Raw genomic sequence first — 60,948 nt, 5'->3', positions numbered from 1 at the left:
TAAAATCCTATCACTTATGCCTAACTGCCACATACTTGTAACCCTATACATGTGGGATAAAATTAAATCAAGACAAACAGAGACGCCCATATTCCCCCTTTATAATTTGTAAGGATACAAGGCAAGATTTTTGCCAGGACAGAGTTCAGGAACTTTAGATATCCTGCTAGAAAAAAATTCTTCTCTCCCCTATTAAGAGATATCTTCCAGAGTTTGTCAGACATCCAAAATATTATTTCTGCCTTCTTCATTAGAAACCATGATTTGTAAGTGACAGAGACGTACTCTTCACAGACCACCATCTACTTAAACAAATTATTAATCATAAAGTGATGCTGGAATGCCAGAAATGCTACATCTCCAACCATGACTCGACAGCAGTTGGTCTGACCTTTGTTTTGCTTGGAAAAATCCCCAAAGTTAAAAACCTGTTGGGTGGAAGCTGGCTGACAACCTGGTTGGCTTTCTCATGGTTTTGTTTTCTTGCTTTTTTTGGTGAGCTCTTTAGACTTAGTTCCCTGGACACAGAGATCAACAGTTCAAAACCACTGCTCTACAAAATGCATCCTTGTTTCAGTATACAACAAACCTCTGCCCACATCTGAGGAAGGAAAGCGCCAGATATTTTATTCTTTATCTCACCAAAGACTTCAACAGCACAAGGGAACAGCAACGTACTGAACAAATACAGAGGAGATTTTTTAATTTATCTTCTAGAAGAAATATAAAATTAATTGCTGCAAAACATCTGAAAGATTGAAAATATTGTGTACAGTAAAAGGGGGAAGCAAAATCCTACAGCCTAAGTGGGAGAAGTGTGAAAGTCTGTTGCTATCTGTAAGCATTTGCATTTTTGGGATAACTGAAAGTGATAATATTCCACATTCCTAAGCCAACTGCAATGCAAACCCTCTTAAACATGGATTTTAGTGCAGAACTGTAACAGCTAAGGTCTTTAGTGTCTCAACAAAACAGATCATAGTCATTTCAAATGAGACCTTACTTTGCAAGCTCAGGTGTCAAGCAATTATAGCAAACCCTGTTTTGATACGTGTCCAAAGATAATTTTCAAAAGGAAGAAGTATGAATCACCTTAAGATCCGCAGAACAATTCTCTAGATTGTATTTTTGGAGTCACAAAATCTCTGAATGGAGTCAGTAATGCTCCTTTTTTATTTACTGCAGTGGCTATATACTTACCCTCCCATGCATTGGATATTGTAATTTCCATTCAGTATGCTCTCCCAAATCCCATCCTTTTATAAAAGTAGTGCACCACTGGGAGGACTACAGAAAATTAAGAGAGGAAAACTGGTTCGAAGAGACAAGGCAGCGTTCCTTGTTACTGCTGGATTGTTACATGTGTTGCTTTCCACTGTATAATTATTTTTGATAATTAATGTAATAGTAATTATAATTTATATAATTACTTGAAATGCGAAGCATTTATGTTTTCTCCCAGTTCTTTCTCTCATCCTGAAAATCTTTAGCAGTAGCTCCTAGAGAAGGACTCTAGAAAACCAAACTTAGGATGTAAATATTCAGAAAGAATTTAAATAATACTGCTTTTCAACCTAACAATCCAACATCTAACATATATACCTTTTCTCTGCAGGAAAGCAGAGTCTTGCCTGTGTCCAACATGAGAAAAAGCAATACAGAATTATGGGAATTGTTCCATCGCGTGGAGTCAGCAACACAAATGGGAGGCTATGCCTTAGTAATTTGTGGGGCTTTTACCTCCCCCGTTGGGCTGCAAGGATAATACCTAGAAGACATATTCTGGGAGTTGTTCCATGCAAGATTCCTGTACAGGGCTGCACTGTTTACATTGACTACAATTCTGTATGCACAAGAGAGCTCAGCATGGGAACAAAAGCCTATCTCTGAAGTCTTTCTGTGAAATGAATTGAACATAGTCTTCCCCATAACAACAGGGAAACCAGAAATAATTTTGAAGGGTAAAGAATCTCTAAAAAAATTTGCAGGGAACTGCTACTTTCTAATACCACAGACTGTATTAAACAAGTCTCTTAAATGAACAGACTTCCTAAAAATACATGCTCAGTATAGGTGAGGTCCATGAAGTCCAGCTAACTGATCCCTCTACGGGCCCTGGAAAAGGCAGTATGGAGACTCAATCTACACAAGAAATTAAGAAGTTGAAAAAACTTACATTGGGATGTGAGAGCCACATTTTAAAAACTACCCATTTCTTGAATGCAGCTGTATTCACTATTGCTCCACCAACTACTACGGGTCAAATGAAATATTATTTTTTACAGATCAGACGGGGAGGGGGAAAAGAAGCAGAAAGGTACTGCACAAGAAAGCAAAACAACCCTCTACTTAAAGAAAGTATGAGATACAGGTCTGCAAAAGCAGTGGATCAAGATTTTCAACTAAGAGGATTTATGGAGGAAGAGGTTTTATCTCCAGGCACAGGTTAGCCTTGTATAAGTCCTAACCCTTGTTTTAAACAAACTGACCCCAAATTACCCACGACATTTAGAAGAATTTTGTACTAGAAGAGAACCTTGGTGGTAATTTTGTGATAAGCAAGACAAAGCATTTGGAAGGGAGAGCTTTCCAGTGAACAAGATGATTTAAGTTTGAAAAACTTCCTAATTGTTGATTTATCAGATCCCCAAAGCATCCCAGGCTGGAAATCCTAAACTTGCTTCAGTTGAACTTGGCATAGACCTTTAACTAGTTTGTTAGCAAAATTATTTAAATAAAGGTTGTCTATCTTTCCTTTTTCCAAAGGTACAAAATTGTGTCAAGTAAAAAGATTGCCTGTACCCCCCTGAGAGTATAAACTAAAGTGAACTGAGAAATAGATTTACAAAAACTAAGACATACTGTTATAAGAACACATTTCTTCAATGACCCCAGATCCAGCATGAGCACGGAGTACAGCTATGCTGCACCTGAGAGCCCAGCTGGTCTGGACCCAGAAGTAACAGAACACCAGCAATGTGCCAGATCCAAGCTGACAAGCTCTGCTGGGCAAGAGAGTCCAAGGACACAGTGCTGCATCTCCAGGACTTTTTGCTTCCACACCTGCACGTGTCTCTGTGTGGTGTTACATGCTCCTCTGCAGATGCACCAGCACAGCTGAGGCTAGCTCAGATGTTTCCATCATGCTCCCCTGTGGCAGCACAAATGTATTTTCTGCTGCTTTTCTGCGATGCCAATCTGGTACTCACAACCTCTTATTTTCCTGCAGATCCTTTTATAAATTGATTTTCAGGCAGGATTTGAGTGTCATGGGGCTTCTGTAAGCTGGATAAGAGCAGTGGTCGTATCAAGGCTTTCAGCTAGGAACAATATAAGGGATGACAATTATAACCCACAGTTAAGCAAGGCAGCAGTGAACACGGATTGAAAGCAAAGGATACAGGGCAATTGGAACAAGAGGGACCTCAAGAACAATAAAATAGGATGAACATGCACCCACCTCAGATGTACAGATGCAAATGTGTGGCAGCCTGGGGAACAAGCAGGAGAAACTAGAGCTCCTCGCGCTGTTACTACAGCACTGTTGGAATAACAGGTATGGTGGGAGAGCTTGTATGTGGTGGGAACACCGTGATGGATGGATACAAGTTCCTCAGGAAAGACTGCAAAGGAAGAAGGAAAGACTGGGGGGGCTCTTTACATGAAGGAGCAGCTTTGTGATGGATGGCAGTCTGATTGAGAGCGTGGGTCAGGATCAGAAAAGAAGCCAGTAAGACTGACAAAGACGTGGCAGTGTATGTCCACAGACCAGCCCATCAGGGTGATGAGGACAGTCAAGCACTGGAAGAGGTTGTCTGGAGAGACTGTGAAGTCACCATCCTTGGAGATTTTCAAGGATTGACTAGATGGAGCCCCAAGGAACCTGGTCTGATCTCACAGCTGATTCCACTTAGGGAGGAGGCTGGATCAGAGATCTCTTCCAACCTGAATTATACTGTGATCCAAAGTCTAAAGGACAGAATCCCAAGCAGGAACTGTAGTTTTGAAATTGAGGCAGAGGAACAGAGCATCTGCTATCAGCCAAGCAGTCTCAGTTTTGTGACTGTGTCTTAGCCACAAGCATCACAAACAGATGCTCATCCAGCAGCCAACTGTAGACCAAGGCTGCAGGTTCCCAGGAAGCTCCAGAGGAATGATGGAGCAGTGGCAGTTGCATCAGAACCCATTCCTGCAACTCTTGTGAGCATCAAACATCTAGGAAAAAAAAAAATCCTGGCAACAAATGTTAACTTGATGTTAATGTCCCAAAGAACATTTTCTCAGGCCAAGGAACTTCTAAATGTTTTCAGTTTCCCTGACCAGTTAAGAGACAAGGAATGTGAGACTGCACTAAGAAATATTCCCAGTGAGGAGAAGGGGCAGGGGGGGCAAAAATGTGTTTAATCCAGTGATGTTCTTTACATATGTCCTTCCCAACAATCCTACCCTACAATATAACATATCAGTGCCAAGTTTGAGAAGTAACTAAAACTTACTGCCTCACCCTTGTCAAGACATTGTTTACATGTTTTTGGATGATATGAACAAGCTCTCAAGTCCAGACCATCACCATAGTCCTTTCTTGACAAATATCCAACACTTGTTTTTACTGGCAAAAACATATTGATTGTTTCCAACCATCTTCAATGTGATAAGGCTGCTGCCCTCAGGAAATTATAATCACACCATTTCTCTTGATTTGCTAAATACACCCCCTTCAAGTCTTGGTCCTCCTCTTCTGTCTGGTTCTCTTCCCACAGCTGGCCTCAGTTCCACCAGCATCATGCAGCTCTTCTCCCAGACGCAGCTCATGCTCTAGGGAAGCTTACAGTCGGCTCTCCAGCCCCAGCTAGCAGCCTCCTCTATGAAAGCTGGCAGTCGGGCTTATTTGTATCATGAATGATAGCTGCTCCTCGAAGTCTCCAGGGCTTCGCTCAGCAGCTGGCCTCCAGCGCCCTGGACTTGCAGACATCTGAAACAATCACCTGTGCATTTCCATTGCTACAGCACTGCTTTTGGCTTCTTTCTTTTCTTTTTTCAGAAACTGGCCTGCAGCCATGACAAGGGTTCAGAACTATTCCCACAAGGGACAGGCAGTCTAAACAGAAAAGTGATGCTGAAAGGCGCAGCATGTACAGTAACCATGTTCTGCCCTGCCTTTTAAGGAATACTAAGCAGCTTGAACTCCTATACACATTTACAAATAAAGCAAATAAAATAGCCAAATTCCAAAGTTTATTGGTATTTGACTACAAGTGTCCTGTGTCTAGGTGTCAAAATTCTTGCAAAATCTTTCCTATCTATGTCAGATTGAACCACTGTGAATATAATGCAAGTGGGTATACACTGCCACAGTTCTGCTGTATGCTTCTGTCCCTGATAAGCCATTTTCTTATTACTGCACTACAGTATTACCCACTTTGTTTAGCTGGGGGGGAAAAAAAAAAGCACAAGGGCTTGAGTACTGCCCTAATCTTCAAAAAGCTTCAAAGTTTCATTACTGGGGAAACAGCAGAAAATGTATCTCCAGGTTCTGTTAAGATTAAGGTAGCAACAGACTCCTTACAGCATCAGTGCGAAGCTTGCTGTCAAAGGCTTTGGGTTAGCACCAATAACAAATCATAATAAACTTCATACCAGCCTCCAAAAAGAAGTTCACACACTAGCACCATTATTTAGGCATAAAACTAAGCTTGAAATTCAAGGCTCAATCTCAAAGAAGTTAATACAAGAATGAATTCCTGTGACCACAATAATGACTATGTGAGTTACTATTCGAGAACACATTTATGAATCAGAAATGGACACATATTATTTTAAATTCCAAATAAACCAATATGGAATTGATCTGTAACAGGGTCTTCCCGCCACTCAAGGTCTAACCCTTTAGTCTGCCAACTGCTGGAAAGTACTTTTCCTTGCCCAATTTTTACAAGTACTTTGGAAGTGTGCCCACAGTATTTCCAACAAATACCTCAGGGAAAAGAGAAAAAACAGTTTTTAACTGTTCAGACTACACCATTATAAAGAGAGTCTACACAAAATCATGTACCACTGCAACATTAAAGAATCTAAAAATATTAAAATAAAACAGTAATTGTCAACATCTATGTTGCATCTGTATGATAATCTCCGAGTTACAGTAATTTCTTGTATGGCATTTCTGTTAAGAACAAAGACAAGTCTGTAGGCTCGTTATCACTGTTTAGTTTCAATGCACAAGGGGCTCTCAAACTGGACAGGTGTAATACTCACAAATGTACCTGGAAAATCTATCTGACATTTGCCTGTGCTCCATTTCCCTTTCTGACTTCCTTCCTTTCTTCCCTCCCCTCTCCCCACTCCTCTCTTTTGTGCAGATGGACAGAAAACTCAATGCTTTAAGTCCATGAGAAGCATTGACTCTCACTGGCCCAACTGATCTGGAAGGGGGACAGTCACCGTTCTGCTGAATATCTGAAAGGCAAGACTGGGAACAGGCCAGCATGACAGACGATTCCCTATGGATCTCTGGAAGGGACAGATCCCTCTGCGAGGGATAGCAAGAAGGCGACTTTGGTGTTGCCTAGTAGGCAGCAACTTTGAGGAGAGCGACGAGGCAAGAAGGGCATGCAAAAGCCCCACCTGAACCTGAAATACAGGTTTAAAGTGAAGGTAAAGGCAAAATGAGAAACATGAGTGTATATACAAGCGTGGGTGGGAACCAGTCCTATGGGTACAGAAAACAAAAGAGAGTTGACTGAAAAAATTTGAGATCAGGTGGAAAGCATGAGAGCAAAACCACTTTTCCAACACAAAACAGTTGCACTACCCTTAGAGAGCAATGCTTTATGAAACTGCAAACCTTACTATCTAATTCCCTTCTCTTTATTTTGTCTTGGCACTATCTACATGAATGGAAAACAATTGCAAAAATAGATACATGCACTTTGGTTTTACTGGCTTCCAGAATGCGACTGGAATGGAAGCAATGGTTCTAACATTCATCTTCTTTTAAATGGTGGTTTCACTGAAAGGAGGTTGTTTCTTGAGCTTTTACTTAGCATATCATTTGTATATTAGCCAACAGAATTCCCAAAGGCTTTTTTTCCCATGCTGCTCCTGTCTGTCATCTTTTTTTTTTAGAGTGCCCAACTGAAGGCTACTTCCAAAATACATCTGTAAAACGTGCATTTGAATGCTCTTCATTCATAAAACAGATGGAAAAGTGAAGAGTAAGGAGGAGAAAAATGTACAGAAAGAAAGCAGACCTGTACAAAAAGCATCACAATGGAAACAGAGGTTGTTTGACTCTCCATTTCACCACAGTAGAAATATTAAAAGTAATGTTATTAAAAGTAATGTTCTTCAGTGTATCACATTCAATTCCTAAAACAGAATATCAGCTGCTGTGTTTCTGTGCTGAAAGTCACTTTTCCACTGCTTTCTGTAGACTGCTTGCACTATTTAACTTTAAAGAGTCCAAGAGGCTTCTGATTGTTTCACTTCCTATTCCTTTCACCCTGTTCTTCATCTTGTTGTGATTACTTTTTCCAAATGGTATCATTAGGGCTGCCAGTCCCCAAGGCTCTTTATTGATCATTCGCTGAGTTTTATCTTCTTTCTGTAAAATCCAGGCAGTTTCCCTGGCCGTAGCTACAAATTTCTCCAGCTGTGGCTGATTAACATTCTTGCTGATATTAAGGTCTTGTTCAAAGGGATTCCAGATATAAAGAGGAGACGACTCAGGTTTATTTACTTCCTTTCCCTGCAGACAGTGGAAAGAAAAAGCCAAAGTTGCATATGTGCATTATAGGGTGAGCAAATAACAAATCACTTGAGTTATTACATTAGCATTAGAAGTATTTTGACCTAGTCCAGAACTTTTTGCAAAAAAAATAGTCATTATTAATCAAGTTAATTTTCCCGTCAACTTGACTGTATGACCCCTGTTCTCTGAATTCTTAGTGGTGTTTTTTCTTGCCACATTCAGCTTAGATTTCCTTCAAGGCAAAGGACACACAACTACAGCTTAGCCTGTCTTTTTGGCCATTCTCCCATTTGCTTTTCCACAAACCTCAGACCTCACTCATTGCAACCTCCTACTCCTATCTCCATTTGTGTATGGGCAGCACGAGTGTGTCATATTAACCTGCACAGCCCAGCTTCATAAACTGCTACAAGCACTTAAACTGTTCAAACCATTCGTCTCACAGTGCTCATTAAGAGCTAGTATAACAAAACAAGATTATTGTCTCGGCTTAAATTCCTCCCAGTTCAACTCTGTCTTTTAACTACAGAGCTATTCAGGTCATGGTACACTTTTGGACACTTGGTACAGTACAGTGCAAGTTGTTGACAACTATGTAATTTGCTATTTAAATGCACTTCCACCTCAATGGTTATCAGTGCTACTTAGCTGACCTGCTCTGTATTGCAGAACCTCTGCAAGCCTTCTACTGCAAGCTCTAGCAGGCACCTACCAGCTACTGCTAGTCCAGGATGTGTCCACATACATGCTACATGCTACATACATACTTTTGCTCCATGGCCAAGAAGCAGCACAGGCATTGCCCCTGACTAGCTCAGGCTCCAACACGTGTTATGGTTTTGCTTGCCTTTTGTAAGGCTTAATGGCAAACAAAAGTTCTCCAGCTTAATGAATCAGTTTCTAGGATCAACCTGCAGTGACAAAAAGAGCTCTTATGCCAGTAACCCACAAGGCCCAAGTAGGAAACAAAACACAAACACAAGTGTCCACACAGTGACATGGCACTGAAACCCCCCATCTGGTAAGCAGCCCAGCAGGAACAGGTGTGAGTTAAGGTAGTTACATTTATATATATTTCTATTACACTTGCATGCACACGCATCAATAAACAGCATGACTTAAACATATAAAGTAAACCAAAGTGATAGTGCAGATCTCTTGGCAAGCATAGATGATCATGTTATCCGCTATGCTTACCGAGTTGTAAGTACACTTACTGTAGGCCAATGCAAACTGCAGTAGGAAACTCAAGTGCCAAAAGCAAATTTCAGAACTCAGTTGTAAGTTTTAATGCAGACACTGTTTGGGTCTGGACTCCCAACTTTAAATGCAAAGGCTCTTGGCATACAGAGTTTGTCACAGACTTTTGCTATGACATACACGGTGACATTTTAAAAAGTTTTCCTCTCACAGAAGCAAAACACCTTCTACTTTTTAAAACCACCACTTTTATCACAGGGTTGTCAGACAAAAATCATACATCAGAGTTTGTGCTTTCTAACATCTCCAAGTAATGACACTGTAATGTTGTTAATGGTGCTGTGATTAGGGTCCAAGAGAAAAACTCCCAGTTTCTGGATACAACCAATTTAAATATACTTTGTATATACAATTAAAAAATGAGAGAAATTGTTGCTTAGCATATGTAGTTTCTCAAACGGCAGACAGGGAAATTCAATTGATGAGAGATTAAAATTAATTTACCTTTCGAAGATTTATGGAATTCTTTCTGAAATCAAAGTTTCCAAAATATTCAAAAAACTCACCCAATAATACATCTAAGGGAAAGAAAAACAATAGTCATCAGTAACATTAATGGAAAGTTTATTATCAATATGCTCATAAAAATTAAAAAACAAAGTTGATGAAGATTTACCTACCAAGTGTTTCTGTATTTTCTGTAGGTTTAATCTTGCTTAAATCACTAACAAATGAGCAATCATATCCTCCAATTACATGCATGTCTTTGTCATCTGAAACAAAATTCACAGGCATATTTTGAATTGATAAACAATAAAATGCCATTGTATTTAATAAAATTCAGGTAACAGACATGACTGAATTCAGTGAATGCTCACATTAAGTAAATCAAATTAGGAGTTCACAAGTGAACTTTCAGGTTAAGATTCAACTTAAGTGGTTAAAGATTTAAAAGAAAAAAGTCTATGGACAAGCAAGCGAAAAGAAGCATGAGTAAATGGCATATTTTCAAAAGCCTACAGGAATAAGGTATATGATATCTTTGTATCTGTGAAGTTACTTCTTTTAAGTAACAAACCTGTTACTTCTGCATACAGAGCTTTATTATATACTGAACAGCAGTAATCTTTGAAGTTAATACCTATACGATGGTTTCAAAAAAGTCAGACCCAAAGTGTCCACCGTATTTTTTTTAAAAATTAAGAGAATTAGGAATATTCCTGTAAAATTTCAGGACAGGTGTTTTGTTTTATGTTTAAAAATTCTACAGAATTCTGATGGAAATGCTTGAACTGATTTTAAAGCAACTGAACACAGATCTTTTTCTCCACTCAAAGCTTCCAAGGAAGCATGTCAATAAGCAGAAGGCATGAGTGAGGAATCAAGAACTTGGGGTGTCATACTCTATGCTTTCATTAGATTTACTGAAGATAACACACCCTAAAAGCTATGTATGAAACAGCCAGAACAGCTTGTTTGCAAAGATATAAGAATTATTTGCAGATGGCCTGAACAGTCTCAAGGATATTACAAATTGTGGGGGAAAAAAATAGCCTCTTTTAAACATTTGGTTTCTATAAAACAATACACATCGTATCAATCTGCACAAAATCCATAACAACTGCAGAGACATTTGAGACCTTACAAGTCTTCTAAAAACCAAAATACAAAATAAAGAAAAAACAGCCAGCATGGGAGCATTGAGCAAATGAATGACTTTTAATTATCTCTAAGTAGAATTTAGTATTGTACTGAAAAATGATTTGCCTTTAAAAATGCATTATTTTCACCAAAAAAACCCCCTGAAGTAAAACTTGAATATTCCCTCAAACTTCAGGCATACATAATATGCATTAGTATTTGAGAGCATAAAGAAATGATTGTGTTTATTCATCACTTTAGAGAAAACAAATGGGAAAGTCACTTCAATGAACCACATCAACAGCTGTCCTTACCTGCCAGTACTTTAAGTTGGTCTAGTGTTGGAATGATAGGCGGTGATCTCTTCTGCAGAAAAAACATGACCATCATGGTCAGAGAGAAGTTCGTAATCCAGTTACCAGGAGCACTATTTGTAAGTCCATGAACACGGGCCCAACATCGTACACTGAACACTAGTGCTCTTACACGGGAATCAAGACAGCCATAGATATACAAGAGTTCTGAACTTTTTATAGCAATGCTGGAAAAGAAATGAAAGGCAAAAGACAAGTAAATAATGAGAGAATTGTCAAGTACCAGATGCAGTGTTCATTGCTCAGCCCTAGAGCATCAGTTATAAGGGAAGAGGGTATCCATAAAACAGAAACATTTAACTTCTATGCATTTAAAAAAATAGAAGAGAATGACTGAAATTGTCCAGGATTAAATACCTGGTAGTTTTCCATAATAAGGATACAGTGATGGGTTAAATAATAATGCTGCATTTGCCCTGTCTCCTGTTTCCTTGTTCCACATCACAGTGGAAGAAAAAAAAAAAACCACAACAAAATCAAAAAACCACCATCAAGTACCCACGAGTGAAACTATGCTGAATCAAGGTGAAAAAACACCTTAGCTACAATTGCCTTTGAGGTACATTAGACAATATCTCTATCCTAATATATAATAAAATACAACTAGAACTTCTTTTACAACTTTAATCTAAAAAGTAATAAAATAATGCACTGAATACATGAAGTGCAGACACACAATGCAATTTTCAAAACAAGTCAGTTTGGTAATTTTCAAATTACTGATGTTTGGTCCTGCTGAAAAAGCAACTACTCTGGAAGGATAAATCTGATGGATCAGTTTTTATAGGCTTCATCCTATGGTCGTATGCAGTGTACAAATGGGAGGGCAAAAAGCAGGGGAAAAAAATGGAAGCACAGTTTGAGAGCAAAACTTACTTTGGGGTCAGTTTTACTCTAAAGGGCTTGTTGAACCACAGCTGCAGGGGTTTTTACTCCCAATCTTGCACTGAATTCTTCTAAAAATCCACCATGGCATTTTTGGGGAAGTTTACCATGTCAAAGTTTTGTTAACACCTGGACTTCTAAAGTTTCCACTGTGAAGTGCTTCCTTGTGTCCACAGAGGTTTGTTATTACTCCAGATGATAACAAGACAACGCACACAGCCCCAACCAGGCAAACTGTCAGCAGAGAATTACAAGGAAATTTGCACAGAACTGCATGCTGACTTTCGCTGTGGCCACATATACAAAAGTAGTTTTATTGTAAGATATTTGCTCAGTACTGCCTTAACAACTCCTGCATATTCTGAAACAGAACTTCGGGTAATTCAGAAAATTCAGTCTACGTTCTGATGGTATCTAATGTAGACAAATCACAAAATCTGCACTCAAAGTCGTATCAAAAGTATTCTGGAAGATAATCACTCATGTTTTACTATTCCCTAACAACAATGAAAAACTCATTTTCGATTATGTACCCTTATGCCAGGCCTATGGATGTATACTGGATTAAGGTGGGTACTTCTTAATAAAATAACTGACAGCAAAATAAATTATATGCTTTACTATCAACCAAAGAGAGCAAGCTGGAAGAGGAAAAATAGATGCCAAGAGAGGTATTTTTAAGAAGCCTGCTCCCTCTATTGGGCAGTGTTGTGAAAGGTCCTAAATGACAGTAACACTTTAGACTCCATTTTCTGATGCAGTGAGTTAGTTTAGCATTCAGGATACCTTGTCAGCAAACAGGTGGGTGCAGACCCTTATGATTTAAAAAGGACACCAAAATAACTGCAAGCCAAATTACTAAATATTAACACAATGGAGATGCTTAATCTGAAAAGCAATCAGAAAAAGGCTGTCTGTATACTCATACCCATGAAGGGAAGTAATGAACATTGCCTTCTTCTAATTCCTTATAAGCCAGCCTTACTGTATAGAGTGATTTAAGTCTTCAGTTTCAGCTAGCAAGCATTTCCTATGCTGGAGAAAGATATTTTAAGCACATTAAAACCTAAGCTCTAGAAGTCAAAAATACCCTTTTTACCTTCAGAGCCAACATTCACATTTGTTAAGAACATAGAAAGGAGTAGACTAAACAGTTTTCATTACAGGTTTTCAGAACATCAGTATTCTTCGTAAACTTCTTAAAACCAGGTCTCACCTGTTGCTCACTGACAGATCACACTGGAATCCTGTCGGTTGATGGGAAAATTTCACCAGAGGGCAGCGAGCATTGAGTATCTTCTGTACGCTCACACATCCAGGGCCAAAATTATCAAGGCAATCACCAATCACAGAAAGAATTTTCTGATTTGCTAATCTTTCAGATGGTAATCTTTTCATCTGATACTCCATTTCGAAGGGACCTTTTTTCTAACACAAAATTTTAAAAGTAAACTGTTAGTTCTGGAACCAAAGAGGCATTTAAGAATACTTCTAAAAGACTACACCAGTTTGCAAAGGAGTCTGTACAGTGAGAGACTGAAAGACGAGAATTATTCAAAGCAGCCCACAGAACTTTAAAAACGCAAAAACATACTGCTTTCTCTTCTATATTCTTTTTCACTGATTCAATTTTTCCAGGTTAACAGTGATTAACTTACTGTAAAGTTACTTGTTCAGATGAGAGTATAATACTACTACATCCCACTATTGCCTAAAACAAGTAATTCTGGAATTCCCAAGAGAGCGTATATCCTCTGACTAAAAAATACAATTAAATTAAAAAGAGGGGCAAAACACAACCAAACTACCATTAATTTCAAACCACCAGTAATTCCATTTCAATTCTTCAAAGAACAATGTGTTATTAGATATAGCAGTCTTTTTCATTTAAAAAAAAAATTAGCATGCAAATTGCTTAATCCATCAAAATGAAGGTAAATTTCTGTAAGACTTAAAATAATCACATCACAGTTTTTCTGACAAATAAAAAAACCCATGGAGATGTATTTTGACAACATCAGACATGAATTTTCCTGTAGATCTCTGAATTGTCATATTTGTAGTTTATACCTCAATAAAATAACTTCATACCTATTAAATCTTTGTTCTCTTTATAGTCTCTCTACATTTTTAAGCCTCAGCTAATTTTGCTTGTTAATCCAGTATCTGACACTGACTTATCCTCCCCCTTGGAACATGTCATGGGTGAATGCATACTATACAAATAGCACTATGCAGCGACCTAACTAGTCCTCTGAGACTCAGAGGAGGTTACTTTTGTTGTCATCAGGTTAGCTAGTGCAAAGAAAACATGCACTCACAGACATGCAAAACAATTCAGAAGTTGTGGACCTTGCAGCCTTTCCCATGAACTCACTTCAGGTGCTGAATTTCTGAGTCGCCCTGGCAATCACTGAGGCTCCCCTCTCACCAACAGCTGTCCAGGCAGCACGTGTGTTGGAACGTACTAGGAGAGAGGTCCCTAATCATATTTGGCCATGCAGCTGCATGCTACAACACGGCTGGCTCACAGTGAAAGGAGCCTGTAACTATCAACACCGAGGTAGGTAACAGGAAAGAAAAAGATGGGGACTCGGCCAACATGTAGGTGTGGTGGCGTTCAGACCTTTATGTTTGCGACAAAAATCACAACATGCCTTCCCAGACAGCAGCTCAATCTCTCAAAAACTGAATGAAGACTTTTTTATAATGATAAAACAGACACTTAATAATTGATAGGACCTTCATATGTAGCTTTGGTGCCAGTGTTGGGGGATGAAGTACTGATACACTTGCCTCAACCCAGTGGTTCTCCCCCTGTTCTTGCCATGTTGCTCCGAACAGCAAATGTAGGTACTACTTTGGGGTAAATTGATATAGTACACTCAGCAAGAAGCATAACTGTTTTCACACAAAAACTGTTTCTCTAAAAAATATCACAGAACTCTGTTTTAAGTCATTTACTAATCTCCCAAACTCCTCACCTGTTAAAAACACCCTATCTGTGGTCAAACACTGTGCTGATAATCCACTCTTTGTAAAGAATGCTCCCGCTTTTGCTGCTTTTTTAATTCACAGCTAGTAACCAGTTTACCATAAGACTCAAAAAACATTACTTAATGTAAATAGGTGCCGAAATGCCTGGTCCTCCTCCACTGCTGGTACCTCCTGAAACGCTGCAGTAGTAAAGAAATCAGAAGATACCCTTTCCACTGTGGCTGTATCATCTTATAACTAAAGCTACCTCCCCTTGTCTTCACTTGTTTTAAGACAGTCAGTTTATGTATACTAGTAAGACAATTTGCCAGGGAGGATATCATTATCCCTATAAATCACACTGCCAACTACATGAGACTTTTGCTTTCCTCTGAAGTATTGTCTATTGCTTATCATAGGAGATGCACCCAACATCTTGTTTCCCTACTGTATTGGGTTTACATGGCAAGGTTTTGGTAGTGGAGGAGCTGCAGAGGTGGCTTCTGTGAGAAGACACCAGAAGTTGCTCCTCATGTTGAACAGTGACAGTTCCAGCCAGCTCCAAGACAGAGTAGCTGCTGGCCAAAGATGAGCCCATTGGCAATGCTGGGGGCACCTCTGTGATAACTTGATTAAGAAAGGGTAAAAAACACTGCACAGCAGCTAGGAGAGTAATAACAGTGTGAGAGAAACAACTCTGCAGATACCAAGGTCAGTGAAGAAGGAGGATGAGGAGGTGCTCCAGGCGCTGGAGCAGAGATTCCCTAGAAGACCACGGTGATGCAGGCTGTCCTGCAGCCCATGGATAACCACAGTGGAGCAGATATCCACCTGCAGCCCATGGAGAACCCCACGCCAGAGCAGGTGGAAGTGCCCTGAAGGAAGCTGTGGCCCATAGAGAGCCCACGCAGGAGCAGGCTCCTGGCAGGAGCTGCAGGCCATGGAGAGGAGCAGGTTTTCTGGCAGGACCTGTAACCCTGTGGGGAACTCACACTGGAGCAGTCTGTTTCTGAAGGACTGTACCCCATAGGAAGGGCCCACACTAGAGCAGTTCTTGAAGAGCTGGGGCCTGCGGGAGGGATCCCATGCTGGAGCAGGGGAGCAGCATGAGGAGGAAGGATCAGCAGAGACAAAGCTTTACGAACTGACTGCAATCCCCATCCCCCTGTGCCGCTTGAGGGGAGGAGGTAGAAGCGCTGGGAGTGAAGTTGAGCCTGGGAAAAAGAGGGTGGTGGTGGGAAGGTGATGTTGGGTTTTTTATTTCTCACTATCCTACTCTATTATTAACTGGCAATTAAATTGATCTTCCCCAAGTTGAGTCTGTTTCGCCTGTGACGGTAATTGGTAAGTCACCTCCCTGTCTTTACCTCGACCCACAAGCTTTTTCACCTTATTTTTGCTGCTCATCCCGCTGAGGAGGGGGGAGTGAGAGCACAACTGGGTAGGCAGCTGGAGGCCAGCCAAGGTTAACCCACCACACCTACAAAGCACAAAGCTCTCTAGGTGCTAGCACCTTAGTCTCCCATTTTGACTATGCTTGATTTGAGACACAAGAGTTGCACTAATGGTTTCTACACTTCTTCAGAGGACAATGCTCTAACGTACCTTGATGCAGCAAATGTGCCCATGTTTTAATGTTTCAAAATTTCAACAAAACCAAGAAGATCATCAACTTTAATGTGTAAAGACATGTAAGGCAAGAGCCTCACTGAACCACACAGAGGATAAGTATGCCACACAGCTTATTAACCTATCATGTAACCTGAAAACGTATGCTCAGATAGTATCCCTGTTGGCTTTTGCTCCAGCATCCCCATAGTAATGTCTGTCAACCATCCACAAGCAATCACAACTGCTAGTAACCCCATCCATCATCGAGTAACTCTAAAGTTCATAACAGAATTCTTATTTCTACAGAGGATGAATACTAAAGAAAACAGCTAGTTACAAAACATACTTTGAAAACAGATGTTTTATACTTGAAAGCTTTTTCCTTCAAAATTTAAGCAGTAACTTCACTGTTTAAATGTAAAAGGTTCCTAGATTTTAACACTTCCCACACACGCACGATGCTCCCACTCTTCAGCCAACATACTTGCTTTCATTGTCTTTGATCACTGCAATACTACTAAAAAGTATATAAATTTGAAGGGGTATTTCTTTAGAAGTGACTTACGTGGCAATATACAAATTGTACAGAAAAGCTAACAGAATTTTCAGTCTTCAAAAGCTTAAGCCCATTGCTGGTTTTTTTTTTTTTTTTTTTTGCTTTTAAGGAAAACAAAGCTAGTTTTTCCCAAACTGTCACCACACAAATAAAAAGAAAAGTTTTCAGAACGCCACAATCACGTACTTAATTACCCATTCAGAATCCATGAAGAATCCCAACTTCTCCACAGGGCATTTCTGATTCAACTCTCCCTTCTTCCTATCTTGATTCTCATCTCTCTCTTTCATATTTCGTTCTCCAATCCGAAAGGATATTTACACTGTCCACAGTCAAAAAACAGCAGCAAAGGATAAGATCCTTCCAAAAACACCTTGTCTAATCCCTTCCCATTCCTCACGTCGACACGCACATGGACTGAGACACAACCTACTCTAAATAACAATTACGATTTGAAGTTGCTCAAATACCAACACTAAACATGTAAACTTGGTTACACAGTGCAGATTTCCGAATCATCGCATGGGTAAAGCCATGATTAAGATGAAATTTAATATGTGCATTGAAAAAGGCAATATTGTTGACTGAATATTGTTTCCTGGCAGTCTTGTAACCCTCCGGCTTCTCGAGATAGCGATGCAAATTCTGTACTTCTGTCAGAAAAGCAAGTGAGTGTATTTCAGTTTCAAGCCTCTACACTTGCTTAGTAATCACCACTTGTCTTGGTGCTTACTGTTGTATTATCAGTGAGACATTTGAATAATTATGAAGTATCTTATGAAAACTCTGACAACTGAAAGTATCTGCATTGATCTGGCTCAGTTCCTGTTTTGCTCCTGGGTTCTGGGCCCCAAAGCACCTACAGTTCACATATACCAGCTTATCCTCAGGTTCCGTTCAGAAGTAAGCTAACTAATTCCCTTCACAATGAAAATCAGGTGCTGTTAACATGGTAATTTTCTCTGGACAGACAACACAAATATGAACATGTCTGCCACCTGCAACCATGCACCAATACTATCCCACATCCTAAACTTTCACACCTTCACACACTCTTATGTGTGTATATATGTATATAAATATACACCCCTGTACATAATTCAGTATCTTTTCTGTAGCATGAAGTCAAGTCTTTAAACTAAGGAAAAGAACCTGACAAACCTCCCAAAATGCACATGCACACACAGGCATAAAATCATGAAAATGAAAGCCAAGCTTTAAAACAGCATGGATGAAGCCCAGCAGCTCCAGAGAAGAAAACACAGCAATAGGATGGGAAGGTCTGACATTGCTGAATCAATTTTGGAGGATGAGGGGTTTTTTCACAGTGAAATTCACCCTAACAGTGTAAAGTAAATGCCAAGTAATTTTCTTCCTATTGTAAGGAAGATCTCTTTCATGACACATCCATCTTTTGAAAGTCTTCAAATGCAGACATTCAAATAAACTTATTCAGAGTCTATAGTATGAACTCATATAAAACCTAAATATAAACAAACTGATTCCTGTGTGTGAAACAGCAAATGAGCTGCACTGCTGAAGAAATCCAAGAGACTGAAGATGCACAGAATAATCTTACCATTTCTGTAGCACGCTTTTGTGTGTCATGGAAGTCCAGAAACATGTCCACATCACATCCCAATTTGCCAAAGGTGTTGACTGAAGAGCCAAATGGCCTTACCACGCTGTCGGGAAAATATGCACGTGCGAAATCCCGAACCAGAGAACAGGCCAGAAATCGGAGCCTGATATTTTCTTCTGTAAGCTGATACTCATTCAGTAGAATGTACATCTGACTGCTTATCTAGTTAAGAAAATAAATACTGTAAAAATACAATGACCCATCTTCTACCTATTAACGTATATTTTCATCTACTTAATATCATTGCAATTAGAAGATTTTTTTAAATCTCAAACAGGTTTATTTTATACAGAAAAAAATTATTTTGACAATTAAAATTACTGATTTCATCTATTTGTTTCAATGTAGGAGAACCATTCATACAAAATTCTAACAGGGGTTAATTTTTTTTTTTAATAAATTGCTTTAAAAGTTGCATATGACCACTTGCAAATCTGAAATGGACATGGTTCATTTTTAATTGAGAGCGATGCAGAAACCTCTACTTACACTGTCTGCATGACAAAGCTTTTGAATAAGGTCTTTCACTGGAATGTGAGACTGAGGAGAGAGGTGAACTGGTGTCTCTTCAGCAGCTTGACTCACTGGGTTTTTCAGCATGAAAGTAAAAAGTCTAGATTTAAATGGGACAACATGATGCTCTACAGCACTTGGGATTCCAACAGCATCCTGCAACGAGGCTATACTGTTCTTTTCCGAAAATTCTATTAAAGCATGGATACCCTAAAACATTAAGAATGGAAATAGACAGGGTTAGATAAATGCATACAAGCCTTGAACTGATTGTACTGATATTATTCACATGTTCCTGGGAGCATTGAGACAGTTTAACATGACGGTCCTGAAGCTGAATGCTAGGTTCTGTACCTCAAGACTTTTAGACACTTTTTCACAAGAAATCAAAAATATTTAAGACATGCTATTCTTGGCAGTAAGCACTAAACATAAAAGTTGTAAAATCTATTTATCTTCACAACTGTAATGTGCAAGAAACACATAAAAAAGAGTTAGCTCTATTGTTAGAACAATGAACAGTGCTATGTAAAAGTTTAGAAGGTTTAGTGCAAAACAGGTTGCTAGCTATCCCTTTGAGGTGTTGCTTAGCCGACAGATGAATAAAAATCTGTTGCTCAGCAACTTCCAAACATTAGCAAAGATAAAAACCAATTTAATATACTAATTATTTATATATAAATTGCTTAACTTTCATGTATGAGGCCTTGACCAAATGCTGGCATTTCTTTTTGTCTAAGTCTAGATTTTAATTGTTAAATACTTACACGATTTTCAAACAAGAAATGACTCTTAATGTTTCCATGACTGGATAAATACTGCAATAATTTCTTTTCGTTAAGTTTTGGTGGGCACTTAATTAAAATAGTCCGTTCTGCTTGCTCCAATCGTTCTGTTTGGACCTCAGTGAATGTCTTCTTTCTGATATTGACTTCAGCATCTGTGAGAAGAAATGAGCATCAAGGCTTTTCTATATAAACAGATTTTAAAATTATTTTTGTATACTTAAATCTCTTCCTCTGGATTGAACAACTGAACAAAGGTTTGTCCTGGTTCTCTAAAGGGGTACAGCATAAGAGAAAACAATCAAGAATGAATGAAAGACACAAACATAAGTGTATGTCTCTCACAAATGCATACATTTGTAAGAACAAGGAATAGGAAACGTAGGAAGAAAACAATACTGACTTCCCTTGATGCCACAGGAAACTTGATGATACAAGGCATCTTTGCTCTTCTTTGATTTGCTGTTCACCATCAAAAAACTCAGCACACACACAGTCAGACTCTGCGTACAAGCCTGGAAATACCAGCTACGGTATGAGGCGGAGCTAGACCTTTGGCAAGCTGCACTGAAAAGATAATTTCTCTCAGTTACCACAAAACCAGCACTTTCACCTTTGGAACAATTCAACACTTGCTTATTTTCACAACTCACCACCTTCTTTTACAGTAAACTCCTACTCAAAATTTCTGTTTAATACTATTCTTTCATCTACTACAATAAACCCATATATCAGTCATATCTCGCCACACTACTGGCAAGCTATATTGTTGCCGACAGACTACGGAATTAACATGGAAATGAGACATGCCGGAACATCCAGAAACACAGAAACTTTCTTCTTGATTGCATATAGGCAAAGGGGCCATGACTCAAATCTGAAATCATAATCACTTCCCTGCATAACTCTCAAACTAATCCACTGACCACATCACATTACCAGAACCTGTGAAGCTATTACCTGTTAATACTGGCATTTGTAATTCAGATTGGGAGGCTGGAGAACATGCAGTTCTCTGCAGCTACTACCTGCTAACAGAGATGCAACAGAGAGCTCTTCATTCTATGTTTTTGATTTTGAGGAACCCATGGGATATTGTGGCCTCAAGAAAATCTTCTAATGACATTTGCTAGCATTATCTTTTTAAAAACTCTTTTATTTTACAAGTTTATGGAGCTCTCACAGAGGCTTGTAATAACCTAAGTACTTGTTTCAATAGCTTAGTTTTATATAGTATTTTTTATCAGAAGACCAAAGAAGCGCTTTATGAAGATGATAATATCCTGTTTTCCATAGGGGCATGAAGTGTGAAGCCACTGAGATGCAGAAAGAACAAGTCCCGTGGACGAGTGCCACAGTCAGGAGATGAACCCAGATCTTCTCACTCCCACAGTTCTCTGCATTAGGCCAGAACAGCTATGTGATTCTTGCCTAATTTACAACCTGTACATGCTTAGTTACTATAGCGGAAGACATGCTCTGATGTCTCTTCCCAACTCTGCTGCCATTTGCACAGTCCAAGCATAGCACAGATGCAGATGGTGGTTGCAAGCATTTTAGATGCGTGAGAGGCAGTCCACTTTGCTTTCATTCCCCATTCCACACAACACCTCCAGTTAGTGCCAGAGGTTCACAATTAGTTGAAAGAGGTATACACCAGCACTGCTGCTGGAAGAAACAGCCCCATCCTCCACGTGGTGCTCGTACATGTTCTAATGGTGTCCTCTGCACACTGATGCTAATGCAAGCATTCACATAGCCATGTAGCAAACGAGGTGAGACTATTGATCAAATGTATACATCAAAACAAGAATGATTAACTGAAATCTGGAATTGTTCCTTAATCCAGTCTGCTGCATATTTGTCAGTACAAGGATACGAATAGCAAAAGACTGCTGGTTTTGTGAAACTGTGATAATACAGCCTAATCTTCTCCTCTCTTTAAAAAAAGGTTGCTACCTAATGTTTTTCAAGCTCTGAAACATGAACGTAAGTAGAAGTGCAGGCCTCAGTCTCACAAATGCATTAGCTGTGAGTTACACGGTACACCCAAGATACAGCACATCAACAACGTGCTATTTCTTGGCTTGTCCTTACAGACACAGCAACAACCAAACGTCTCTTATGTCTTTCTAATGGGGTCTCTCTGAAATAACCACCGTCACTTACCTTACCTCTAGCTGGTATCTACGTTTAATAAACCATGTCCCAAACAACAATAGTGGATTCCAGCCCCCTGGACTGCGGCCGGGGAGGCACGGACAGACCTCGCTGCCATGGGGATGCCCCCGGCAAGGGCTCCCCGGGCCCTGAAGGGCAGCAGCACATCGTGCCCGGGACGCCAGTAATGCCCAGGCGCCTCTCCCGGAGCCGAACCGCCCACCGCAAACACGACAGGGCCCCCCCCCGACCTCATCGCCCCCCCGGGAGAAACAGCCGTGCCGCTCCGGTCCCACACGGCGGCCCGGCCCTGAGGGAAACATGGTGCAGTGACCCCTACCTTCACCCGCCTCCTCGGCGCCGGCTGTCCGCGGCGCTCTCTGCACCGCGGCACCGGAGGAGCCGAGACGGGCCTGCCCGCGGCCCGCGCAGCCGCCGACCACCGCCGCCAGGCCGGGGAGGCGCAGGCGGCCCCGCATCAGGGACAGCGCCCGCCCGCCCGCGCGGTGCGCCATTACCGGGCCGCGCCACTCCGGCACTAGCCTCTGCGCAGGCGCCGTTCGTCGCCTTCGACGGCGGCCGGCGAGGCTCAGTATTCCTCCATCCGGCGCGGAGCCGCTCCCGACGTACTGGTCCGCCCCTGGGTTTATCGGCACGACCTTGCCCAGGACGGGACGGGCTGTTGCTGTCGCCGGGGCGTGTGAGAGCAGGTAGCTGCCTGCTCTGGCACGAGGGAGCAAACTTAACCGGCTAGGCCAGGCCAGGCCTAAGGCACGTGGGTGCAGGCAGCTGCCTGCTGGTGTGAGGGGGCACACAGCGGCCTAGTCCTCCTGCGTGCCCAGGTGCTAGGGCCTGCGGTCACCCCTCGCGTGAGCCCCACCAGCCACGGGCAGGAGGGTGAGGGTGGGTGTGGAGGTGAACCCGAATGGGCCGATGGCCAAGGTGATGGGGGACAAATGTAGATTTTGGCAGACTGACTGTTTAAGAAGGGGAAATAAAACATTTGTCTGTCCCATGCCAGGGATGCGACAGTGGAGTTACTGTCGAGAAGGCAGTACACACGTTCTGCGGGATCAGAAATGCAGTGGTTGGGGCACAGAGCTGCAGGATGCCCGGGAAGTAGTCACTGGCCTACAGCACGCTTCACCAGGTATGGGCTGGAGAAGATGTCATTTTCTTTACTATTTAAAAGCATTCATTTATGTAAAACTTGTGGGTGCATCTGTAGTGTATGTTAGGGGCAATGTGGCTACTCCTGTGTGAGCGGGTGTTCAGAGCTATGCTCATGGTAGCTTCCTAGTAAGTCAGGGTCTGTAAGTAATTGCTGTGACCTAATTATCTTAGTTTTGTGTCCCAGGATGATCCTGAAGAGAGAGAGAAGATTGCTTTTAAAATACTGCATTTCAATTTATATCCTACGTACGCATGCCACAGAGCAGAAACTTGTGTTTCCTCCATGTCTCCATGGTGAGTTTCCTCTGGAATCCTATGACTTACCCTTCCTAAATTCATTGATGTGGAGAGAGAGAAACTCCTCCTCTTTTCCCCTTTGAAGCTGGTCTAAAAAAGGAAAATGGTTTCATTAAAATTAATTGCGGGTTTGGGAAAACTAATAACCCAAGCAAGTTCCTGAAAGAGGATACCTAAGGTATCCTAGCGTGAGAGCTGCTACAGGTTAAGGATGTGTTACTCAGCTGTAACCTCACACTTTCAAGGTGCTGCCAATTCCACCCTCTCCTAGACCTGGCCTCTCCCCTTTCTACCTCTCCTGTAGCCTACCTTCTTCCTCAATCCCCTTCATTTCCTTCCTCTGTTTTTTCTTCCTTTAATCATCTTCAACTTTCTTGCATTTTTTTGCAGATGTTTCTTAGCAAATGCACAGAGTAGTGCAGTTGAACAAGGTCAAACTCAACAAAAAAAGATGTTTGCTGATGTATTTATCATCTGTATATTTTGGAGAAACTGCCATGTGTGAACAGAGGTTAAACCTGCTAGCAGTGTTCCACATACTCAGTTATGATGCTAAAGAAAACAAAATCAGGTAGCAAGTCTGTCTGAATCCCTGCATATTTCAGAATGTCATTTGTGCCATACTTTGGAAGATTTTGAACAATGTAAGAGAGGTGGCAAACATATAACCTTTAAACACGGGAGTCAGTGTGTCTGGATAATATAAACAGAAAAGGAGTTGTATGTACTAATAATAAACACTGGAGCCTAAGGTGAGTGTTTGTCCTGAGACTGTAATGAAAGTTTTGCCATTGACTTCAGTAAGCAAATAGTCATTATAGTGCAGATAATTGACAGAAAATACAGCTTTTGTCTCATGAGACCTTGAGACAGGTTCAACTCATCAGCTCCTAGTGCTGTGGCAAGTGGTTTTGGCGATCAAGAGGTGCCACTTCTCTCCTTAAAAACTAATTCTCTGAAGAGGAGCTGCTGAGCAGCGCAGTCCTGTGAGAGTGACTGCCTTTGATGAGAAACAAAACGCAGGTCCTGCCCAATTTTAGCAATTACCAAACTGACGCTACTGCCTCCTGAAGTATTTTAATTCCACAGCCACTAACAAATCCTTCACATCGTTGGCCTAAATTCCACCAGAGCTTCCGCTGAAGTTTTACTCGGGTAATGCTTAAACTGAGCGTGTGCGGGAGGCTGTTGGGAAGGGGCTCGCCGACGCCCCCCGCCAGCGGCAGGCCAAGGCCGCCGCCAGCGACGTGCTGGGGCGGGGCGGGAGCGCCGGAGCCGCGCTTGGCCCCGGCCGCCCCCCGCTCCGCGCCCGCGGCAGGGCGGCGCTGGCTCCCGCCTTCCAGGAAACCGAAATAGAAACCGCGGCCGGACCGCCCCGGGCCCGGGCCCGGGCCCCCGCCCTCGGCCCGGGGCGGGCGGCGCTACCTGCGCCCTTCCCCGCCCCCCGGGAGTCTCCCGCGGGACCCGGCCGAGCTGCCCCGGTGCTGGCTGAGGGCGGGCAGGCGGCGCGGCCTCTCCCGGCGCCCCGCGGGTAAGCGGCGGGGGGAGCGGGGCTGGGGACGGGACGGGAGGGGGGACGCGCTGGGCAGAGGCGCCCGGAGAGCCCCGACGGGACGGGACGGGGCTGCGCAGCCGCCCCGCTCGCCCCCCGCGCAGCCGGGGATGGGGGTCCGGGGGGGGGGGGAGCGTCGAGCTGGGCTGGTTCCCGCCTGCCCTCGGCCTCCGGGTCAGCATCGCCTCTGCCCCCGGAGTCGTTTGATCTGCAGCACCTGTGCTGAGCCCCGGGGGGCTGCGGGGCGGGAAGGGGGCACCCAAACGCCTCCCTACTGCACATGAACTCTTTGTCAGCGCTAGATGTTTCTTCTTGTTTCTTTTTCCCCAAGTGAAAATCTAAAATGACGTGGGAATTGAGATTGTTGGTATTTCTCGTGCCTTAACAGAAGAACTTTTTTTTTTTCAAAGGGATTGTGTTTTTTAAGGTCTGTCGACAACTTTTCTTAAAAGGACTTTTTTTCATCACTGGTGGACAATTACTTGCCACTTAGCCCTGAAAAATTATTCCCTAAAAGCAGTACAACAAATCTTTATTATGGGTTTATGATTGTGTTGAGTCAGTCTGTGCAGGTTTTGGTTAGGTATGGGGGGTTTTGTTGTTATTGGTTGGGTTTTTTTTAAACTTTTATTGTAGGTTTTGGGGGTTTTTTGTTTTGTTGATCCTTGACACAAAAAAATCCCACAGGAGCTCAGAAGTTTTGTATCCAGTTACTCTTATTTTAGTGTAGTAGATATAACGATGCTCTCAAGCAGCACACTTCTGAGAAGAAGGAGTTTAAGGAAAAGCTACTCGTGATAAATAGCGAAATAGACTCTTGGCTTGCAAGTTACTCATGTGATGATGTTGAAATAATAGCAGAACTGGAGAAAAGAGTTTTGTGCTTTAGCAACTGACTTAAGTGCTTACACTTAGTTTTATTTTTCCACTGTAAGTAAAACCAGTTTTTTTTAACTGAGAACCTAAGCACAGCATACTTAGTGATGTAATTTCTTTTGGTACCTGGATTGTATAGAATGATTTAGAACATTACTTGAGTGCCCACCACAGATATGAATACAGGATTTTTGGGATAAAAAGCAAGAATGAATTCCCTATTGGCAAATGCGCACCTTTTTTGTCAGTGATGGAAATATAACACTTTGGGAATACTTTTTGGAAATTGAAGCATAATTTAAAAATCAGCTTTAAATAGTATAGATGCTGCTGTCATGTAAACATTTAGTGTTTAGAGTTTGCTAGATATAGGGAAAAATGAAGGGTCTGCAGCCTTTCTCAAGCACTAAAAGCACTGAGACTATGCAGGTTATACTCCCTTTTTGTTGTTCAGAGCTTTTTGGGTAGTAGCAAAACTGTTGAAGATATTAGTATTGTGCTGTAGTTTGGGAATATTTTGAAGAACAGATCAGGGCTGGCACTTATGGAAAGCTGCATTTGGTCTAAACTGTACAGATGCCTTATGCATGAAAACCTTATCAGAGAGTGAATTACTTTAATCATGGTACATATTTGTCTTTATCCACAAAAGGCTAGAGCATCTAGGGGCTCATGTTTTTCTTCAGAAAGTCCCTCAGGACTCGTTTCTAACTTTACCTGACTACACATGCAGTCTCTCAGTTCCTTTTATGACTGGACTGTTTCTTTTCTCTCCACCCCCACTAATTCAGCACTAAAAAAAGCAATCAATAGAAGTCCTGCTGTGGGAAAAATAGAAATCTCATTTATAATAAAGAGTAAACATTTTCAGGCTTTGTTAACAGCCTTTAGCTTCAGCACAGAGCAGGAAGGTGGGATGCTAGGGGTTAGAAAGCACCGCTAGCATCTTTTATTTCTTGCGTAGGTTGGAAAAACCTGACCTCTCTCAGCACCGTGGTTACAAAGCCTGGGTGCTCCCCGATTGAGTGGTGCTTGTGACTGCAAGGTTTCCTACCCCGCTGCCCTAACGTTAGGGGTGCCATCAGGCTGACTTGTGGCTGGGTAAGCTGGTGTAGAGTGCTGCTGAAAGTTGCTATGTCCATCTTGGGGAGGTAGGGGGGCAGGGTGCTGCTCTGCCACCGTCACCCCAGGGGTTTGCAAAGGAGTGCGTTGCATCGCAGACGCTCCCCTTGCCTTTTCCTATGCTGCATCTGCTGAGCTGTCATGTCCTGCCTTTCGAACTCGCAACACGTGGTCTGAGTTTCTTTGCCAAGTCAGCCGCGTCATTTTACTCGGTTTTCTTCAATGTAAGAGCTGACGTAAATATTCTAACCCATGAGAAATATGTGCCACAAAGCTTCCATGTCCTTGCAGGGAGGGTAAGAAAGATAACGATCATAACCAGAAACTGTACCTGGGTAAATGGCATTGCTTCAGGGCCTCAGGGGACTGAATCTGCTGCTTGTCTGTGAGATAAATAGGTTGTGCTTGCTGCTTTTTGCTGCTTTTTTTTTTTTTTAAAGTATGTTTTTGTCTGGTTGTTATCTTTTGCCCAAAATAGTTGGTTGCAGTGGATTATGAAAAAGGGAAATGAGAACTCTCTAAATAGGGCATGCTCTACTCAGTTCTGCTAGAGGAAAAGATCTTTCTCTTCTTTGCTATTAGCAATCCCATGAGGCAGGGAGAATAAAACTCAGGACCTAACCATGGAAAAACTATTTTGCACTACTACTTGGAAATCTGGATGATCATACAGTAGCTTGATTCCTTTTTGAGCTGTCATCTTTTTCTGCAGAAAAATCCCCTGTTATCTCAGCCTTGTGATTACTAATTTTTCTTTCCATGAAGCCTGTGAAGCAAATGATCATATGAGTGTAAACCAGTCCTTCTGCTTGAGCTGGTATGCCATGCCTTTATTTGTTTTGCTTTTTTTAATAGACTGCTACCGAACGCTGTGAAATTATCATTGGTGGTAAATACGGGTTCAAGAAACATGACGACTTTAGGGATTATATTGAGACGTTTTTGATGGTTTTGTGTGATGTAACCAGGATAAATATAAGGTAAGTGCTCTAGACATTTACATGTTGAAAACTATTTGTGTAAGTATTTTAATGACTGACCACGCATATGTGTTAACTTAAATATTCAAGTTAAATTCTCTGGCTTAAAGTAGGAACTGGGATGGGAAGGGACTTTTTGGAATGTTAAACCCAGTCTTGTAGTGAAAGTCCACTTCAACAAAATGGTCAAAATTTATCTTAAAAAGTTATTGTTAGGACTAGTGAGGTCAGAACAAACTGCTGGAAACTGCTTCAAAAACTCATTGTTTTATGATAACTCAATTTCTGACTTTCTTCTGAAACTGGTGAAGATTTCAGTTCATCTAGTTCTGATCAGTTATTTGCAAAAAAGATCAGTTGTTGTATCTCAGGTGGTGACTGACTTGTGCTTTGTACGGTGATACTAACAGATGCTTATTACTAGTGGAACGATCTTATTCCATGACCACCTTCTCTTTCTGGGCACATCACATAAATTGCTTATAAAAACTTGGGGATAAACTAATTGAGTACGTTTATATCTCTTTGTCATTCATTTCCAAATAATGAATTCCTTCATTTGTATTGAGGGTGCTCCTTCATTTTTTGCATACCTAGAAACTTGTTCATGCTTCCTTACTGTGCCAGTTCCTCTAACGAAAAGCTTTATCAAAGTAAATTATCAAAGTAAATTCCTTCTTGATAGGGGAGGTTCACTAATAACTTCTAAATAAAATTTCACTCGTAAAGACTTTTTCTACATTTCTTCTCCATTCAGTCTACTAATTATGATTTTCTTCATAATACAAATCCATAATTTTAAATCTAACTGTATAACGATGAGCTCTCTATTACCCTGATCACTTCTTTTCATTCTTACTTTGCTAAAACAAATTTAGGTGAAAAGTGTTTTCAGGTTTGTTTCTTTCTTTTTTTCCAGGAGTGGTTTTGCAAAGTGGACAGTAATGGAGTATATGAGCACGGGTAGTGATAGCAAAGAGGAGATTGACTTGTTGCTAACTAATTTAAATATGTCTGAGGTGATAGACATCATGGAAAACCTTTATCCAGGTGGAGACCTTGCAGTCTATGAAGACAGCTTAATTACAATGTGTGAAGAGGCAAATCAAAATGAAGAACGTGCAGAATCCTTATTATTTTGTGAAAGGGAGGTTTCTTTGATGTCCTCCGTCAAATACGGGACTGTGGAAGACCTGCTTGCTTTTGCAAATCAGGTGTCTAACACTGCCAAACAATTTAAAGGATGCAGACAGCAAGAATCTGGAATCCTCTTGAATATGGTATGTCTCTTTTCTTTTTACTTGAAAATTAGTAGGCCTTAGGAGTTAGAAACTTTTAATGAATCTAAATAAAGATCACCCTCAGTTCTGGGAGTAACAGTCATGCTGTTGTTCCGTGTGCAAACCTGGGACTGGAGGGCATCTCTGAGGTCATTAAGTCTAGCCCCTGCGGTCTCAGGCAGCTGTGGAGAAGCGTTTGTTGTTCAGAAAGATCCACTCTATGTTGCCTCTCAGAATTCCTGGAGATTAGAAAACATTTGCCCCCATTGAATACAAACTTGAGACACGCAGTAAAAAATCAAAAGCTAGAACTATGATATGGCTTACAGGTTACCCTTGCAGGTAAGGGTTTTCCACTGCCTTGTGTTCATGCAGTAAAAAGTTCATTATGCAAAACTCCCAAATAAAGGTCTAGGATCTATTTTGGTTTAGTTACTGAATTCACTCTATCTGCACAAAACGTAAGAATTAGTAATGAAAGGAGAAAAAGCGTATAGTATCAACTGTGACTTTCAGAATTACAGTATTATGTAATATCAGACACTGCTAAATTCAGATATAGATGCGTTATTTTGAGATATGTTCATTTTTTTTCTTAAAATGATTTGTGTTCTATACAAATTAGTGACACTGGACTTCTATTTAAAATGAGTTGCTCTGGAAACAATCAATTATGAAATGGAAGTTTATTCATACATGTGTGTGCTCTACATCTGTCTTAAATATCTTGCATGTAATGTGTTTAGATGTGAACATTGGCTTGAGGCTTACTGGTTACTCAGGTGTGAAAGAGCACAGGGTATTGCTTTATTCTGATTTGGAGGGAGCATTGCACTATTGCAAAACAGTCACTTTTAAACTCTGTAACACTGAAATTACACTAATATTAAATGTTTCTTAGGATAGACACTGTTCTACATACTCGTGGTTGTTTTGCTTGCATATTGTTTCTACAGATGCATGCAATTGGTATGAACCAAGTACTATTAGGTGCACGTGATCCCATTAAGCAACTGAGGATTGGAGGCAGGGCATTACCTGTACATGCATTTCAACAGGTGCATCTACATTGTAAATATTTACAGCATTTTAGTTAGGATCAGGAGTGTCTGTGATTGCCTGATGACCCTCACTGACTGCACTGTGGCTTGCGTCACAAAGGGTCTTGGAGCACACAAACTGGATTTCTTTCAGTTGAAACTAAACTGGAGCCTGTGTTACAGCCACAAACGAGCATTCACTCCACAGGACCAGACTACGAACTAGTCCTGAAAGCCTCCTGAAAGTGTGAATAGTGTGGTGGTTGTTGCTCTCTTGCTCTGCAAATCCACTCCACCCAGTCTGTGTTACTTTCCAGGATAGGTGTAACCCGTGTGGGATATCTAGTCTCAGCCTCTTGGAAGTGAGCAGGCAGGATGAACGGATTGCTAGTCTTTACCTTGGTTCTGATAAGTAGAGGAGAGGCTCATCCTGCATATCAAGCAAGATACTTTTAATAAAAAGACACACACCCCTCAACAGCTACGAATTTACAATCCCCAAAATTAAGAACTTTGAAGAATTAACTTATTTCGCATAGATACGAGTCACAAATGACAGTTTGAGCAGTCAAGAAGTTACTTCCCTAATTGAAAAACATGAAGATGGTTAAAGCACAGAAAGATCATGTGCATAACATCTTAAAAAGAAATCTACACCCAATAATCTTCCTAATATGCTGTTATTTTAAAAAGGGTAGCTGAAGAGCTCAGTGCGTGAGGCCATGTGACATACATAAAGTGATAGATATCCTCGATCTGCTCTTACATATCTTCAAGAATCTTGATAAAGTAGCAGTAAACAGGTTAATGATATTCCAGATGCTGACAATGCTATGTATCCCTGAATGAATTAGAAGCATATTCACAGGAAACATTATTAATTCTTTAGCTGAGAGATTATTAAGAGACTGAAAAAATATCATCAAACCTCAAGCACTACTCACATGGCTGTAGTTATGATTTTGGTCTCTCTCTGTCATGTGCAGAGGGAGGGACCTGTTTCGGCAGAAGATTTAGAGCAAGATACTGACTTAGGCACTGAAGGGCTTCCTGGAGGAGCCCTCCTCAACTTGTTGATGGTATAGAGAAACAAAGCTCCCAGAATTACCCACCTAAAGCAGAAGTGTGAATCCTGCTCTTTTTTTTTTGAACTACAGTATAAAACTAGAAGGTGTCTGCTAAAATCACAGCAGACTTCTTTGACCTTTTACTAAGCAACAGAAACTCTGATACAAGACGGAAAATTAAAATGTGTTCCCCTAGCAGTACATGTGATATTAGGAAATGCTGAAACTCTTGCTCACATCATATAAGATAGCCTGTGAGTAACAGGTATGTGGCATAACAAGTTAGCAGATTACAGGAAGGCCAAACATGTGCAGGTAAACCTAATAACAAGAGGTGGATAATTTCATTAACCCAGCTGCTGTTGTTGTTGTTTCAAGACAATTAATTGCAACTTACACTTTGTAAGTTAGTCACTGGAGAGAAACGTGGATGCCTGGGCTGTGAATGAATGCCACACCTCACATGCTGTTCCCATTTGGTGTTTCTAAATAAAGACTGCTGAACAGATCGCATGTATCATGCACATATATAAGTGATATATTTTTTTTTTCCACTACATGTGTAAAATTAATTAGGCTTGAAGTAGTTTTAACTTCATTGTGATTTTTTTGTTTGTTTGTTTTTTCAATTTAACTCCACAGATCACACCCAAGAATGGGCGCTATCAAATCGACTCGGATGTGCTCCTGTTTCCATGGAAGCTGACTTACAGGAACATTGGCTCTGATTTTATTCCTCGGGGAGCTTTTGGGAAGGTGTACTTAGCCCAAGATAGGGAAACCAAGAAACGAATGGCATGCAAACTGGTATGTTTGTTCAGTAGTTTTATTTCTGAGCAAATACTGTATGACATAGTACACACAATATATTTTCAAATATGTCTGCATCAAATTCCACTGTTAGGCTGATGATCATCTTGGTTTTGTTGTCCTACACAAGGTAGGAAAAATGCATGTTTTTAACTGTTAAATTATTGTAATTTTTTGGCTCTGAGACTGCAAAAGTTTCAGCATTTTGAAAGTAGCTGGAAGTGTGTGTAACTGCCATGGGCAGGCATGCTGTGGTGCAGGGGTAGAAGAATTTCTACTTGTCCCTCACAATGGTAAAATATCAGCATGAGATCATGTCCCTGCTGAAGGTGATAGCAAAACCCTGTTGCTGCCAATGGTTTTAGGAGCTTGTCCGTTAACTGTGGTCTTCAGACATAAGTTTTCTTTAATCCAGTGCCATTAATGACACTGAGAGCTCAGCTTACATGCAACTCTCATTATGTTTTGGGCACTGGCTGAGTATAAGGTTGTGAGATGTCTCAAGAAAACTGCTGAGCACCCCCTGTTTTTATACAAGCCAATGTTTTCTCTCAACTTTACCTTTCAACATACTGTTCTGAATTGAGTAGTAAATATTTAGGGCCAGTAAAAGCTCAGCTGGGACACTGCTTTATATCCCCCTACTCATGAATAAGCACCTGCATTACTTGTGTGTGAAAGAGTTTGGAAGGCTGTTGTATATCTTTCCCTTGCAGGCAGTGTACCACATGAGGACAGATTTAGTTTGCCACTCCTGCATAACCCACTGCAGAATTAAAGCTTCCTAATGTTTCTGAAAATACAAACAGTATTTCTCATTGCAATAAAAATATTGGCCTCTTATTTGGTTCACTGCCACAAGTCTCAGGGAAGAAGAATATAAAGAGCGGTAGTAGCCTTTCCGTGCGTAAGCAAACACTGCTTTTTATTGTCTTGGCAATCTGCCGCCAGTACTTTTTAAAGAAATATAGTGCTGCTGGGTGCTCACTTTAAAGCAGGTTTCATTTCTTGTAAGTCATAAAGCAGTGCTGGTAAGGATTGAATTGAGGTCAGTAATGGTCCTGAGCATGGTTAGTCAGTAGACTGCTGAGCACTACAAGTGCTGATCCACACGTTGGACAGGTGTATAGTTCTGGTAGAGCAGATGAGACTGCACAAAGCTAATGGAAAAAGCAGTGGGGTTTAATCTCCTTCACCAGGAAGTTTGCACAGCGCTTTTGCGTAACCACCGGATTTTGACGGGAATAACTCTTGCTACATTGCTTTTTCTGGAAGATTGCACTTTTTGTTTGGGCATGATTCCAAAAGCTCTCTCATCTTTAAACAGGATGTATCTCAACTGGAAAGGAAGAACAAGTCACAGGATCAAACTAAAACTCTGTATTTTAACAAGTGGATAGGAGTGCTTTGCTTCCTTCTTCCATTTTAATCTATAGGATAACTAGTGTTAGTATGGATAACTTGTTTCTTGAGCTGCTTTTCTGTGGTTTTGTTTCAATGTCCTAGGTCCCAGTGGAACAGTTCAAACCATCGGATGTTGAAATACAGGCATGTTTCCGTCATGAAAACATCGCTGAATTATACGGTGCTATTTTGTGGGATGAGACGATCCATCTTTTTATGGAAGCCGGAGAGGGAGGATCTGTCATGGAAAAGCTGGAGAGTTGTGGTCCTATGAGAGAATTTGAAATCATTTGGGTGACAAAGCATATTTTGAAAGGACTTGACTTTCTCCACTCCAAGAGGATTATCCACCATGATATCAAACGTATGTGTGTGTAATTCTTGGGGTGCTTTCTGGTCCAGGCTGGGCTGGGGCTCTGGTGGAGAGCCTGGGATTGAGCCAGGGCGCGTAGCCTCGCATCTCTGGGAAGGAGGGTCGGGTAATGCTCAAAAAATGACAAGGTCAGGTTCTGGAGATAATAATTATTTACACTATTAATTCACTTCAGCGGAGAGGATGATTCAGAAGTCATAGTTCCTTTTCCTTTCTTCAGCAACTCAATTTGAAATAAAACCCTAAAGAAAATGAGCAAAATTATCGGTCTGTGTTGAGCCAGAAGTTTCCCTCTCTCATGCAAATTCATCCTGAGTGCTTCCATGCCCACATTCCTCTTGCACCTTCTTTTGGGTTTTGTTTCTGCATGGCTGTTCCTCAGTTTGAGACACTTTGGAACTAACTATGTAATTTGTACTGTGTTTTTCTTTCAACAATTACTGCAAATTTTAGTATAGATTTGCTTTTCAAAAGCTCTGGGTATTAACACGTATAAATAACCAAAACGTATTGCTATTAAACCTAAATTAAATATATTAATATTAAATTGCTTTAAAATTTAATTTTAATGCATTACATTTAATTCAATATTAAATACTGTTTCTCTCAGCACCACCTTCCCCCGCAGACAGATAAATTCTGCCTTTCTAGTTATAGTGTTTCTAATGAAGATGTATCTCTTCTGCAAGTTAATTTTTGCTAAACCTGAAGGTTTAAAATAGAAATATTCAAACTGAAGTGAAGCTGGGGCTGGGTACAGTCACAAACGGTTAGCAGAGCCTGTTGCGCTGTGGCAGCGTGACCCTCTGCACTGCTTTCATTTGGTGTTTAAAATCCGTATCTTCAAAGGTATCCCTAAAATTATAAATTTATTTATATAGTTTTGTAGCACTGGTAAGGAGGCAGGTATGCGAAGGATTGCTCCAGGAACCAGTACCACTGAAATCAAGCCTGTGTCTTCTCACTGGATGGTCATGGTGGGCACTGTTGAGATAGAAAATGACCCAGTTTCCTCTGGGAGAAAATGTGTTTCTGTTGTGTAACTTGGAGACTTCATTTGTCCACATCTTCTAAAACAGAAAACAAGAATTTCTCAAGGCTTACACAGAGCACTGCCTTCATAAATTTTTGATCAGAAATACAACTGCAATGAAAGCCTCTGAGTACAAAGTCGTGCCTTAGGCAGAGTTTTATGAAGGAAAGTGAATTAAGCTCCTAGATATTGCTGCAATTCAGTGGAAGTTTGGAACTTGCTGTCTTTTATTACTTTTGCAGCCATACTCTGTCCTCTGTTGTCACGCTGAGCTTCTTTCACTGACCGGTGCATGAGACTGGTGTGACTGCTGTAGAGGGGCCTCATTTCCCCTCTACTTCTGTCTTCATTTAAATCATTAGTGTAGAGAAGCCTCTTGGTAACCAACAGTTATGTTGTTCATAGCCAGACCTGCGCAGCATGCTGTCTACCTTGGAGGCCGTTAAACATCTTCAGAGCAAGCCTTGCTGTGCTGAGGTGTCTACCAGTCTTCCACCTTCCTTTCTTACTCTCAGTCATTTTCTCTCTATCTCTCTTTTTTTTTTTTTTTTAAAGCTAGGAAAATGACCAAACAGTGATTTTTCTTTTACATAAACCAGTCCAATTTGATTTTTGATACATGATTTAAAATTGGAATCACTAACAGACCTGTTTTGGCTAGGAGAAGGTTTGTGTTGGCTAGAGAGACTGGTTGTGCTCATCTCCCTTTTCAAGCTAACATCCGAATGAAACAGGCATGTTGTAAAATAAATGCCCAATGTGCTAGAAACTTAAATGTTGTCATTTTTGTTTTTTCTTTTAGCAAGCAACATTGTCTTTATGTCAACTAAGGCTGTTTTGGTGGACTTTGGCCTAAGTGTTCAAATGACTGAAGACATTTACTATCCCAAAGACCTTAGAGGAACAGAGGTAAGAAGCTAGAGGATCGAAAGCCCTTATGTTGTATTACTCCCCTGGTTATGATCCTTAGGCTCAGATTTGGAGCTTGAGGGTAGAAGCTTGGGCAAAAGAGTTTTATAATACAAATATGCATTAATATAATCTCAATTATTTTTATTTTCAACTTGCTGAATGGAGAATCAGGTGTTACACTTTGAAAGCCATGTCACCTTCTCTGCAGTCGCATTTGTTAGCGATTATTAAATCTGAAGTCAAAGAGAAATTGGGGTTCACTGAAGTCAAGCAAAGGAACAGTACTCTGAGGAGGGTTATTTGCAGTGGATCAGCTGCTGGTCAGAGACACTTCAGACAGGAATTTATTCTTTGCTCTAGCAAAGATTTCTTCTGAGATACCAGCTGTGGACTGGGGTGACCTGCTCATCGCAGTAGTTTGACTCCTCCTTTGAAACCACAGAAATTACAGACCTCCGGGTTTCATCCCTTAGTATTTCTAAGCTCTGTTCCCCATCTACATGTAACCCTCTTGTCCTTTGGGGGTTGTGTATAGCATGGTTGATGATTATCTGGTAAACTTGCTTAGACATTACAGTGATGAAGGTGGGGGCCTTTTAAATGGTCTCAGTGCCTTTGACTCTGAACTGCATGCCACTTGGGCTACACCGATACCAAGGTGTTTCCAGGGCTGGAGCTTTAGCAAACAACCAAGCAGCAACAGTTAGCTTGGATAGCTGCTGCAAATGTGGCTTTGCATGCTCTCTGTTGCCGGAGGAGGTTGTTTACAGGAAACGCTTCAGCTGAAATGTTGGCACTTACCATTTTGATAGTCTTCCACAGCATAGGCGTGTGTTTAGCGGAGATACGTGTATAACTGACAAAGAGCATTTCACTCCTTGAAAGGGTAGGATAAAACAAGATTTCAGAGAATGTCAGGCTTGTTTGTTTATTTTTTCAAGATATTTAGGAAAATACTTGAACATTTATTTTCACATCTTTCTAGTCAGGGGAGTTAAGAGCTTAAAATGCTTACTGTACTGGAAGCAACATGCTTTCTGGCATTTAATGTATGTGCTTTGTGGGTTTTTTATTTTGGTTTGGTTGGGTTTTTTTGTTTGTTTAAGGGGGTTTTGTGTGCTCTTAATGAGAATAAGAAAAATGGTGGAAATGAGTTGGAAGCCCTGGTAAGGTATTTCCCAAGGATGGACATGTGTGTAAACAGGAAATTTCCAGGTTTGTGGAGTGGACTGGTTATGATCCATTCCTGGTTGTTGGAGGACAGGCCAAGTTCATGTGGGTGAGAACTGTGAAAAACAGTTCTTCATTTAGTAGGAAGGAAATTATTCCGCACTGTTGAGCACCTGTAGTCATGTCCTGAGAAAGCAGATAATCCTTGCAACCCTGAAACATGGCGGTGCTTGGTGTTTGCTGTCTCAGGGGAGAGGTAGCCAGTCCTCGGGACTAGCAATCCTGCTGTTCTGCTGCAGCATCGCAGGCCAGAAGTAAGGTAGCAGAGAGAGTGCTGTGAAAGGAGATTTTTCAAATACCAGTCAAAGACTCCTAGAGACATCATGAGTGCTAGTCTGTAGGTTTTTCTGCTCAGTCTTTCTCCTAGGCATCTTCTTCTCCACAGTGCCAGTGTTCAGCCTTGTGAACACTTGTACCTAATCCAGTCACCCACAGATGCCCCCTGTAGTCTTTGATAGCACTGGCTTTCTTGATTTTTTCAAAGTAAGATCTTGACCCTCCAAAGTCCTCCCGAGTTTTGCACCCCTTATTATGCAGCCTTAAGAAGTGGGGCAGTTGTCCAGGAATGCTGTTCCTGCATGTAGTTGTGCAGCCCCTTGTTTAGGGCTCTATCACTGCCATGCAGCATCGTGCCTGTGAACTGGCTGGTTTCTCTTACATCTGGTATTGGCAGGGACTCATATCCATGAAGGAAGGAGCAGTTGGAGTTTTCTTTCTCTTGTGCATGTTCTCCTCTGGGAGTTTAGGATTTTTATTTGCTTCTGTAGCACAGAAAGTGTGAATGTAGTGAATCTTCTTTGAGTTCATGAAAATGAATAGTTGCAATTCTGGGCAGAATGACTGAAAGATGGTTAGATTTTGTTTTAGTTGGTGTAGCATGAAAACCTGGGTTTTCTGAACAGTATGTGCGCAGGGCACGCAGCGCCAATATACCATGATTGTGATGAAACTTCTCTGCAGGAAATACTTTTTCTAGGCATTTGCTACACTTTGTTATGCTTCTGTCACTTTGTTAAAATATGTAATCTTCAGTTACAACCATTTGAGGGGAGGAAAAAGTTGTCTGTTAAGGTTTATTGAATGTGAAAGGTGTGATTCATTTTCAGGAATGCTAAACTAAAACTAGCACAGCATGAAGAAAAGGACTGCTTTTTAGCTGGGTTTTGTCTGTGGTCTGGCTGGCAGACAAGTGCCAGCCCAGCAGTAGGAAGGAGTGAGAATGGGAAGGTATCCAGGGCTTGGACTGCCTCCTTTGGTGACAACAGAGTCTTAGGCCAGTCTAAATCAGTCTGAAATTGCAGCTTTGGTGGACATCTCATTTTTTCTTTTCATACCTGTGCAATCAAGGTGCACCTTGACCATTTTCACACTTTGACTGTAACTGCATTCAGGTTCTTGTTCCAGTATCTTTGTTCCCTCAAGAAGGCAGCTGCTTTTTGTTTATATAGATTTCATCAAGTTACAGTGTATTTGCTAATGACTATTTTTTACAAAAGTAGAAATTCTGCTCTTTGCTCCTTATAAGACTTAGAGGTAGTAGATGCAGATGCACTTACACTATCTTAGCCCAGAGGAAAGCAATGGATAGGAGTGAGTAACAGCTGTAGACACCTGCTGAACCTTTGCACACGCTTCCGATCTGAAGCTTTGTTTGCAGATACAGTATGTGATTTACTAGGAAATATTCCTTGGAATTTGCATGAGCCCTACAGCCGCTCTCAGTCTGTGGTAATAAGTAGTCAAACCATGCGGTGATGACTTAACTTCCTGCTCGTATGTCAGTTAATGGCTTTTAATGTGATTCTTTGTGGTAGGATGACTTGAACTAGTTAAAAGTTCTGTTTGGCTCCTTTAGAGGGAAATTGGGTGAGGGAAAAGTAGAAACCAGAAGCAAATAGAGCTGCTTCCTAACCTAGAGTGTTGTGGGCTTTGCCCACATTGTGTTGAAACCTGCTCCCTTGGCCAGTGGTGGTGGCAGAGCTGTGTAGGCAGCTCCTGCCAGCCACGGGGTGTGCCTCCTGCATCCTGCCTGTCTGGTTCTCCTCCAGCTGCACTCCCAGCTGCCTGGAGCTGGCAGGAGCTTCCCACCAGATCCTTCTGTAGAATCTTGGCAAATCCAAGCATTCCAGTGAAATGTTTGGATGGAAACTGTATTGTGGTTTAGATGAGATTAGAATTTTGGGGTTAAAAAAAAGGATGGAAGAGGGATGCTTGCCTTAATAGCTGCTCTAGGGTAACCTGGTGGAAAGGGCACGCAGCAGGATTTAAGAGACCTGGCTTTTAATTTATGCTTGCCTTAGAACTGGCTTCCGTTTCTTAGGATAATGCCCCAACATGCAGGTTGTTGGATAAGGGGGGCAGAGGAGAAGACTAAGGAAGACAGTAAGGTGTCCGTCAGTTCTGTCCAGAAGAGTTGTATAGTATCCAATGAAACAGGGATTTGAGGAGTAGGCTCCTACCCCTAGCTGGGTGGCTAGCAGTGGGGTCACCCTCTCTCTTTAGCCTAGTGCATGCTCATGTTGTTCAAGCAGAATGGAGTAGTCTCAGCGGTGCCCTACAAAACAAACTGGCAATTCAGGCACCTCCTTTTGCTGTGGAGAAATGAGGTTCTTGCTATCCAGCTGAACAAAGCAGAGCCATGGCTTGAACCTCAACCTCTCACAGCTCAGCTAAGACCCGTAGCGACTGAGCTGTGGCCTGTCTAGGGAGGGCAAACCTGGAATGAGTTTGTCCAGGTGCCAGACCAGAAAATCTCTGTGATTGTGGTAATGTGCAGAGCAGAAAAATCTTATTCCTCAGATGGTGCTTGGTCTCTAGGCTGCAGGGACTAGCAGGATGTATCCCTTTAGAGAGGGGTTTCCCAGATGACAAAATGTCACGCTTCATCTTTGCTTGTTGTTTTCCCCTATTGGTTAGTCTTTTTTTGACTGTTCTTCACAGATTTACATGAGCCCTGAAGTTATCCTCTGCAGAGGACACACAACAAAAGCAGACATCTACAGCATGGGAGCTACTATTATTCATATGCAAACTGGCATCCCGCCCTGGGTGAACAGATATCCTCGTTCTGCGTATCCATCCTACCTCTATATTGTAAGTGTCTTTAGCAAAGCTATAGCTCAGTTTCAGTTGAAGAGTTTCCTGTACTCTTGTTGGGAAAGCTCCACTCATATAAAAACTATCATAATATTTGTCAGAGAGATGACATCATCCCTTTTGCTTCAGAGGAGGGAAGGAAGAAGTGGGTTTTGATCACTTAGGGGAAGACAGAGGCTGAGCTGGAGTCATCTCTGTGGTTTGTGTTACAACGTACAGGCCTCGGTTTACTGCACGGACGGGGTTAGAACAGTGTGAAACTTGATTGAATCAAGCCCATCTGTGTTCCACTTGTCTGTTTTGCTTAGAAGTTGCAGATAAAAACTGGAGCCTGGCAAACTTGATTCACTGGTTCTTGCAGTGTGGTACAGAAATCTGGTGAATTTACATTGCACCAGGTTTTAGGCTTGCTTGGAGTTACTTTGAGTTTTTAAATTTATGATAAAATCTGATTTTTAAAAGGTGGATTTTGTGCAGTTGCATGTTCTGTTCTAATTGACCAGCCCAGCTTAGGGAGGTGATGAATTGTAAGTGGGGAATTCCCAGACCACTGGTGGTTATCTGTGACTTCCTTCTCCCATTGATTTTAGAATAACTGTTTCAATGGTCTTTTTTTATTCCAACAGATACACAAGCAAGCTCCCCCCTTAGAGGACATCGCTGAAGACTGCAGCACTTCCATGAGAGAGTTGCTAGAAGCAGCTCTAGAAAGGAATCCTAATCATAGGCTTTCTGCAGCAGACTTACTGAAACACGAAGCCTTACACCCACCCCCAGAAGAGCAGCCGCGGTGCCAGAGTCTGGACTCAGCATTGTTTGAAAGGAAAAGACTACTCGCGAGGAAGGAGCTGCAGTTGCCAGAAAACATTACAGGTAATGATATCAGGCTTACTTATCTTGCAATATGTATATTTTACTTTGTTTCAAAACTTGATTTGAGTGAGTGTTTAGAAACAAATTAAACTCAAAAAGCTTCTGGAAAGAGACCAGTAGAAATCCCAATCAGATGACATCAGACCCAGAGCTCATTAGTGTTATGTAAAACGCCCATTGACTTCAACAGGGGAAGAACTTAGCCTGAATTCTGCATCTCCGGAAGGGCTGGCTCATGAAAAAGCCCTGGCAGTCATTCAGGGCGCTTTGTGAACTATAGGTTGCTGTCCTTAATTGCCTTAATTTGCCACAGTATTAGAGATGTTTTATTGATACTAGTGATTTGTTAACAACAGAAAAAAGTCCAACAGCCACCACCACCAAATTCAACACGTTCTGCCTTCTTAAAGAAAAAGACACGCACAAAACCGTAACTGTAATGTTGCTGAGTGTCAGCAGTACAAGCCCTTTGTTTTAAAACCAAAAATGACTGTAGAATAGAACACTGTTCCCCTTGTGCATTAGTTAATGCTTTATGAAGAATAATACATGAACCAGTTAGGAAGCTCAGTGTGTCCTCAGATAATACCAAGCCTAAAGGAGATTTAGTGCCAGCAACCTGCTAACAGGCTTCAAAATGCTTTTCTTCTGAAATATCTTAGGAGGGTTCTGAAAAAAAGGCATATAAAAGCTGACCCCAGGCAAGTGGTTTATTTGATTGTGATAAGTATTTGAAAAGATACCTATGCAAAGTTTTGGGTGCTGTAATGCATAATTGTTGCAATTAATTCACTTAACATTTAAATCAATCACAGCCTTTGCATCTAGAATGGCATTGCTCCTTCTGGATTTTGTCTTTGACCGGCTCAGGCCATCTGAATCAATTCTTGATGAAAAATATTTGGCCATTAAACTGGAACTTTAGGTGCTTGAGATTCCAGGACACTCATTGTACAAGTATTCAGGGGAGTTCTGCCATTGCAAACCAGGTTTGGTTTCTTTAGACCTGATGTAAAAGAAAAAAAAAAAAATCTGAGTCTGATGGTCCCATATTTGTTTGGTATTGTCACACCCAGCAACACAAAGAGGATGTCATCTGTTTAGATGAAAATTCCCCTGTAATGAAGGGGAATTCTCAGCTGACAGAAAGTTAGTAGGTTTTTTTTTCTTGCACCAAACTGCTTTAGCACTATGGCTCAGAGGATGAGGAAGCTCTGCCTAGCTGTCCCAGCTGATGGAGATTTTTTTTTGAAATAGTTGAACACACTTGCTGTTTTCAGTAGCAAACTGCTTGCCTTTCTTTGCCCTAGAGTTGTGGGTTGATTTGTTGTCTCTTATTATATTTTGAGGTTTATGTTATATTGTCCTTAAAAATGAAGTTTTCTAAACCACAGATAAATAAAAGCAAATATTACACCAATTATTCCAGTAATGTCTACAACCATGAACTGAACTAATGTAGCTATTTATGCAATAATGACATGCTTTGTATCTTTCCTTTTTAGATTCATCTTTGTGTACTGGGAGCATGGAAGAGTCTGACCTGCTAAAGAGGCAAAGATCACTCTACATAGATCTTGGAGCTCTAGCTGGTTACTTCAATATTGTTAGGGGACCACCAGCCTTAGAATATGACTGACTCCGTAATATTTTGTGTCAGGTCAGAAATGGACCTCTACCTCTTAAAACTTGATTTTAAGACTTGATTTTCAAATTTGTACATAAAAATATTGCCACTGTAGGCTGTCAAATGTGAATTGTGTTTAATTGCACAGATGGTTAAGCTAAACCCTTAGGGGCTCTGATAAGCTGATCCCAAGCAACAATATTTGTGTGTCTGCTGGTTGACCAACAAGAAGATGGCAAAAAGAACAATGCTGGGAATGTCTTAATCCAGGATATCTTCCTGTGCTGGGCCTTGCACTTTTATAAAACTTGTAATATATGCTTGCAAATACTGCCATGGGGAAAAAAATAATTGAGCATGTGGGCTGTAAGATTCAGTCTCTCTGAGCTGTCCTTGGAGAAAACCTTCCAAAAAAAAAAAAAAGTCCTTGATTTAACCAGTCAAAGACTGGTTCAGTCTTGTTCTGTCTTTGAGACTTGGCCAGTCTCTGGTCATTCTTAATGAAAATCAGGTCCTCCTTTAAGCTGAGCTAATGTCTGTCAGCTCTTTCTGGGGTCAAAGCATCACTTGGTTACAGATGTGTTTTAACTTTGCATCTTCCCTGTGCTGTCAGAGCTGAGCAGGGCACTGTCCCCGTTTTCTGCAGGTGGAGGGAATCCTTCACTGGCTATATGGGTTAGCTTTGGGAATAGCACAGCAAGCTGGCCCTGACAAAGCACAGTGGTGACCCCACCTGCTTCCTATGTTACGGCTACTGCAAGGATATCTTGGGTAGTACTCAAAGGTAGATCAAATGTTACTTCCTATTGGTAACAGTGGGCAGGCTCCAGACTCTTGCTTTTTAATACGCTAAAACTGTACACGTGTATAATTGCTGTGAGTGCTATGGTTTGGAAAGCGTGTCATTAGTGACAAGCTGTGTTTATGTTCCTATGGAAATGGAATTACCTTGTTCTTGCTGTGTCTCATACATTTGAAACATGATGTTTTGGATGATAGTAAAACTATGTAAACTGCATAGTTCTGTACATCCCATGGGATGAGAACGTAAACTTTTATAAAACCCTCTTTGATGCTTAGGATGACTCTTTATAAGCATTTGTGTTAAAATGGCATACTGTGTATGTTGTACACTGAATCTTTTCTGAAGCACAGTCTCTTTTTCGTATGTCTGTTATTTAATGCTGCTCCTACATAATACACAATCTTAAACAGATGATTTCTAGTTTGATACTGATATGGTCAAATGAATAAATCCAGCTCAGTGCCTTGAGACGTGGTCACTCTGTTCTCTCACCTTTGAAAAGAATGTGGCGCTGTAACTGTATTTGGACCAACCTCCCCTACCATGGCCCAAGGATACTACATGCATCATTCCACAGAATCACAGAATCATCTAGGTTGGAAAAGACCTTGAAGATCATCCAGTCCAACCATCAACCCAACATTAACAGTTCCCAACTACACCATATCCCTCAGCGCTATGTCGACCCTACTCTTAAACACCTCCAGGGATGGGGTCCACCACCTCCCTGGGCAGCCCATTCCAACGCCTAACAACCCGTTCTGTAAAGAAATACTTCCCGACATCTAGTCTAAACCTTCCCTGGCGCAACTTGAGGCCATTACCTCTTGTCCTATCGCTTATTACTTGGTTAAAGAGGCTCATCCCCAGCTCTCTGCAATCTCCTTTAGGTAGTTGTAGAGGGCGATGAGGTCTCCCCTCAGCCTCCTCTTCTCCAGACTGAACACCCCCAGTTCCCTCAGCCGCTCCTCGTACGACATGTGCTCCAGACCCTTCACCAGCTTCGTTGCCCTTCTCTGGACACGCTTGAGTAATTCAACGTCCTTTTTGTAGCGAGGGGCCCAAAACTGAACACAGTAATCGAGGTGCGGCCTCACCAGTGCTGAGTACAGTGTCCCTGCTGGCCACGCTATTTCTGATACAGGCCAGGATGCCATTGGCCTTCTTGGCCACCTGGGCACACTGCTGGCTCATGTTCAGCCGGCTCTCAATCAACACCCCCAGGTCCCTCTCTGACTGGCAGCTCTCCAGCCACTCCTCCCCAAGCCTGTAGCACTGCTGGGGGTTGTTGTGGCCCAAGTGCAGCACCCGGCATTTGGCCTTATTGAAACTCCTACAGTTGGCCTTAGCCCATCGCTCCAGCCTGTCCAGGTCTCTCTGCAGAGCCTCCCTACCCTCGAGCAGATCAACGCTCCCACACAACTTGGTGTCATCTGCAAACTTACTGAGGGTGCACTCGATCCCCTCGTCTAGATCATCAATAAAGATGTAAAACAGGAGTGGCCCCAAAACCGAGCCCTGGGGGACACCACTCGTGACCAGCCACCAACTGGATTTAACTCCGTATATCTTCACACTATGCTTAGTAATAAGTGAGCAGGTTACCCAAAGCAATTACAGTTTATGTAGTGCCAGATACATTGCTCTTTTTAGGCACATCCACAGGTCTAAACAGTATGAGGCTTCATGATAAATATCACTTCAGAAGACTGGTACACAATCAAGAAGTAGCTGTTCGGGTACACTGAACACCAAGCATTGCTACTGGCTCTGTGAGCTTTCTAATAACTGAGGACTATTTTTCAGGTGAGCCTCAGGCTGCAGCTAAGCAGTGATTTCTCTCTGCAGCAATACATCATATCCCAAGCATATCATATCCCTCAAGCATATTCCACAGTGGTTGATCCCTGCATTGTGTAGGTTCACCTGTTTGTGTCACCACCTGGGGAACGAGGCCAGGGAAATGAACTGGGTTAGAAATAACCTGGGAGGAGGAAGATTGTTTTTCTAAACTGGTTGCCTGAGCAGCTGGGTACTTGGAGCAATCAAGGCTGGAGGTGAGGGGGAGGGAAATGAAAAAGCATGGTGGGAAAACCCTGCCAGGACAAGCCCCAGGGGGGATGTCTGGTCTGCACGGAGCTGTGGGATTTTGCAAATTGTTTGCCTCTGTTTGTGTTGATTTCTGGTGTGTAGTTTCATTTTCTCTTGGGGGAATGCTGAGACTTGTGCTAACTGCAAAGGAAAATACAAGTGTGTGGAGAAACCCACTGCTCACAGTTAACTGATTAAATCAGGAAGCCAGAGGTGCCTTTTCTCCTCCTGGGTTTAGCAGGTTTTATGTCCTCAGATCAGCCTGTGACCCTGAGATTGAGTCCACCACCGTGGCCTATAGCAGGTCTGGAGCTTGTTTGAAGATCTGCTGAACTCCCCACTCTGTTTTGAAGGAAGACCCGGTTTAGGTCATTCCTTTGAAAAAACATGGGGGGAGACAGAGAAGTCAAAGTCCCTTTTTCCCATTTTCTTATAGCTGCTGCTTCTTTGCACCCCTCACCCACCCTCCTCTCTCCCATGCCTCCTGCAAGCAAGAGAGTTTTGCTTGCTGCCTGGTTTCTGGAGGTTTCGTAACTCCTAAATTCAGGCCCTTGTTTTTCTAATCCTGCAAAAATGTCAGTGGACAGAAGAGACTGGGAGGAGCAATTGAAAGAAGTAGAAATAGGGGTTTTCTTGCCTGGAGGTTAAATGAGCTTCCCTGTTAGCTCAAATGGAAGTTTGAGAGAAGCTGCAGTAGAAGTACAGAGCAGCTTGCCAGGCCCTCCCCATGTGCAGTGCTGGTGGGGATGGGGAGGGAGGCCCCTGGCCAAGTTAGTCCCTTTGTTGGGATCTTGGGGAAAATGGGGTGTTGCTCTTCTGGCTAAGTGGCAGAAGCAAAGAAGCGGCTGGAAAAGGGACACTGGAGGTGTTACTACTGCAGCAGCTGGGGAGACCAAACAGGACAGTTGGGAAGGGCCGGGGCAAAGGGACCTGCATGGTGCTGTGTGTAGATGGCTGGAAACAGCTTCCCTTGGCACTGTGCAAGCTGCTTCCAAGGCAGGCTCAGACAGCATGGGCAAGGACTTTGCTTCCTATGCTTTGCTTTGCATCCTGTGCCCAGGAAGGAAGGACTTTGCAAATTCCCAGTGAATGAGCACCAAAGCACTAGTTGGAGCCTGAGCATCCTTTCCTTTTTCTTACAGGAAAGGTCCAGCAGGTCCATTTCTAAAACTGTCACCATCCAAAGATAATCATTTGGGCAAAGGGAAAACAGGTCCTTTATAAATGGTGCGTGCTGGCCAAACTCAGCAACGCCCAAAAAAATCCAGCTGGCCCTTGGGAGTGGCTCATAGTCCCATGGGCACACTCGTGCTACTTCAGGCTGGCCACCAGAAATAGCTCTGCCGACTGATACTGGGGCACGGTGACTCACTGGGGAGGAGGTGAGCTGCTGCGACAGCCACGAGCCTTTGCTCACCTGCACCCACGCCTCCCGTGCGAGGCAGCACCACGTGCCACCTGAGCAGCGGGATGAGACAGCCGCAGGGTCAGCCTGAGCATGGCCAGGAGAAGGTGGGTTTGTCCGAGGCTGTCAGAGGGAGGAGAGCCAGGGATGCTCGAGAGTGAGGTGTGCAGGAGAAAATGCTTGTGCATAGCTGATCCTCATCAAAGCTACATGCAATAGTGGCATCATGCTCACCCATAAATCTGGTCTCAAGTGTGAACCTTATTCCAGTAGAAGCCAGTTTCAAAGGAAGGTTGCTACTGTAGTGTCCATACACAGAGGGACAATGCCCCACTTGCAGGCTATGACACTAATTGGTTTTGCCAATATGGAAAAGTCAAATAAATGGTGATGTTTGAAAAGTTGAAAATCTCTCCTGGTGCTGATAACAAGTCACACACTGAAGTGGCACACAGCCAAAGAAGGTTGAGGGATGAAAATAAGAGACAGGCAGGGAGCGACTTGGTGAGGTGTATGCAGAGTCCTAGAGGCGGGGGTGGCAGGAAGGCATCCATCAAACCTCCGGAGTGGAAGTGCTGTCGAGCCAGCTAGCAGCCTGGGGGCTTGTTGAAGCTGCTGGTGGTGAGAAGGGTTGCTTTCTCCTGTAACTCTCACAGTAAGCCAAAGTCAACTTTTCTTCTTTCCCTGCCCCCCCTCCAAAAAGAAAAGAAAAACATGGTTTGCCCAAAGAGGAAGTCTTCAAAACCAGTGTGTGAATTCCCAGTGTAGGTCTTTTCTCTTTGTCAGCTTCTCTCTCTCCTGTTTAAGCTGCAAGTGAGCAGGAGCTGCTGCACATGGTTCTGGTACACATAAGCTCATGGCAGAACCTGTGCCTGTATCACACTGTCACTACAGATGCTGCTTCAGGAGCCTTTATCCAGCTGTAGTATGAAGAACACTTCAAACACTGAGTTGTTGTGCCTTCTTTCTGTGCATAAAGACAGTAGTTTCCAAGCCAAACTTGGTGTCCCCATCACCCATGCCAGTGTCCCTCCCATCCCACAGCATTCGCTCTCCCTCTGCAACACAGTCTGGTCCCGGTGAGTCATTGTCTGCACAGCACATCCTGCAGTGCCAGTCAGCTTGGCGGCCCTCTGGCACAGGCTCACAGGGATGCTGGGGGAGGCTGGCACCATGGCTCTGCCTCTGCGCTGGGTCACCAACCTCTTGGAGGTGACTTGACTGTCACTAGTGTCACAGGTGGAGCTGTTTGGGGATCCCCCCCTGTCTACTTCGCCCACTGAGCTCCTGCCGCAGCGCCTGGAGGTGGTGGGTTTCAACTGTGGCCCTGGGCAAAGCCAGGAGCATGGCCATGCCCCAGGGGTGACAGCAGCCCAGTGGCACTGTGCTTCTATCCCCCAGGTGCTGGTGGCCCAGGAACAACCTCGACCCCTGGGAGCATTCACCAGGTGAGCTCCTGCCAGGGCACTGGGGCCAGGCACTGCGAGGACTGTGGCTGTGCTTTCTGGCATACAGAGATGGCAACACCCAGGCACCAGGGATGCCAGCAAAGGCTCCCACTAAAGGATGTGTTTGAAAAATGGTCTGAAAACCCCATGTAATAATGCCTGGTCTAGCTGGATCTCTGCTTGCCCTGCAGACCTGCTGTGGAGGGACATGTATGCTGCATCCATGTGGGTTTGAGTGTAGGTGGTTTTGAAAGAACAGAAAACCAGGTTTCACTGTCTCAGGCAGAGTTAGTGAAATGCCATTTTCATGTATGCACTGGGTTATTTTCAGGAAAAACAACAATTTTATGCGTAAGAAAAGATCTTTTCAAGAAAGCAAGGAGTACCCTTTGAAGTTGGCTCTTCCCCAGAAATGTGAAAACATCTTTGACTGCAACACATTAATAACTCATCTTGCCAAAAGAGCAACATTTCAGGGAAAGGAAATGACCCAAATAATGATAAAAATGTTCAGGAACATTTTTAGGTTTGGCTTCCTTTCTGCACTTTTTTATACAACTACTACCCCAATTAGATCGTATTTTCCAGTCTTGCAGCAAGACTCCAGTATTAACTGCAGCATCTTCTCTTAGCCTTCCCCGTAGTGCATGTGAATAAGTGCAGAGTTGATAAGAAGTCAGAAATGACCTGGAATGAGGAGGCCTCAAGGTGTGTCTCTGAGCGTTCATATCTTAAAGAGAGGTGTGGTGTTTCCTCCTGCACCCCATGAAATTTGTAAATGGGGCCAGAAGCATTCCTTCTTCCATGATGAAGGGGGGGTGACTTCCAGCACTAATTTATCAGGCAGATGCTTGGGCAGCGTTGCACATTCAGACACCTGAAGCCAGAATTAGCACGTGTGGCTGTCAGTGGGTGTCCCTGCATGCCTCATGTTCTGGCATGCCAAAGGACAGGAGGGACCACCCAGAAAACCCCTCCATAAACAGGTCTTAGGCAAGAGCCACTTTTTATGCACGCCTCCAGACTACTTGTTAGGACACAGGGGAGATGAAACCAGCACAGTAGGGAGGCCTGCAATAGAGTATGATGGTCAGCTATAGAGACCTTTTATCCCTCAGCTGCCTGGGGAAAGGAGGAAAATTCTGGATTTAGGCAAGGCAATGTGGTGCTCCTTGCAAACTTCAGCTCTTTGCAAACTTCAGCTAAGTCCAGCTGTGGGAAGCTGGAATTTACCTTCTCTTAGACTTTGACGTTTTGCATGCCCAGCCTTCATATTAGATACTAGTCTTCTAGATTTTGCAATAGTGATGATTAGAGTACTTCATTGTGCCTTTTTAATCAGAAAAGGTCTTAATTATATTTAGGAAGTGGTTTTAGTGAACTGGATAGTGCTGCTATGTGAAAATTCATCATGGTAGAGTCAAGCTTCTCTCAGGACCAATTAGTACCAGAAGCCATGAAGACGGATCTTCTCCAAAATTATATTGTTGGTGTTGTATTTGCAAATGTCATCTCAGGCAACATCACCTCTGCCCCTGAAAGATTATGAAATGAGGCAGGGGTTAGACACTAGGGAAACATGTCCAGCTATTAAATATTGGCCTGTTGAGGATGACTCATCTTTGTAACACTCCCTGCTGGGTGCTCCTCTCCCAAGTCCTGTGAGGCTCTGATTATTCAGCTGAAGTCACGCACTTGCAGTGACATAACAGTTTCAGACCAGAGTTTTAAAAATACAAGCAACCAACTGGGTACATAAAATTGTATGCATAATTGCAAGTCTAATTTATAAGGTCAGTTGCCTTAAGTTTGTAAATTGGTATTTTTACGGATACAGGGACATATTTTCAAAGCTTGAATGGGACAAGCCAAATAACCAAGTGTGACTTTGCAGTCCATCCTGCATGGGGCAGGGTTTAGACTAGAGATGCCTCCTGCCCCATGTAGACCTGAACCTTGAGGAGTGGCAGTTGGCAGGAGAAAGCTGAGCCACCCTGCATCTTGTTGGCCACTGACCCACGTTTTGAATGGAGAGAAGAGGCTCATGCATGAAAAGGCAGTCACAGAAAGGCAAATCTTGTCTTCCTTCAGCATCTGCCTGCACCCTCACCTCCATCTTGTGTCCCAGAGCAGTGGGACCCTTCCTCTTCCTCTGCTTGCCTACCTCACCTCCCTTCCCAAGTCTTGCAAGGTCTCAGGAATGCCTTTTGTAATTTCCACTTCCTCATGACACAGTGTCTTTTACCCCTTGTCCCTGAAGCTATCCCAGGTTATTCCTTGTGTCTGGGAGAAATTACAGAAGGAAGCCTTATTTCCTTCATCCAGGCAACCTTTGACGTGCTGCAGAGCACTGTTCCCCCATGCTATCCCCCTGTCTGACAGTCATCTTCTGTCCCCTCTCCTTTAAGGTCGCTGGGAGAGGGACTACCAGGACCTCAGCATCTTTCTGAGCAGAAAAGTCCACCTAAGCACTAGTGCAGTGATATGAGGGTTACTCTCCTCTCTCCTGACAGCCCCTGTGAGGGAAGGTTTTACTGGGAGAGGAGCCAGGCAGAAAGCCTTTAGCAGAGGACAATAATTGGCATAGCTGCACTGTCACCAAAACGTGCTGAAGAGCAGAGGTGGCATGTACACTGTGCTTGCCCTGAGCCAGGTTGCTGGCAGTGCTGGCCTGGCTCAGATGTCAGGTACTTCAGGAAGCTGACTGCTGTGGGAATGGGTCCTGTTCTACCCACCAGTTGGTGCTGAGCACTGCACCCAGCATGTCTCCTGTGGGAGCACCAGCATACTGTTGTAATGCAGAGTGGAAAGTTTAAAGATTATTTCTACTTTCCCAGCCATGTCAGTGGCTCCACCTTCTCTCCTCTCCTCTCCTCTCAGGACACAAGACAGTAAATCCAAAGCTGTTCCACTGCCAACTCAGAAGTCAAAGCCATAGGGTGATGTATGCATCAAAAGGCACCAGGGAAGCAGAAGCTGGCCAGAGGCACAGGATGTGGTCCAACCCTATTAATTTGCCTAGTGCATTTAACCATAACACGCACACAGGTTTCTCTTTTCTTTGAAATAAGTCTCTTTTAGGCCTTTATCTACACATGCCTGTTTTGTGAGACACTAGCTAGCAGCTCTCTGCACCTCGCTGAGCAGGCTGGTGTTTCTGAGTTTAAATCTCTCGTCTAAGTAAAGCAACAATCTGGTTTGTGCCACCCTGCCCGCAGGTGCCCTAAGACACTTGCAGCTTTGCTAGACCAGTGCTTTCATGCCCCTTGCTTTGTATCTGCCCAAGTCCCATGCAGTCTTTACGGAGCTATCCAGTCAGCAAAACAGAAAGGCTGCCTGCATTCAGCGAGCCTGCTCCTGCCCCAGCCATGGCAGCTGAGCTGCCTCCTGTCACTCAGACACTTGAGCTCTGAGATACTCATTTACAGTAGGGTCCTTATAATTATCTCCACCCCCTCCTCAGCAGCCGGTAGAGTAGTCCCAGGCATGCACTTCAGAAACCCCATATGGAGCACGTTTGTCCTGCATCTGCTGGGACAACAGGCAGTCACATATATTTAAGGAGCTATGTTGCTGCTAGCGATGAGCTTCACATAGCTTTCCATCCCAGGGTGGTGCACGTGGGATTATTCACAACCTCCACAACTCCCACAGACTCACTCCTGGCGTGTAGCTGACTCCTGGTGTCACGCCGCTGACTGTATGGGCATGCTGCCAGGGACAGAATATCTTCCCACATTTGTCCCAGTCGGTAAATGGTTTCTCATCCGTGTGCGCTGGAGCCCTCAACTTATTTCCTTGCTGTTGAGAGCCAAGCATGGTATAATGTTTATTTATTTGTGCCTGAAGCTTGTCTCACCTTTCACAGGGTGTGGGAAGGAAGAGAGTTCATGTCCGGAGAGCAGCGTGTCCACACGTCCCATGCGAGGCAGAGCTCGCAGCCTGCCTCACTCCTGGGGAGGAAAGCTGTGGCCCCCGGGGACTGCGGGAGGGAATGTGGCTCCCCCCAGTTTGGGTTGGGCATTTCATCAATGGCATACTCTCTGTCTTGCGCCTTCCTCCGCTGTGATTCCCCAGCTTTTGAGGTGCTTTACACACCAAGGTTCTGTGGAGTCTCTGTGCAGTTGGTGGGGATGTCCTGGGGATCAGACCTTGCTGCAGACCAGTTTGGGGAGAGGTGAAAGCTCTAGTGTGGGGCAAAATGAACAGAGCAGACATGTGAGACAGAGAGAGGAAATGGATCAGAAACCTTAAAACTGAAAGGGATAATTATTATCTTGTCTAACTTTTTGCATAACACAAGCTAAAGAACTCCTTGCAGAAACTCCCTCAGCTCCTCTGCCCTGTCCTGCTCCCTGGAGCAGGTGGGATGGAGACCAGTGGATGAAGTATTTCAGAAATACGAGAAGACCCAAATGCCACGGCTGAGTGATACCAACTGCAAAAACTGACCTCACGAGCATGAGCTACGTGGATTTCTGCTGCAAGCGGAGGAGTGCAGCAGGACTGACGAGCAGGACAGGACAGTGTGGGCACTGTGAGCACCCCTGGGCTGGGGCACCTGAAGCAGAGGGTTGTCTCCCATCTCTGCTGGTGGCAGGGCAAAGTGCTACATTGGAAGGACACAGGAGCTGGCTACTATCTCTGGTCCATCCCATGCCCCCAGCGTGGTGGTAGCCACCCTAAGGAGCCACATCCCTGCCTATGCCTTCATCTGCCTCATCCAGTGTCTTCATGCTTTTGCAATCCCAGACCTGCTCTGCTCTCATCCTTCTCCTGCACAGAGCAACAAAGCCCAGGCTTTGCCCCCTTCCCTCCGCAGATGCTGCTTGGTGCCCCGATGTTTTTTGGTGCCCTTCTGGCAGCTGGAGGGTGCTGTGTGTGCTCACTGCTGGGTGAGTCACCCTGGGAGCACTGGTGGGCACCGAGGTGTTGGTATTCCCCTTCCCACCTTCCCCATAACTCACCTGCCCTGGCCTCTGACTCTCCTCAGGCACCATGAACCTGCATGAAGGCAGGGAAAGGGAGGTGGCCCCCCAGCAGGGGCTGCTTCCATTTTGCACCCCCCTTGACAACTTTCTTGGAAAAGTCTGTCTCAGGCTGCTGTTTTCTTATGCACAAGATCAGTGCAGAAATGAGATGGCAGTGGGGGAAGTTTACTTTAAAAACCACTTTCAGACTTCACCTGAATGCAGAGAAAAGATCCTTTTCTGTTGCATATTCAGGTGCCTTTCTGTACTCTGGTAAATCTAAGGTAGTTTTATTTTCAGTCCTTCTAGCTTGGGGATTTCCTGAGAGCTTAAAGGAGGAAGGTGTCTGCAGCCAGATCCTAAAAAGGACATAGGAACTGAAGTCCAGCACCTGATCAGCTGATGCCAGCTCTTGATCATGTCTAAAGGCTCTCTATTTTTTCTTCATGCCCAGACTTCCCTAGAAACTGGAGGAAAACTAGAACTAAGGAGAAATTAAGAGGATGTAGTAAAAATACTGTCAGGGAAAACGTCTGTACAATCGTGCTGGTTTTTGCAACACCCCCAGGCACTGCTGCATCATGCAGCAGACCTTGCACAAAAGCGGAAGGTTCCTGTGGTGAGTTATTTCTCCACTTAATTTAACCCATACGTTGCTGTTTGTTTTGATGCCTTTTGACTGATCCGGCTTGCTTCATTACAGCTGTCACTTTCTCCTTGCACTCTGAGATGTTCAAGGTACGACCTCAGCTGCTCAGTCCCTTCTTCCAGACTCTGTAGGCTTCTTCTTACACCTGAAACCCTTACTCGGATACTAACTCATCCTGTTAGGGATGGAGCTTTTCCACACCTTCTTTCTCTGGAGAGGTGTTTCTCCAAGCAGCTTCTGCATCTGCTTGGTGGAGGTTTGGATAAAGTATAGCCCATAAGCTTGTCAACACTTACATCTGGACAGGGAATTGAACTGCCAGCCCACAGTCCATTCCCTGCTACTCCGGCTAATAAGGGCTCTGTGTTTTTTCTCTCCTATGTGACCTGTGTGCATCTGTCATGCAACTAAATAGAGACCTCTCAGGCATATGACAGCTGCCCATCCATACACCTGGAAGATGAGGGCAAGTGTGCTGTGGTGGTGTGGCAGGCACGTGTCCGGTTCTGCAGCAGGCAGGGACATCACATGCTGGCTCTGCACTGTGGTGCATCAAGTCCATGAGGCAGAAACCTGCTGGCCTCCAAAACTGTCATTGTTACCCCGTCTCTGGAGAGTCTTAGCACAATGCAATTTGACCTTATGGAATTTCTAACAGATTCCTAACACTGCCCTGCTAGCAATTCTTTGTGACCAGTTCAACAAATCGATTTTTACACAGATAAAAATTGTTTTCTTTCCCATTCCTAAAGTGAGGAAAACTTCCCATCCCTTCCCTTGGTGCTATCTTCTTTCCTGCTTTCTATCGACCCTACAACCCTGGGTGACATTCATGCTGCTGTTATCTCTGTACTAGCTGATTTCATGTCCTTCACTGGAAGATCAATATACTTCTCCATTTTATTACCTGGGCTGCCTGCATTTATGTATGATCCTCTTGATTTCCTGAGGTTTTTTTTTCTTTCTTTCTGTCTGACATCACCATATTTCTTAGCGGAAACAGTCACAGTTCTCTCATTTACTGTAATGTTTCCTTAATAACTGTCCTTATCAGCATGACTACTTCCTTTCTCCTTGATGCACATTCTCCTGCTCTCTAGACTTCTTGTATCTCCTACTCTATCTTACTTTTCTCTTCCTGTCTAGTAAGACTAGGCACAGCAAACAAAGCTTTTTCAACAGTTGAAACTTGGAGCTGAACGGGAAGTTGTTTGGACAATAGATTGTAGGCCTCAAGAACAATTCCCTGCCCAGATATAAGCTTCAAAATTTCTTTTTTTTTTTTTTTTTAACTTGCAGTATCGACTCGGATCGCCTGGGCCAGATCCCAGCCCCCAAAGTTTAGGCTTTCAGCAACATAGATTTCATGACATGAATGTTTCCCTAAGGTCTCACATCCCCAAATTGTCCTTATAGCACAAATCTTGAAACATCTCTTTGTTTTCACTGTGCAGTCAGAACTTCACACTCCTTTTCTGTGGCCAGAAAACTCCACTGGACATCACCTAAAACTTCTTCACTTTAAGCATCTTCCATCGCCTGCTGTAGCTGTGCTGACCTATTCCAGTATGAATTGCTCACAGTCATTTGGTCTAACAAAGAAAAACCCATAGACTCTCACTGGTCCCAGATGAGCTTTGCAGTTTCAAATCTTCACTTGGTGCCATTGCTTTCAGCAAACATGTTTGCTCTCCAGAGAAACTTGTCATCCTCCCTCAAAAGAAGTGTACAGGTAGATAAAGAGATTTGGATCTCATCTCTCCATCCTGACCTCTTCATTCTTTGGTTTCTGGGTCCAGGCCATCTTCATTACATGGCAGCGTTGTACACACTCAGTGTTGATTAAAAGCAACAACAGAATAATCAGAGCCTTTCTCTTGGCTTTTATTCCAACAATTCTCATGGTATCTGAGTGACTGAAGAATGCAGCGACCATAGCAAGACCTGGTCCTCCCCATGCATCCTTGGCCTATAGTAGGAGAACAGCCAAGAAAGGTGGGTGAACTGCTGAAGCACAGCTGCACCTCAGGTTAAGGGACTCCAGCATCGTTCTCAGCTCTGCCACTGACTCCCTGGCCTAACACCAAATCTGTACAAAAGAGTGATTATGAAAAAGAGACAGTTACTACCTATATCAAAATATGGCCACCTGCTGAAGGAAAATGTGAAGAAATATTACCTAGTTAAAGAAACAAGATAGTTGGGCTCCATCCCAGAGAGCATAAGCTTGAGCAAGTAAGGTAAGGCCTCATGTTCCGAAAATCTGTTGTTTCTCAGCTCTTACTTTGACAAAATTAAAATTTTTCAGTTATTTTGAGACTTTCAGACAGGAATTCTGACTGAGCAGCAAAATATTATTACTCATAAACATTTTCTGGTAGGCAAAACTGGAACTGAGCTGTGGATGCTGATACCAAGTGGGTATTTTAGAGGGAGGAGAAAGTATGTGGCTGGTTCACAGGGATAGGCAAACGTCAAAATTTGGTTTTCCTTTAGCTAAGCACAAACCAAATTATCTCATAATGCCCCTGTTTTGTTTCCAAAACCTCCTGACTTTGCTTGAACCTGAAAACAGCTTTTCTTGCTGCTTTTTGCTTCTGCTTTCGTTAGTAACTGGAAACCAGAAGCTCCAACACACACGAAAATGTTGGTGACGGGAGAGAGAGAACTACATTTACTCCTTTGAACTACCAATGGAAAAAAGAAAGCTAAAACTTCCCAGATCAGTCTGAACTTTCGGTGGAACCTGAAGGGAGGAGGCTGGTGGGAATGCAGTTATTTCTGCCAGGGCAGGGGGCGAGGGCCAGATTATCTGCCTCCAGCCTGGTTGGGGGCTGCTCATCCAAATGCAGGGATTAAATATAAATCACTGACATTGACTACAAATGGTCAAAACACAGCTTTGGAGCTTGTGAGAATTTCCTTTTCCCTTTTTTCCAGGTACACATGTCCTTCAGGGAGAAATTCCCTGGGAAATCCCCTCCAGGATCTTGCCTTGGTGCAGAGAGGGGTGCCTTTGATCCCAAGCATCTTGTTTTGGCAGAAAACTGCTTGCTAGCTCAGCCAGAGTACTTCCAGGGTAAGCAGTTTCCACCGGTAGGAGAAGCAGGTGGTGCAATCCTGATCTTTCCTCAGACAAACCTCTAGAACTATGGGGAGTGCCCAGCAGAATCCTTGGCCCTGGCAGGAACCCATCCCAGCTGGTGGGTGAATTTTTGGTGCACCAGCCCCTGCCTTTTGAGGTAGCCCTCTGCCCTTGCAGCCACACCAGATGTGCCCCAAGGGCTTTGCCTTCCATCTCCTCAATGCTCTCCCCACCAGTGGTTCCTCTCCTGCACCCAGCCCCCATGTTACCAGGCTGGGCCTCTTCCCGCTCCCCTCTCAGATTGCTCCTGCCTTTTTGCTCCTGTTACCAGTTTAAACCATGTGTTGGGAAGGATGCAATGTGGTTCCATCTTCTTTCCATAACACCACCTTAGAAACATAGAAATGTACTTTAAATGGCTTCTGTGATGTTCCAGGATTTCCAACACTTAACCACGTCACAGTTAGATGCTTGGTAGGTTCTAGCACATTTGGATTGCCAAGAGAAATGAGAAACAGTACCAGAAAAACCCATAAAATTCTCCCAAACAGTCCGACAGCATGTTTTCTGAAAGACACCTGTCTTATGAACTGTGACAGAGGGTAGAAGGGATATGTGGTTTGGGTTTCCATGACTGGGGAAAAACAGAGCACCTATTGGGGCTGTCACCTGTGAGCACCAGCCTTACCCAAAGCCATACTGATACCAACCTGGTAATAACAGCACATGCCAGGTTGTCTGCCCTGGCATGGCAGCTGCTCACTGATGATTTTCCCTGGGTGCCGCAGGACAGCGTCCTGCCTACTGAGCCTGGCAGTGGTTGAGCAGTGTTTTCAGGGGGCAATGAATCTTCTCTGCTCTCAGCTCTACTGAGACACTCTTTTTCATGAAAATGACCCAACCATGACTGAAAGGGTGGTTCACCGGCTGGAGGGGGTGTGCACCCCTGGTGCAACTCTCACAAAGCCATTGAGAAGATGAAAACTTCAAAGTCTGTGCAGATAGACCCTCTGCCCTCTGACTGAGAGTTAGTAGTTAGAAACCAAAAGACTGTCATCTTGACCACGGCTTCTCTATCTGTCTCACAGGGTCCAATTTCATCCAGACCCTCACTGTGGGTCTGGATGAAATTGACATGGCATTTAAAGGGTGGAACGAGAATGTGAAGCCCATGGCAAAGTGCTTTTGCCCTTAGTTTCACCCTGGCACTGGGAGGACTCATTTTCATGCTGCAGAGAATCCATCAGACCTTGCCTGTGCCTACAGTTGTCCTTGACTCCCAGAAGGAGATGACCTGCCCTTAGCGAAGTGCATAATTTTCTGAGTAATTGGGGAAATCTGGGGCATGGACACATGTAAATGCTGTCAAAGTATGTCCCTGCAAACCCCTGAAGATGATGTTGTGCTGTGAGAACTGGAGGAGCAGGGGACAAGTTTCAGTGCCCCAACAGGTCCTGCTGTCCCTGCTGTGGGGCAGAGGGATGCCATCACTTTCAGGATGCCATCTCTGCTTCCCTAGCATAGCACAGCAAGCAGCAGCAGAGCGGAGAGTAAAGAGAAACTCATGAGAAACAGACATTCATGGCCTTGCAAACTTCAGTAATACTCCAAAGTGGTTTCAATAATTAATCCTTTTGTGACTTTACAATTTTGCATCATGGGCCAGAAAACACCAACAATTTGCTCAGCCCCTTTTTTTAAAATTCACCTGGAACTGAAACTCTGCAGGTTGCATGATGACAATGAATCATAGGGGTCATTTATACAGAAAAACATGTTAACCATGTTTGCAGCATATAATAAGATGATATGACTCCCACAGCTTCCCCAGGGAGTAGCTTAACACCCAGAATGACAAACAACTTCCTTGGAGAAGACTTTTATTCTACGTAAAGTTAAATTTATTTTTTCTTGGCCTCTCCTGTTTTGTTTTGTTTTGTTTTCACCCCCATTTTTGCATAGAATCAAATTAAACCTAAGCCTGAGTGCAGGATGGAGGTGTGCTGGGGCAGTGCTGTGGGGATAGTTGCCTGGCAAGGGGGCAGCGTGCTGCAGCCTGGAAGTGAGCCCAAACACTTTTATTCCTGAATGACATGGCAAATGCTGCTCTGGGCACCTCAGGGTTATTATTCTGGGCTGTTGACCAAGCTCAGGTCACTCAGCCACACTCAGGAGCTGCAGCAGGTGCAGTGGGACATGATTATTTGCATTGGCCTGCTGGCAGACAGAGGCCCTCCAGCTGCTCAATTGCCTCTATATCTTCAGCCCAGCATGCTGGGGTTGAAGCAAAGGTAACATAATGTGGCTTATTGCCTCTCTAGGGGAGAAAGGGCATAATGGCTGGAGCTAAAGAAGTTCATCAGGAGTCCAAGCTATAGTTTCTGCCCCATAGGGTCATGTATAGGTGTGAGAAGTTAGACTATCATTCTGGCACTGTGCAGGGCAGTACTAACACAATATTTAAGCTCTTTTATGCTCTCTCTGACTGATGTTTTTGCAGATCAAGTGGACTCCAGGAGCCGTGCTACCAAAGCCAAGTTTATTCCTCCTGGTGCTGAGAGGTTTTGGCGAAGTAAAGCCTGAACCACATCACTCGGTCTTGTGCAAACCCTAAGACTCCAGCTCGGTTTGAAAACTTCTATCGCCATCTAGTGACGTCCCTGTGAGAGCCACATATTCAGGAGCTGCACAGCTCAGGACCAGCGAGTCTCGTTTCCTGGAGCCCAGAAGGGGATAGAGGAAGGAAGAAAGTCCAGCTGAAAGCAGAGCTGTTGCAAACGCTTTCCCCTCGGTGGGCTGGCAGGTTGGTTTTGCATCGCACAAGCTCCCTGCTTTCCTCCGGGGATGCAGTGTGTCCAAAATGTGGCTGAGCCGGGAGGGCACAGGGGTTACATGCTACCAGTGGGTAGAGTGCCTAGGTGCCTGCCACCGTGTCACTCTTTGCTTTGCTGGCAGCTGTCAGCTGCCCGATGGACTCAGCAGCCAGGGAACATCAGTCAGTGTTCACCTGCCAAGGGACAGGATTTCAGCAGTGCTTGGTTTAAATCCCCAAGTGCAGTGTGATCTCCCTTGTGTTTCATGGGTTAAATTAGGAATATAAATGTCCTGGAAATTTGATGTTGCAAGCATTTTATGGGCAGTCCAGCTTTACTGCCACAAAAAGGACAAACCTTTAAAGTCATCAGATGCAAGAATTAAGGTGATGCAGAGAAGAAATACGAACCATAGAGCACGTAAATGTTCTCTATGCAAAAATAAACTCATTAAGCTGTTCATTAGGAAACGGCAAGCAGTTGTCAATGTAAATTGAACACACTGTAGCTGAATTTTCTTAAAAAACTTTTAAGAGCTGACCCAAGATATTTGTGCAGTAGGAGCAGGCAGATCCAGATTCACAAGATGAAAAATAAAATACATATGCAAAAGTTAAATAACAGCATTGCTCACTCATTGACTCTGTCCTGCCACACACCCATGCAGCAGCCAGAGTTGCCACCTCGGCCGGTGTTGTTTGCACAGGTGGAGTCATGTGAGTGCATCCCTGCTGCAAAGCTGGAACAAGGAGCTATCTGCCCTGCACGCTTGTTCCCATCCCCATGCAAAGTGTGTCTCCCTCTTACTCCTGCCTGGGACTAGATCTGACTTTAAAAAAATCTC

General features: G+C 43.2%; 2 protein-coding genes across 3 annotated transcripts; one reads left to right on the top strand and one right to left on the bottom strand.

The window, feature by feature from the left end:
* Window positions 1-602: 602 nt before the first annotated feature.
* Window positions 603-22,618, bottom strand: MTPAP (mitochondrial poly(A) polymerase). Its single transcript, XM_074866894.1, is given in 10 exon segments — window positions 603-7,432; window positions 7,435-7,747; window positions 9,455-9,528; window positions 9,631-9,723; window positions 10,906-11,132; window positions 13,067-13,278; window positions 18,573-18,797; window positions 19,125-19,358; window positions 19,916-20,088; window positions 22,434-22,618. Coding segments are annotated over 10 exon segments (1,797 nt in total). The 5' UTR covers window positions 22,609-22,618; the 3' UTR covers window positions 603-7,361.
* Window positions 22,619-22,676: 58 nt separating this feature from the next.
* Window positions 22,677-44,111, top strand: MAP3K8 (mitogen-activated protein kinase kinase kinase 8). Of its 2 annotated transcripts, XM_074866874.1 has the most exons (11): window positions 22,677-22,803; window positions 23,115-23,243; window positions 23,451-23,560; window positions 27,969-28,093; window positions 29,013-29,373; window positions 32,123-32,287; window positions 33,797-34,058; window positions 35,903-36,009; window positions 40,183-40,335; window positions 40,965-41,211; window positions 42,717-44,111. In XM_074866874.1, exons 3-11 carry the CDS (start codon window positions 23,519-23,521, stop codon window positions 42,848-42,850), a joined length of 1,596 nt encoding a protein of 531 aa, XP_074722975.1. In that variant the 5' UTR covers window positions 22,677-22,803; window positions 23,115-23,243; window positions 23,451-23,518; the 3' UTR covers window positions 42,851-44,111. The 2 variants fall into 2 exon arrangements, with proteins under 2 accessions (XP_074722975.1, XP_074722981.1); XM_074866880.1 differs by lacking the exons at window positions 22,677-22,803; window positions 23,115-23,243; window positions 23,451-23,560 and adding an exon at window positions 25,004-25,094.
* The last annotated feature ends 16,837 nt before the right edge of the window (window positions 44,112-60,948 follow it).

This window comes from Strix uralensis, chromosome 1 (assembly GCF_047716275.1).
Source record: "Strix uralensis isolate ZFMK-TIS-50842 chromosome 1, bStrUra1, whole genome shotgun sequence".
Classification (NCBI taxonomy): Eukaryota; Metazoa; Chordata; class Aves; order Strigiformes; family Strigidae; genus Strix; species Strix uralensis.
The sequence above is the reverse complement of the archived record's forward strand: the minus strand, read 5'-3'. Positions and strand labels throughout refer to the sequence as shown.

Bases quoted from the DNA above. Each gene is read 5' to 3' on its own strand.
- MAP3K8 (XM_074866874.1), top strand. From the start codon at position 23,519: ATGCCACAGAGCAGAAACTTGTGTTTCCTCCATGTCTCCATG. The intron at 29,374-32,122 runs GTATGTCTCTTT...TTAACTCCACAG, and splicing joins CTGGAATCCTCTTGAATATG to ATCACACCCAAGAATGGGCG. The intron at 41,212-42,716 runs GTAATGATATCA...TTTCCTTTTTAG, and splicing joins GTTGCCAGAAAACATTACAG to ATTCATCTTTGTGTACTGGG.